Genomic DNA, 72,089 nt, shown 5'->3' on the forward strand with positions numbered 1-72,089 from the left:
GGTGCTACTTGTATTGGTCTCCACGGGAGCCTGGTACTTCGAAGTTTCATTTATTTTCTGACTTTGTCCCTTCTCTCGGCCATTAGCCATGCTTTTAACTGTTGCACTTAGTTATTCGATAGTCGCTTTGAACTTTTGTGAGCTGTGCTTAGCCCGATGGCTCGTCTTTTCTTTCTTACTTATGGCCATTTTGTTCGTCGACTAGCAAGCCTTTGGTCCCTGCTCTTTTTGTAGGCAGCAATTAGCTATGCTCAGTTAGATGTGTGTTGGCTTCTCCCCTTACTTACTACCTTGGCTCATGACTTCTACGTACCTGGAGCCTTGCAAGGATTACTTCTTTGTTACCTTCTTCATTCAACTTACAAGGCTCATGACTTCTATGTACCTTGTCATAAACCTCTATTGATCCCTCCAACCGTTGCTTCCTCTACTTAATGATGTAAACAATTCATTGGGTGCCTCCTACCTTCACTTTTTATGATGTTTCCATGGGTTTTGATTAAGGGTTCCACCTCCCCATAGATACCTCAACTGTTTTCCTTTTCACTTTGTCATATCGGAAATTTTATTTGAGCTTCACACATTGTAACTCTTTGCATGGTCCAGAGCATGGTACGTAGTCTTCATAATTGTCTATGTTAACTAGTCTTGATTCTTCTTTTTTATTGAAGTCACGTGTTGAAGCGTGGTTTTACTTGTTGTAGACACGTGTCCTTCTATAAAACCCTTATCTTTAAGGTGCTCTTAAGTTTTCTTCCCTTTTAGACCCTGTACAAAATTTGGTCATGAAGGGGTACAAGCCCGTGACCTACGCTACATGTAGCTCTACTCTACCACGAGATTGGCTTCAACTGCTAACAAGGCTGTGTTGATCACTAGGTCTTTGGAGGTGACTATAGTAGCAAAGTCTTTTAGTAGGGTCTTCACTTTTCTCACAATTATCGTCTCCCTATGGCCAATGCTAATAGCTTGATGGAAGACTATGTTGTTACGGGTTTCCCAAATGACCATGAGGTCGACCATGTGGAAATACGGCCAAGATGCCACAAGGGTGGATGGGAGTTTAGAACTATCACCAAGCAAAGATCTGCGCCAGTTAGATTTGATGAAGAACTTGGCCATGAGGCCTGCCTTTCGCATCGCCGCTTCTAATTTGTACCACATCTATCTAGCAGTCATGTAGCTCCAGAGTGTATGTGGGATGAGCTCCTTCACTTTGCCACACAACGGGCAGGAGGGATTCATGTTCATTCATTTTGCCAGCCGACCCCTGGCAGGGAGCCATTGTGACGTGATTTTCCACAAGAGGAATCAGGCTGTCCCAATCTTATAGCTCTTTTAGATCTCTTGGAATCTGGCCCACCACCATTTTTGTCCCCTCTTGAGCATCCAAATCTGATTCAACTCCTTCGATGGGACTAAGCCCTTCTTGAGTTCTTGTAAGTTATTTTGGCCGATATCTTGGATAGTTGGACTCCTCCAAGGCGCCACTTGGGCACTTGGTGGTTTGGGGTGACTATGTAGTTTGAGGGCCACTCCTTGAGATCCTTTCAAGTACTGCAGTCGTCAGATCTTTCTCCCCTTGGGTAAGGCAAAATTTTCCATAAAGGGTATCGATGGGAAGCTAGCTGACATTTTTGTCGTCCCAGATGTCTTGCCAAACCTTTACTCCTTTCTTGAACAAATTCTTGGTGTGGGTGATGCCGTGCTAGCCAAATGCTTCCCCCTCGCTTCTGAATGTCAAGCTCCACTAAATTGATTCCTTGAGACTAGCATCGCCACAAAGGCCTTTCCTGCAACTTCACGTGGGGTGTTTGACACAAACCTTTCAAGCATCAATGAGGCGTGGGGCTAGGTCTGAGTTTATAATTTTCAGGGGGAAATCAAAGACCAGCTTATCATACCAGTTCATCCTGGGCCATGTCCCAACACCTTTGCCTGAGCCTTGCTCTATGAAATATTTCATGATTTCAACCCATGTGGGGGGGATTCGGTGAAAAGCCTAGGGGGCCATTTGCTGATGAGGGCAAGGGATTTCATCCCTACATTGGGGAGGCCAAGTCCACCTTGTATCTTTGGGAGTTTTATCCTGTCGCATGGGATATAGTGCATTTTTTCTTCTTGTTCTCCTCGGCCCAGAGGAACCCCTGTAGCATCCTCTCTATCTCTGGAGCCAATGGGTTTTCTTGAAGTTCCAAATTGAGGACACATACATAGTCATGGTGGCAAGGACGTGTTGAACTATGAGGAATCAGGAATTCCAACCCATGGGGAGCTCATTCTAGGCCTTAAGCTTGGCTTTGACCTTCTCCTTAAACCAATAGAATCACTGGTAGAGGGTGCATCCCACCCTGAGGGGGGCCCCGAGGTATCTGACTACTTCTCCCTTTGGGACTTGTTGTACCTAGAGGGTGTTGAGCCACTTTGGAGGGGGCCGTTGGCAGTGCGTATGACGAAGGTTTTTGCCCAGTTGCATTTGGAGCTTGAGGCGATGTAGAAACATTCCATAGCTTGCATCAGGTGGCCAACACTTTGTCCATCTTCGATTGTGATAGCCATAGTGTCGTCTGCAAACACCTGAGTAGCTAGGTGACTCCTGAGGGGAGGATCAGGCCTTTGATTTGGCCAAAGGTTTTGCCTTGCTTGAGGAGGTGGATTAGAGGGATTGTGTTGAGGGCAAACAGCAGGGGGGTGAGTGGACGCCTTGTCGGATAGATCTATTAAGGTCGTAACGTCCCATCGCCCTGCCATTTAAACAAAGGATTGCTGAGGTGTTTCCAAAAAGTGGTTTGACCATACTTATGAATCCTTGGCCAAATCCCAGCTTCTCAAGAACTGCCAAGAGGTTGTCCCAGTGGATTCGATCATATGCTTTCTCGAGATTGATGCTGAAGAAGAGGGAGGGTTGGCCCAATTCGCTTGCATAGTCCATGGCGAGTGCAACATTCAGGATATTCTCGAAGATGTCCCTATTTTTGACGAAGCTATTTTGCTCTCGATCCACCACTGAGATGCATAGGTTCCTTATTCTCAGAGTTATGGCTTTGGCCATGATCTTGTAGGACACGTTTAGCATGGTGATGGGACACCACTCCCCCACCTTAGCTCTATTTGGCTTCTTAGGGAAGAGCTTGACTAGGCTTGCGTTAACATCCTCTACAAGTGACCCGATGATGACTGTGTGGTTGATCATCTGTGTGAATTATTCTCCTAGGACCGGACAGAAGTGTTGGTAAAATTTAGTCACGATGCCATCGGGGCCTGGGGCACTATCTTTCTCTATGGCATCTAGTGCTTCTTTAAGTTCTTGGGTCATGAAGGGGCGGGAGATTGTCAATCTTTGGTACTCTAAAATTATTAATTCAAGGCCATTAAAAGCCTTCTGGAGGTTTTTTGACCACTCCTCTTCCTTATCTTCAACTTCGCCCATGATTGCACTCATGTGCTGCTAAAAGATGTTTGCCACATGCTAGTAGTGTGTGACAATACCATTGCCATCCTCTACTCTGTCAATCTGATCTCTTGCTTGCTTGCGCTTGCATGATTTGAAGAAAACCTTTGAAGGACAGTCCCGTACTTTGAGCCAGAGTTGTTTGCTTTTGAGCCTCGTGAGCTGTGCATCTTCAATTTCTTTGGCATTGATAGCAATCTCGACTTCCACCAGGAGAGTTGCCAGGACCGGGACTGGGTCCGCTAGCGAATCCTGGATTGCCTCATGTAGGGACTAGCTTATGGCCGCCAAAGCACCGCCAAGATGTGCTTTGTCCTACTTCAATTCCCTATCCAACTCTCTGGCTTTTAAGTGCACCCGCCTGACTGCCACGTCCTAGAGGGAGATCAGGTCCGTGTCCTCCTTGCGGTCTTCACACCATTCCTTCTTGATTTCATAGTTGACTCTCTTTGAGTTCAGCAGATGATTGCTAAACACAAATGGGACTTCCTTAGATCTCGTCGTCTTGCATGGGAAGTTGAACTGCCACATGATGGGGAGATGATCGGAGATGCTAGTGCTGATTACCACTTTCCCGCACATCGGGCTGTGCAACCACCAACCTTTGTGCGAGGCGTAGACCCTGTCGAGCCTTGTTGCTCTAAAGTCTTCTCCCTTTGGGCGGTTGGTCCATGTATGGCCATCTAGGGTGCCATCCGCCAACTATCTACCATCCACCAGCCCATGAGTGAGGCAAAGGTTTTCCTGGGCATTTTTCTCTTTGCCTGATGTGACTGAGTTTGGATGAGTTCTATCATCTAGGTCTTCAATGAATTTCTAGTCTCTAGCCACTAGAAAATGGTCCTCAGGAAGCTACTCTTTGAGGGTATTCCATCATGCAGCATGCAAGGAAGAGTCGTTCGGCACATACACGCTTGTGACCATGAAGGAGATCCCGGCATCTTTCACTTTGACAGTCAGAACACTACCCTTTTCGTCAAAAGCTAACAAGGCTGAATTCAAATTGTTGGAAATAAGAATTGTTGTACCCCCTCTCCCGCGATGAGGGCAATTCACGAACATCTCGAACCCGAGCTACTTACATGCGGAAATAGAGAAGGAGAGAAGGGGGAAATGAGAGAAGGGGGAAATAGAGTGGGAAATAGAGAATGAGCTTATGCGGAAATAGAGAAGGAGAGAAGGGGGAAATGAGAGAAGGGGGAAATAGAGTGGGAAATAGAGAATGAGCTTATGCGGAAATAGAGAAGGAGAGAAGCATAAGCTTATGCGGAAATTATGCGGAAATAGAGAAGGAGAGAAGGGGGAAATATCATGCATGAGCATAAGCATGAGCTTATGCTTATGCTTAAGCATAAGCATCAGAAATAGAGAAGGAGCTTATGCGGAAATAGAGAATGAGTTTCTGCATAAGCTTCTCTCATTCTCTTTTTCCGCATAAGCTCATGCATAAGCATGAGCTTATGTGGAAACTTAAGCATAAGCTCATGCTCATGCATGAGCATAAGCATGAGCTTATGCATGCATGAGCATAAGCATGAGCTTATGTTTATGCTTAAGCATAAGCATAAGCTCATGCTTATGCTCATGCGGAAAAAGAGAAGGAGCTTATGCGAAAATAGAGAATGAGTTTCCGCATAAGCTTCTCTCATTCTCTATTTCCGCATAACTTAAGCATAAGCTCATGCTCATGCATGAGCATAAGCATAAGCTTATGCTTAAGCATAAGCATAAGCATAAGCTCATGCTTATGCTCATGCGGAAAAAGAGAAGGAGCTTATGCAGAAATAGAGCATGAGTTTCCGCATAAGCTTCTCTCATTCTCTATTTCCACATAAGCTCATGCATAAGCATAAGCATGAGCTTATGCTTATGCTTAAGCATAAGCATCGGAAATAGAGAAGGAGCTTATGCGGAAATAGAGAATGAGATTCCGCATAAGCTTCTCTCATTCTCTATTTCCACATAAGCTCATGCATAAGCATGAGCTTATGCGGAAACTTAAGCGTAAGCTCATGCTTATGCTCATGCGGAAAAAGAGAAGGAGATTATGCGGAAATAGAGAATGAGTTTCCGCATAAGCTTCTTTCATTCTCGATTTCCGCATAAGCTCATGCATAAGCATGAGCTTATGCGGAAACTTAAGCATAAGCTCATGCTCATGCATGAGCATAAGCATGAGCTTATGCTTATGCTTATGCTCATGCAGAAAAAGAGAAGGAGCTTATGCGGAAATAGAGAATGAGTTTCCGCATAAGCTTCTCTCATTCTGTATTTCCGCATAAGCTCATGCATAAGCATAAGCTTATGCGGAAACTTAAGCATAAGCTCATGCTCATGCATGAGCATAAGCTCATGCTTATGCTCATGCGGAAAAAGAGAAGGAGCTTATGCGGAAATAGAGAATGAGTTTCCGCATAAGCTTCTCTCATTCTCTATTTTCGCATAAGCTCATGCATAAGCATGAGCTTATGCGGAAATAGAGAATGAGAGAAGCATAAGCATGAGCTTATGCTTCTCTCATTCTCTATTTCCGCATGAGCTCATGCATAAGCATAAGCTTATGCGGAAATAGAAGGATAAAGAAGGGGGAAACTTAAGCATAAGCTCATGCTCATGCATGAGCATAAGCATGAGCTCATGCTTATGCTTAAGCTCATGCTTATGCTCATGCAGAAAAAGAGAAGGAGCTTATGCGGAAATAGAGAATGAGTTTCCGCATAAGCTTCTCTCATTCCCTATTTCTGCATAAGCTCATGCATAAGCATGAGCTTATGCTTCTCTCATTCTCTATTTCCGCATAAGCTCATGCATAAGCATAAGCTTATGCGAAAATAGAAGCATAAAGAAGGGGGAAACTTAAGCATAAGCTCATGCTCATGCATGAGCATAAGCATGAGCTTATGCTCATGCATGAGCATGAGCTTATGCGAATGAGAGAAGGGGGAAATAGAGAAGGGGGAATGAGAGAAGGGGGAAACTTAAGCATAAGCTCATGCTCGTGAATGAGCATAAGCATGAGCTTATGCTTATGCTTATGCATAAGCATAAGCTCATGCTTATGCTCATGCGGAAAAAGAGAAGGAGCTTATGCGAAAATAGAGAATGACTTTCCGCATAAGCTTCTCTCATTCTCTATTTCCGCATAAGCTCAAGCATAAGCATGAGCTTATGCAAAAATAGAAGCATAAAGAAGGGTGAAACTTAAGCATAAGCTCATGCTCATGCATGAGCATAAGCATAAGCTCATGCTTATGCTCATGCATGAGCATGAGCTTATGCGAATGAGAGAAGGGGGAAATAGAGAAGGGGGAAAGAGAGAAGGGGGAATGAGAGAAGCATAAGCATAAGAGAATAAGAGGGAAAGGAAATAGAGAATAAGAGGGAAAGGAAAGAGAGAAGGGAAAAGAGATGAGGGGGAAAGAGAGAAGGGGGAAAGAGAGAATAAGAGAAGAGGGAAAAAAGAGAAGGGGGAAAAAGGAGAAGGGGGCAAAAAGAGAATAAGAGAAGGGGGAAGAAGGAAAGAGTGGGAGGGGAAGAGAGGGTTCCTACGCCCATCACTGTAGCTAGCGCTTAAGGCGCTAGCTACAGGCCAATGCAAATAACAAAAATAATAAATGGAAAAAAGAGGAAGCACTTACCTGAAATAGTATGTCCCGCTCGGTGTAGTGGACTGGCCCTACAAAAGAGAGAAAACAACCCATTTTTTCAAATAAGATGTTAGTGGAAGGAGGAGATTACAAAAGCAACTTCTTGAAGGGAGGAGATTGAGGAGACAAGGAAAGGAGGAGATTGAGGAGACAAGGAGAAAGAGAAGGAAGAGAAATACAAAAAAAAGAGGTGAGTTTTCTTTCTTTCTTGAAATCTCATTTTTTGTTTCAATCCTTTCAAAACAAGCATGAAAACTAGTTTACAGGTTTAGCAATACAAGAAGAAACACTCACAAAACTAAAGCTAACAAACAAACAACCTACATTGTTGAAACAAACTCACCTCTTGAAGAACTTCCTTTCAAGAAACCAAAGAGGGAAAAGGATAGAGAGGGAGTATAAGAGGTAGGAGAAGGGTGAGGAGTGGAAAATAGAGTGGGAGGTTGCTTGGAATAGGTGGGAGGTTGTCGAAAATAGGTGGGAGGAGATTTTGGGTTGCTTACTTGAGAGATTAGGGAATAGTATGAAGAAAACGCCGCGCGTTTAGCATTTCGGGTTTTAACCCACAGCGTCGCTATATAGAGACACTTATTTGTCACTATATAGCGACGTTTTTAATTAAAAACGTCACTATATAGCGACGGAACAGAGGAAAGCATCGCTATATAGCGACGCTTACTATCACTTTTTTGATGTAGCCTCAAGAGAAGCTCAAACATACTATTTTATAATTGTCAATATCTCCTCTTCATGCTTATGTTGTGATTTTATAAGTGTAGATGGAAGGGACGAGTGGAAGCTCGTCCGATGATGCACCAATGCCCGGGAGCACGAAGTGGCTTACGGAGAGGTTATACTGTCATTGTACTCATTGCAAGCGAGAAGTACGACATCAACATCGTATTATCATGCGCCACTTGCGGATGTATGGGGAGGAGCCGGAACTAGTGCCCCCCATTGGTGTTGCACATGTTGATGGATCATCGGTAAGTCAAAGCTATTTAAGTTCGCAATCTTATTGTATACCAGGAAATAGAAGATCTTATATTTACACGAAATCTTAAAACAGGATGAGGAGGGTGACGAGGGTACACATATATCTTCTCACTTTCAACAAGACTATAGTCTCCCGGATGATGACGAGGGTATGGTCGACATGATGGATTCCATTTTTAGGGGCACTACATCCCACGTACACGTGATGTCAGAGTCTGAGGTCAAAATGTGAGAGTTGCAATCAACACAGTTGTACGAGGGTGCTAGGATGTCTAAACTACGTGCTTGTCTCTCAATCTTGAATCTACAAGTACAGTATGGGTGGTCGGATACAAGTGTCTCGGCCTTAATGAGGTTAGCCCTTGCATTAATTTGACTCATTATTTGGATATTGTTTGTTTTGAGAATCATCATTTGGATAGTGTCTTTGTCATAGGTTGCTCCAAAAGATGTTGCCTGCACCAAATACCATGCCTGCATCAAGAGATGAAGCGAAAAAGATGCTAACAATGGTGGGTATGGATTATGATACCATCCATGCTTGCCGTAATGATTGTATTCTCTTTCGTCGTGAGCATGGAGATTTGGCTAGTTGTCCAAAGTGTGGGGAACAACGATATAGAGATGACTTGTAGGGTGAGTGGATACCGGTAAAGGTCTTAAGACACTTTCCCATCATTGCAAGAATACAACACATGTTTCGATGCAAATCCATAGCGGAGTTGATGACATGGCATGCATCTCATCGGTCCACTGATCACACATTGAGGATTCCCGCAGATTGTGCAGCTTGGAAGCACATAGATAATCAGTGGCCGGACTTTGCGAGGGAGCCATGCAACTTACATCTTGGGCTAGCCATGGATGGCGTGAATCAATTCGGGTTACGCTCGACATCTTGGTCGACATGGCCCATAGTCGTGGTGAATTACAATATCCCACCATGGCTAACAATAAAAAAGGGACACCTCATGCTTGCACTACTTGTGCCAAGAAAGTACAAGGCAAAAAACATGGACGTGTACATGGCACCTTTGATAGAGGAGTTACAGATATTATGGAGAGGAGTGTAGGTCTTTGATATTTCCAGAGCTCCTAGACATACCAATGATATTTTGGTCAGGGGTATCTTGATGTGGACCATGCATGACTACCCAAGATATGGAGAGTGCGCAGGTATGTGGTTGTGTCTTTACATGTACAATGAGGGATTATGCTTTTTTTACTCTCTTTTGCATGCATGTCTTGTACTAACACATTCATGCATGCGTGTAGGACTTGTTACAAGTGGGTATCATGCTTGTCCTATTTGTGGACTGGCTTTGAAATCGCTTGCACGCTACTCCAAACATATGAGGAAAAATGTTTATGAAGGTCATGCTTGATACCTTCCGCTCGACCATCTCACACGTGGAGGTCAGCTTGATCCACCACCATCATATTTGAAGGCAAGTGATTGGATTCAAGCTTGGAGGGCGAATGGAGAGGAACCTCCTCCTGGTATGAAGAGGCTATCGATCTTTCACGAGCTTCCTTATTGGGGTCAGTTACAAATCAATCATCTCTTGGATCCCATGCATATCTTCAAGAATGTGGGGGCTACTATTTGGGCACACTTGGTTGGTTCCAAGGACTCGAGAGGAGTGCGAGAAGACTTACCTGCTATGAATAGGATGTCTCGTTTGTGGCCCCAAGTGCATGCTTCGGGAAAAGTTGTCCTCCCGAAAGCAATGTGGATCCTCTCTACGAGGGAGGAGGCAGCGGTCAAGGTAGACATTGCCTCTTTTCAAACACCAACAGGGTACATGCGTTGCTTGAAAGGAGCATTTTCAAAGGACAATAAGCTTAGTGGCCTCAAGTCCCATGATTGGCACAAGGTCTTACAGGTATTCTAAGTAGAATTAGTGTACCGATAATAGTGATGCGTTAGCGTAATTATTATTATGTTATATTGTTGACATGACTTCATTGTTGCTTTGATAGTTCATCCTCCCAATTACAATAAAAGGGTGCTTACAAGAAGATGTTAGAAATGCTATATTCAAGATCTGTGGTATTGTGAGGTATGCTTACTATCAAATCGCATTATGTATTTTCTTAATGGACATGTGAAATAGGTGGATATCTCAAAAAGAGATCTCTATATCGAGCATCGAGAAGGCTAGGGTGGAATCCATCGAAGCCATATGCTTGCTTGAGAAGCACTTTCCCTCAAGCATTATGACAACTCAAGTCCACTTGCTTGTGCACATAGTTGATGAGGTGGCTATAGCAGGTACCGTTCATAGTCGATGGATGTTTTTTCTCGAGCAGTTTATGAAAACTTTAAAGGGGTTTGTAAGACAAAGAGCAAGACCGGAAGCAAGCATGGCAGAGGGATGGCTTGTGCAAGAGTCATTAGTATATATCACAGAGTTTCTTGCATCCACGGATCCTAATATGCCTCAAGCTTGGCACAACAAAGATGATGATCGCATTGTTGGCGAGGTTCCCCAAGGAAAAGGGATTGAAAGAAAGATGAGGGAAGAGAAAATGGAGAAATTCAATAAGTTTTGTATCCTCAATAGCCCTGAGATGCAGAAGTGGATTGAGAGATATGAAGTGGCCAAAGCAGAAAGAATAAATGCAAGGACGAGATTCAGAGTAATGTACAGGCGATCACAACCATATCCACGAGATCTGGCTCTTCTCCCTACTCACATGTCACTTGATTGGCTACAACTGGCTCTATGTAAAGCCGAACGTGATGGAGAGACAATAAACGAGCATGAGCGAGAGTTATCATCTGGATGTATGGTGCATGTAAGTTTCTTATCACTTGACGTAATTAAGTAATTATTTGTGGCAATATAAGCTATAAAATAGGTGCATCTTCATTGTTTTAATGATGCTCTTTTACAGTACAAAAAGTACAGTGCATTATGGTCATATGGACGACATTGTCGCGTGGAACGCATCGATTCAAAGAGAGTCACGTATGATTGTGGAGTCATGGCTAACTTCACACAAGATAGCCGAGCAAGTGCTTCGGATACTAATCTTCTCTCCTCACAGTTGGATTATTGTGGAACCATACGTGACATCTATGAAATTGATTTCAGACGATTTACTATTTTCATTCTTGATGTAAAATGGTTTAGAACTACTTACAACGGTCCCCATGTGACAGTGAGAAAAGATAGTAGCGGTCTCTTTGCAATAGACTCCACCAAACATTGGACCGATGAAAGTGATACTTTTGTTCTTCCCGAGCACTGTGAGCAGGTGCATACTAATGATTTAATTAGTCGAAGCTTTCGTTTTTAGAGTCCATTGATATATATATAATTGACGACATTTGGCACCCATCTTCAATATAGGTGGTTTTTCATCCGGATCGTTCTGATCCAAGATGGTGGTACGTGATCCAAGTTGCACCACGAAGTAAGCAAATTTTTGAAGATCGAGATGTGGATATGGAGATGCCACTACCAATGCCGGATCCAATTGATGAATCTAGCGAAGAAGATGTAGATCACCATATGAGCCAAGAGGAAGATGCACATAATGACATCGCACGGGAGGAGGATGGAGATCACGATATTGACGAAGAAGACAACAATCATCAAGATCAATCACCACACTTAAGCTTTATTGAAGAAGATGATCAAATACTTTTAGGTGAACGTACGATGCTAGAGTACGATGATGATATAGGAGATCAACTCGATATAGAGTTGGAGATAGACTTGCTTGGCACCTTAGACTTGGCTCAAGATGAAACAGTTGATGTAAATGCTCTTATTTGATTTTTCTCATCTCAAACTTGGACATGAATATATGAGCTTCAAAGGCTTAATGTACATGCTCTCATTTTTTTATTCTCTATGAGCTCAAACATGTATGAAAATTTAAGGCCTATTAAAAAAAAAAAACCTCTCTGTAAAAGCGTCGCTATAATATTTTGTATCAGTGTCGCTATATAGCGACTTTTACCAACAGTCGCTATATAGCGACAATTTACGAAACCCGCTTTTCATATCGACGATTAATGCTAAGCGGGCGCTAAACGTCGGTACGTAAACGTCGCAATAGGATCCATGTGTAGTAGTGTCATGAGGTTCCTCATTCTTGTCTTCTATCTTCTCCTCGAAGCATGCACCATGCAGAGCCCGTTCTACACTCTCACTCATCTCATCTCTCACTTCCACTTGTGCTCTCTTTGCTCCTATATTGACTATGACATTAGGCCACGTGGGTGGCATGCAAGGGGCTCAATCTATCACTCCTCACTCCTTGCTTTCTAGCTATAAATTGGGCTTAACAAAACCTTATGAGCTGCCATAATGAAGTGAGGATATTTGATCAAATACAAGGTACCAGTGCTCGTGGTCATTCATACAAGCTACCAACAGAAAGGAAATCACACAGAGGGAACTCAAACAGATGATCAATGGACCTCGAGTTTTCTCGACCATTTAGTTGTCATACAAGTTTTCTTGGCTATTTAGCTGTCATATAAGCTACCACATTAAACTAAGGATATCTCTATACTGCCAATGAGCAATTGGACCCCCTCGTCTCTGTCTATATACTCATTAGGGTAGGTAGCCTAAAGACATGTTTGGGTTTTCTCACATCTCCTTGAGCCACTTGTCATGAATAGATGCCATTGATGTAAATTGATCTAAACGGTTGATGTTTGACAAAAGCTTTTCATGTGAGCTTTTCATGTTATGCTTTTGAAAGGGCAAAAATCACAAACCATAAAAAAGCATTTTGATAGAACATTTTCAAGTTAGCTTGTGCTTATATATGAGTATGTTACCCACAATCTTTGCCAACTTGGGATTGGATGGGAGTTTTTGTGTGCAGATAGCAGTTCTTTGAGTAGCCAGCTTTGAGTCCTACTGACCATTGGTCATCCACATCCAAGTAATTTCTGATATCTATCTCTCTCTCTTTCTTTTCAGGTGCCATTGCTTTCTCTTGATTTGGTCTTCGACCTCCACTAAGAGATTTTGCTTCGCTCTTCTAGTGTTGCTGCTTCTTTTGCTGGTTTACGATAACACTGCTAGATCCCTCCAGGGCACCAAGGCCTTGCAAGACCAATTTCAGTTTCTTTGACCAAGAGCACAACCCTAGCCAAAGTAGCACGTTGGAGTCCTGAGGCGGAGGCGTTAGTGCTAAAAGCAGGGCTATGGGGTATTTTGTTTGGAGACAAGTATTTGGAGGGCAGGAGTGTAGATTTAAATTTGGGAGCAAATGAGGATCAGGCTGCTTTTAGGCAATCATAGACCCTGAGCAGATGCCACATCGTTTCATCGGGCCTTCTTGTAGATGTGCATAGTGTTTAATTGGGTCTTCTTGTAGAGCCTTCTTGTAGATGTCCACGGTTCCCTGCTTCTCTTTATGTTTTCTCTTCTTGCCCAAAGCAATTAGTCTTAAAAACCCTTCAACAGTCGTTCCATGCTTACAAAATAAATGGAAGCCCACTGCCATAGGCGCCATCAAAAGCTTGCGCAGGCAACCACGATTGTTGTAGGGGGACTCGCTCTCGTAAATTGGCTTTTCTCTACACACACTTTTGCAACAGTTATGTTTACATTTTGGATAGATTTGAACCAGTTGAAAAATAATATAATGTACCCAAGATCTAGAATCCACGTGATGTGGCAATGCAAGATTTGAGCTCCACTTTGCTGCAAGTTCAAGAGCAAAGCGAGCACTAATATGAGTACCATCTTGGGCGGATAAGAAGGCAAAGGTAGAAGTAGCCTCATCGAGGTGAAAGACCAGTAGCTCTAAGTAGTGAAGCTTTTGTTGGTGTGCGACTGCGAAGTGCGCATTCCTAAAGCACTAAGCAAAACTTTTTTTGATGCTGGTGGTGGCAATATGCAATTCAGCCGCACTACGCAAGATGAGATGCTAATATTTTGACAAAATTCTGAGCCTTGTGTCCGTGTAAAGGAGAAAGCCAAAGGATACCAACCGTGCGAGCACTAAAATAGAAGCCCACAAAGAGGCGAGTGACGAAGGGGGTGGTGAGTGTAGCCTACATAGGATTGATGGTGAGGCATAGCAAAAATGTAGGGAGAAAGAGTGAGGAAGATGGAGGGAAAGACGGTGGTAGTGTATCATGAGAAACTGCAAGGGAAAAAGATGAAAGTGACATGAATGAGAGTTGTACGATGCTCGTGTATCAAGCATTGAGGAAGTCTTCATGGGGCTCTTGTGAGGGCACAAATAGTACACTATTCACCAAATTTTCTTTCCATGGGTCTTGGGGAATAACATAAACAGTTGCCTACAATCTTTCAAAGAGAAATGGGAGGAGAGGAAAGGGTGAAAAAGGAGGAGAAGAGACTAAACATTTTGTTCCTTGAAATTAACCATAACCTTAGATCCCAACCTTAAGACCGATTTCAAGGCAATGTTAGATCCCAACCTTCAGACTTAATGGAGGCAAGCTTCAATCCCATCGTAGATGGGTCATGCAGCTCATCTGAGTTAATTCACGAGAGAGGAATTTTCCTAATTGGGGCCTCCATCAACTCCAAATCTAACTTTGACTTCCTAAATATCAACCATCCCATAAGAAGAACTAAAAACTCCACATAATTGGAGATTCTTTTATACATTTGGATTTTTTAAAGTAAATATATAGGATAGCAAAAAGTTCGGGATTTTTTTTGACCCCCCTCTAAAACATTTCGAAACCTCCCACCTGCCAAACATTTTTTGGCTTGCCCCAAGAGGGAAAGTTGATGCTCAACTTTCTATTTTCTCTCCCACTTATTTTGCCTCACTTCTGCATCCCTCCCTCCCTCCCTCCCTCCCTCCATCCCTCCCTCTCTCCCTCCCTCTCTCTCTCTCTCTCTCTCTCTCTCTCTCTCTCTCTCTCTCTCTCTCTCTCTCTCTCTCTCCCCCCCTCCACACTTGCATCTTTTGTGATGCATCTTCAAAAATTCCTTCACCAAACTTTTGGGGCAGCCATGGGTACACCTTTCTAGGATTCTACTTCATGCCAGAGATCCTGCATTTGTAGTGCCTTGCATTTGCTTTGTGGTTGGAAGGCCTATTGAATGTACATTCATCTTGTTTTTAAATAAATTATAGGTACAAAATGAAATTTGCAATCAACCTGACACTAAACCTTGATCTTTTGTAAATGCTAGGTGGCTACATGCTCTAATGGAAGAGATATATATGACTTGCAAAGCTAGCCTAAGAATTTGTTGTGTACATGGCTCTATAGACTTAAGCTCTAATATGGTGCTATGGATACTTCTTAGTGAGGTGATTTCTTGAGTGAGTAGATGGAGGTATGTTAGGAAAGTGGAAAGGACTCAAGAATCTTGGGTCAATCTCCACTCCCCACTCACTGAGGGTGAGAGGCAAAGGGGTGGGCCCCTTGAGTAGGTATTAGGGAACCAGTAACAAGATATTGTCTCACCTTTTTAGTGAATATTAAAAGGTCAAAACTATGGGTTTTGCAAAAGCTTAGGTCGGTGCATGCCTAAGTTAGGGACTTGCAATGGGGGTGCTTAGGGGGGTGATGTAGGTGTCAAATGTCATTAGAGTGCTCAGCTAGGGGTATAGGGTTTAACGAGGACTTAATGAGTGAACTACGTGGTGGAACCTGAAGAAAGAGTTGGCATGTAGAAAGTTGCTTCTAAAAAGAAAGGTATTACGAAGCCATCTATGCCCGTATGCCAATGTAGTGGTTCACAAACTCTAAATAGGTTCCTCTCCACTTCAGGATGACAATGCATGTAAGATTTTGCAAATCGACATGGATAGATGGGCTAAAGAATATGAGAAGAAGGGCTAAATGCAATATTTACATAGAATGATATTATATTATTTTTCGATTGGTTCAAATCTATCCAAAATTATACTATCTTTACCCAGTTTACAGATTCTCATAGACTAAGGACAATGGTCAAGAGATGTTAAACTAGTCCAATACATTTCCAAAAGGATGCTTAAACAACATCCAAAAGACCGAATATCACTAGAGAGTTCATGCAATCTATTTTCATCGAGGAGAATCAAGACTAATATATGCATGCGACCATTACAAGAGATGGGATATTATATGATCCCAAGTTAATTTTTTAATGTAATAAAGGCAAATCAAATATATAAAGTCATTGTATGCTGGTTGATCCTATATTCTATGTTTACATTGAATTCATAACTATTTAAAAAGCAAAAAAAGTTTGATCTGAAGTTTCGAATTCCCCAATTTTTAATAAATAAGTTTTAATACACTAAAGATACTATATCATCAACTTGTGGGTAATGTAAGTCAAGATAGTGGATTGACTAATTTCAAGTGTGCGACCAGTCCATCCAAACTACTTTTTTTTTAAGATCCAAGAAATCCCGTTACAAGCTAGATTAATGATTTATTGTTCAATGATACCATATTTTGACATTGTTTCTATTTCGAATGTATTGCAGATGCATATGCTTGGTTTGTACAAAAACTTGGACGATGCTCAACTTGGAAATACAAATACGCTCATTGAGATCTAGGTAATATATTAGTCTCTTACATAGTCGCGATACTCAATCTCGATGCTAATATTCTCGGCGATTTTAATCTCAACACACGGGAAAGGGTCCATTCCCTTGGATTATAACTCTTTGGGGAAGGAAGCGTGCCACCTCCCCAGCCACCTATTGTGTGGTTATATAAATTATATATACATATATACATACATACATACATACATATATATATTTTGATTTTTTTTTAATAAATCGCTTTTGCATATTCTAAACTCTTCTTTTTCTGTTTCTGTGTCGAGGTGTTTGCAAGAAGGGAATGCTCAACCACACACGTCGCTTCGACGGACCTACTATTGTCAGCTTAATTTATAATCAAGCATTTCTCTTTTTTTAATTTCTAAAAAAAAACAAGGAAACTTTACAACAAAGGAAATCCTTCATAGTTCTGTAAATTTCATAAAGAAGAAACTTGCTACTTCAAGTTTATTCTTGATTAATGTTGGATTATTTATAGAACACATAAACTAATTCTGTACTCGCTTGCTTACGATAGATGCATGACACCTACACTTAGAATAATGGCAATAGACAGGATTATCAAGAAACAGCGCCTAGCTATAACTAGGATGTTAGACAAAATTAGAGCCCTCAACAGTATCCTGGATGTTTCTAGACAAATTGCTAGCAACGCATTAAGAAGCTACAATTCTATGTATCATGTGGAAAATGCAAGCTTTGGACTGGGAAAAGCAAGAAACTTACACAATCTAATAGTCTACGACAATACAACTTAGTACCTCCTTATTGCTTCTCAAATGTCTTGCTACACATACACATCAAGAAGTCTCACGGAGAACTAGCAACATGTATGACTTGCAAGGCATGTGTATCACATCCTTTTCAAAAGCTCTACTCTGTTCCTTACGAAGCTGTATACATTGCTCTCTTTCACCTCAAGCGACCTACTACACTCTAGTTTGTAATGCACTGTATGATTTCTACTTTGCACTAGAGCAATGGTTAGAGGCGGTCTACTATGGTCAAAGCGATGACATCTCCCTCACGGGACAATTGTAAGACCAGAGGAGAAGCAGGAGATATGATGTGAGCTATACACATCCTATGCTCCAACCTGGCTATTGTAGCTTACTGCCACAAAACTCATGGCGTCCCCTTCCTTCTACCACAAGTTGGTCCTTGTTGTTGTGCGGCCTGCTATTAACCACTCACTTATTGCCTTTCAACTACAAGGTTGTCGCCTTACTTCTTAGCTCTACTCGTCCAAGTGATATCAAGAGTCGAAATATTGAGTCAAATAACCTGTCGGATAACTGTGGAGGGAAGCTTTGTGGCGAAGCACTATAGTCTGTTCGCTTGTTCGTGGGGATTTATTTAGCTTGAGAATGTCTTGTGAACGTCTTGTGAAAGTGTATGGTCTAAGAAAATAGAGACTTAGATCGGCAAGAAAAAGGATAATGCTCTAGCAAGAAATGAAAGTGTTGATAAGACAAGAATAGCCAAACGATGGTGATTGTGTATTGAAGAAGAGCCCACTCCTTATATAGAAAATACATGTGAGTGCTAACGGAAAAGTCTCTTGAGAGCAACTAATCTAGCTCTTACGACTACTGACTTAATAGCTCTTGGAGTTACATTAATAGTTCTAACATCCCCCTTAACTCCAATGTATACAATGTACGACTAGTGACTTAATAGCTCTTAGAGTTACATTAATAGTTCTAACATCCCCCTTAACTCCAATGTATACAATGTTTGTTACTCGAGTGTATGACTACGTAGTGCTAGACAGCAGTTCTTATGCGGGCATTTGTACTGTAGGTACATACTCAAGTTTGAGTCGCCCAAGATCAACCTCGTCTTTGATGAAGTGATAGCGGAGGTCGATGTGCTTCAACTTGTCAGGCTGACTCTTGTTCTTTGCGATAGCTATAGCAGATTGATTGTCGCAATACAAGAGTAGGGGATCAGAAACTTCAAAACTTAAGTCCCACAGAAGACCTCCGAGCCATATTCCTTCAGTGGTGGTGCTTGCTAATGCCACATATTTAGCTTCAGCGGTTGACAATGCCATGGTTGCTTGTTTGTTACTGTGCCAGGCAGCCGGTCCACCTGCAAGAACATAAACATAACCAGTGGTGGAGCATCGAGTGCCTGGATCACTGCCCCAATCCGAATCACACCAGCCATGACGAGAGGAGCTACAACCTGATTCGTATAGTATCCCTACATCCAAAGTGCCAACTTGGTAACAAAAAATTCTTTTCACAGCCTGCCAGTGAAGCGCTCCTGGGTTTTGGAGATACTGTGAAACTTGAGAAGTAGAGTAAGTCAAATCGGGGTGAGAGCACGTTACCAAGTACCGAAGAGAGACAACAGCCTAACGATAGGGCACGGGCCGCATGCTTGCTAGAGCTTCGTCAGTTGTGGGGGACATAGCCTTTTTAAGGTGCAGGTTTGCTTCCATGGGAGTAGGTGCTGCCCGTGAGGCTTGCATATTGAAGCGCAGAAGGATGTCGCGGGCATACTTGCCTTAAAATAGCTTGATGTCGCCAGTGCTCTTGTTGCGCAGGATTTGCATGCCGAGGCAATATTGAGCAGGCCCTTGGTCAGCAGTCATTTGGAATTCAAGGGAAAGCTGGAGTTTTACCTGAGCGAAGAGATTAGGCGATTAAGAGATCGTCCATGTATAAGCCAATGATGCATAATTGATCTCCCTGTCTTTTTACATAGACACTGTTATCTGATTGAGTACGAAAGAAATTCATGTGCTCAAGGTAGTTGTGAAATCAAAGATACCAGACCCTTGGTGATTGTTTGAGTTCGTATAGACTCTTTAACAACATGCACACCTTATGATCCTCACCTGGAGCAATGAATCCTTCAGGTTGCGCCATGTAAACTCGTTCATGAGAATCAAGAACGCCGTTAAGAAACACCGTTTTTACATCCATTTGGTGGAGTAGCAGAGAGTGCTGAGTTGCAATAGCAATTATAGCTCGAAAAGATTGCATCTTAACAATAGGGGCATAGGTTTCGGTGTAATCAACTCCCTATATTTGAGTAAAGCAGCGAGCAACTAGTCGAGCCTTATAGCGTGCCAGACTACCATCCACGTTGAATTTTCCTTTCAGTAGCCATTTCGAACCCACAATTCGCCTAGGTGGATCAATCAATTGCCAAGCCTAGTTTTTGTGCAGAGATTGCAGTTCATCTTCCATGGCCTTTTGCCAGTGGTCCGCATCTGGAGAGTTGAGAGCAATTTGAACAGGTACGTGATTGTCAGTATGTTAAAAATCCTCAAGGGAGTATGGGGTCGGAATTGATGTCGAGGATATTGGGTCAGATATGATGGCGAGGGAGAATTCAGAATCACGGAGGTGGGCTGGGAGAACTCCTTTGTTGGCCCGAGAGGAACTCGGGGGTGTTGTTCCATCCTCTGATGGATTGGTAGAGTGGTATCCAGTGACAAGCGGGATTCTGACAATTGTTGCATGGGAGAGATTGGCTCATCAACCTGAGAGGACGACCCTATATCTGTTTGGAAGAGACGTTGGAGCTCAGAATGGTCGCCAAGGTAAACTGATAGTGGCTTGTGGAACATGAACCAAGACCTCTGGGAGGTCATGTGTTAAGAGGCAGCTGTGTTGAGATACCAGATCTCATCAGATTGGTTAGGCACCGCTAGTGCCATTGTGGATGTATAGAAGAGCTGCAGATTTGTGAAAGGTTTAGTATGTGAGGGTACCTGGGCACGGGGTGTAGTGGAGGTATGCCAAGAACTATCCCGACCCCTCTGACGAGGCCAAGACTAGCTGCATTGGGACCTACGAGCCTATGGTGTTCTTGGTAGCATTTACAGGCATAGGTAACAAGGGTGGTGCTCCTTGTCGACCACTGAAGCCACGGCCATAGCGATTTCCACGTCCACGGCAACCTCCTTTGAAGAAGGTATACTTTGCCTACGGGTTTGATTGAATCGAAGATGAGGAGTTTCACCTCATGGTGTCTTCTTGGAGAATGCGACCAGTGAGCACAGGGAGTGATAGACCAGGATTCGACTGAGTGGTGACGAAGGAACGCTAAGAAAGTGGGAGTGATGAAAGTAGGATTGTGACTTGCTGCAGGTCAGGTACCTTAAGTCGAGCACTAACTGTTTTGTCGAGTAATCCCTGCCATTGGTCGATGAAGTCGGGTATTGTGTCCCCTTCTTGCCATTGTAGAAACATCGACATGATCGTAGGTAGCACAAAGGGTTGCCCATACTTCTTGTGCCGTCAGTAGATTATGAACCAATTGTATTTGGAGGTCGCCACAATTTAGGATGATGTCCGACCGGCCTTTGAATTTGCCAAGAGCCAGGCGGTACTGTCTTCCTGTGTAGGTTGGATGACAGCAAGGGTAGCAGCACCCGTGGGGACCTATGAGCAGATGCAGCAGTAAAAGCTATGGTTGCGAGAGAGGTGGAATGAGGGTGATTTCCATTTGCTAGGTCCCAAAATTCTGCCCTATATAGCAGCATCTCCATCTTGATTGCCCAAATACGATAGTTCGTATTTGACAATTTCTCTAGTTGGTAAGTGTGGGAAGTGGTTGAGGAAGAAGCCATGAGAGATGGTAGGCCGAAATAAAGGAGTACAGGTTTGCTAAGGATCAAAGGGAGATAACTGTAGTTTAAGGGGAGGCTCATCTGACAGCATCTAAGAAAACAGAGACTAAGATTGGCAAGAAAAAGGAGAATCTTGAGCAAGAAATCAAAGCGTTGATAAGACAAGAATGGCGGTGATTGTGTATTGAAGAAGAACCCATGGCTTATATAGAAAATACATCTGAGTGCTAACAAAAAAGTACATTGAGAGCAACTAATCTTGCTGTTATGATTATTGACTTAATAATCTATACTTTGGAGTTACATTAATAGTTCTAACATATGGATCCCTATGCCCACAAAATTATTCTATCGATTCAACTATTGCTTCTAGCTCAGGTTGGATTTATTACATTTATTTGTTGCATGCTCTGGCACAAAGCCATAAAAATATGAGAACTATGCTTCTGGCGTTTCTAAGAGCACATCTAGTACCTAGCTTCTGGCACACGCTGAGCGCTTCTTCATGGACTATTTTAAGTGAATGCATGTTGAGTGAACTTGGGCTACAACTAAACTTCTAGAGGCTTGCATCCTCAACCCTTTGATCTGTAGCCACGGGAGGCTATATGTCTTAAAACTTTGTAAGACGTTTTTACTAGCAGAACTCTATGGCGGCATAGAACATCTAGCTTATCTTCTGGCTCGGTGTTTTGGCATTAGATGCATCTGACCAAGAAGGGACAACCAAGAAGGGCTGACCTTGGCATGGAGATTTACCCGGGGGAGCAGCACAGTCCTGGGTTTCATATCTAAAGGCAACCATTTCCTATGGGCAAGAAATGGACCGTGCCTAACTCTTTGGCTGATCACACCCTACTTAGGTACTTACAAGGTCTACAAAGTTGGCCTATGAGGACCGCAGGGTCACCGTCTATCTAGTTGACATGTTCAAATCACATTACTATCTTTTGTAGATGAGTCCGGCCTTTATATCTTCCACTGTTGATATGTGTGTAGATTTAGAGCATGGAACCACCATGACAATGTTAGAACAACGATGACCACATCTCTTTATGCTTGAGAGGGAAGCAAGGCAACCTGGTGATTTACATCGTATGATTTGCATATGGGATATTAAGTCTAACCAATCTCTTTTGAAATGATCTCTTGCATACCCGAGTAACCCAGGCACTACAATGCTGGGACAATCGTAGTATGAGAGCAGGAGCTAGCAAGCTTAGAAGCTAGTTAGCTTTGAAGAATATGATGAGATTAATGCTCATCCCTTCCTTCCTTGATATTACCCCTGTTATATATATATGACTCTTCACTTCGATAAATATGCTAAGATTAATAGGCTTATTACACTTTATTGAGACCTTTTTTTCTTTTAGGTTACCATGCTTTGATACCGTCTCTTTTGAGATAAGCATGCTTTGGCACAGTTTCTTTTGAGTAACACAAAGAAGTCCCACTTGGAAATAATTTCCTTTGAGGAATATGGATACATAATCTTCATTCATATGGAGGATTGCCTAATAGGTCCCTTGATTGTGAAGCAAGCACTTTGACATTTTGGTAATCTATTTTAGAATCATTGGATTGGATTAGTCCTTGATAGATTTTGGGCATTCCTAAATATATCATCTTGAACAAAGTAATTAGGAAATTTTCTTTTGTTAGAAAGATTCCTCTAAAAAAATTCCTAAGCATAGGAATCAAGACCTTGTGATTTCTTTGGAATATGAGGAAAATTTCCTTTGTGATGAAATGCAATTATGATCTCGCAGACCTTAACGGCTCATGCATCTCACCTCTTTGCTTCATGCCATTTTATGAGCCTTTGAGCATGATTATAGAAGGGAGTACAAGGGTCTCATTGAAGGTCCCCTACTATTGGATTCTACTCAAATCCCATTGCCAGGAATATGTCTTAACACTTTATAAGAAATCCTTTGACTTTTTATTTACTAGCCTTTGATTACTTCTGATGGATGGGAATGACATGAATTGATATGGGAACTTTTAGAAGAGCATGATCTTATTATATATAGATGAGAAAGTTGAAAATGATTAGGACTAATATGTACAAAGTTGAGAATGATATTTTACATTAAATCCCTTTCATGAAGAGGGTTCTCTTGTAGTGGACCAATAGACCAATGGACAAGGGAAATTCTTGATGGGGATTCCCTTGGGATGTCCTTACTTGCCTTTAAAACTTTGTAAATTATCTAAACCTTGTTCATATTGATTATTCCCTGTATTTTAAAGTCATACAAATTTGAGGTTCTCATTGGTACTCCTTGGGGAATTTCTCTTAGAGCATTTGATAAAAAAAATTTCTTACACTTTGAAGAAATATGGGAGCCAATCTTCGAAGTATGGGTTCCTCTAAGATTTCTTTGGATTCCCTCTAGAACTTCATGGATATGATTGGTAATTGAAACATGGATGTCTTGGATATGATCTGAGTCAAGACAGATTTTACCCTTCTGTTCTATATGCAGGTTTCTGTGCATCATTTTTTCAGGGTTCTTGTTTACAAGTCTAAGATGATTCAACATTATGATTGGATAAGAATTGAAAATAAAGGACAACAGGGCCAGTGATTAGGCCATACATTCCCTTGTGAATTACTTTAACATTTTATAAGCATTTCATTAACTCTTTAAAAGCCAACCTCTAATTTTTTTCAAATACTAGAATGCCAAGATTTGATATTGCTAGTCTAGATAGAGTGACATGGATAGCAACTGTGTGCCAGCATTAAAGCCTGCCTTCCACAACTTGAATGAATTGTTCTAAATTTCATTTGGTTGTAATGGTGCTAGGTGAGTTGGCACACCTCTCCATTGGATTTGCAATAAGTAGAGTCTTGGGCATGGTATTGCGGAAAAAGATGTTGGCAACCTTGAAGGTTACACTTGGAAGACTTATGATGAGAGATATAGTACTCTCGACCCTGTCATGCACACTTACATAAATATACCTATTAGCAATGAGAACTATGAAATTGAACTACCTTGTAACTTGTTGAATTTAGAAACTATGTTATGGTTTCTACCATTGGAGAAATTGATAAGGAGTTATTCTCTTGGATTCTCGACTAGAAATGTAGCTAGAATTTATTCTCCTGGATTCTCAATTAGAAATGTAGCTAGAGTAATCAGATGGAATTCTTTTTGCTCGATGATTCTCTTTGTTGCACCCTTAAGTATTAATGTAAGTATAAGTATAGTCATGATGAAAAAATGGGTACCAGGGGCCTTTCGAAGCTCTGACTAAGAATGTGGATTAGTAGAGATTCAGATTCATTGAAATAGTGGGTAACACACACATGCACACATGCACCCATGCACACGAGTGGCTTTTACTTTATCATGATTTCCTACTCTACTAGAGAATAACTTCTAAGTGCCGAAGTATATTACTTGAAAATGAAATAGACTCTATTAATCCATTCTCAATTTTAATATAATTAATAGCAAATGTAAAACATTTCCACGATGTAGATTATGTTCTATTCAATGGAACATTATTCAAATGCATTGCTTTATAATAAAATCCATTCCATATCTTAACAAAAAATAATATACACAAAAATACAATAGCCAAAATTGATGAGTACACATATGGTCAATCGTGTAATCGTAGATTTCCAAATGTGAGTGTCCATGAGCTGAATCCAAGTCTTCCACCTAGCACCTTGATGATCTACTCACCTACTCCCTCCTTCCAAACCTTCACTCATGGAGGACTCATGGATACTACAAAGTGAGTATGAGTATATAGGTAAAGAACCGTGTCCATGGTCGCCATGCAGAGCAGCAGTCAAGGAGCGTGCTGTCGTAGCCGTGCATGCGGTACGTGCGTAGTATGCAGACTAGTGAAGCAGGGTACTAGGCTAAAGTAAGTAGCATGGGGGGCACGAGCGGATAGGTGTAGAGGGGTGTGCTGTTGCGGGGCTGTCAGTAAGACAGAAGAGCCAAATGCAAAGCGCAGTAGAGCGGTAGGCAATTTGCAGTCTCAGGCCAGAGTACGATGCTTTATTGTAGAGGGCCAGCATGCGGCGTGGAAGGGCAAGTGTTCCGCATGGGAGTGTACTAGTGCAAGGTACCGCAGCTGTCTAGAAGGGGGAGTAGAAGAGTGCACGGTTTGTGCGCTCTTCTACTCCCCCTTTAACTAAAACTACTCCTAAAAGGATTTAGGAGTAGTTTTAGTTAAAGGGGGAGTAGAAGAGCAGTCTTGGAGAAGACTGCTCTTAAAACAAGGCCAGAGTACGATGCCTTGTGGCTGACACATGCTTGGAGAGAAGAAGAAGATACGTGGCTAGATGTGAAGAATATCTAAACTAGAAGCAGTGGCTACATCCAACTATGTGAGGCAGAGCAGTCTTGGAACCAAAGTACAATGTTTAAAGGGGCTGGCAGGGGCACCTATCCATCATAAGCAACGAGCATGAGAAGAGAGACTCGGCTACTCTACCCCACAGGTGGAAGTTGACTACTATGTAGAGCCAGAAGGTTAGAACAATGGTATCAGGCCAAGGCATTCCAAAAGATTGGTGAGTGAAGGCCCATGGTGGCAAATGGAATCCAAACATTCATCTATGGAAAGTTTAGATTTTGAATAGATGGTCATATCCTTGGTGGAACAAGAAAATGAATGCAAAGAACAACTCAGAGAGTGGTGAGAATGTCTTCGACATTACTCGGCTATTGTACTTGAAAGAGTATGTCCAAAAAGGTATGAAGCCAAAAGAGTGGCTACGACAGATGGACAAAGAATCCATCATCTTGAAAATAGACGTGCTTCTGATGGAGAGAGATGCCAACATAAATTTGAGGCTAATGAAGAGAAACTAAGGCAATTTGCCCGAGTTCCTCTCACAACTTATAGAGAACCTACTCAACTGATAGGTATACATCCAATTGTACCCTTGAGGCCTAAGGACAATACCAACTAAGTCAGGAGTTTACTGCAACCTCACAATTAGGAAGGTGATGGTTTGGGAGCAAGCGAGTCATGTCTTTTAAGAAGTAGACCCACCTACTTGGGTTTTGGGGTGGAGAAGTTCAAGTCCACCTCTAATATCAAGGTAAAGTTTTAAAGATAGAGATGATGAAGATCCTTACAATCACTTGTAGAGTTTCCTACATGTCTACCATATGGATGGCGCGACCACAAATGAAGAGTTTATGGACTATTTTCCATGTATCTTAATCAAGAATGCTCAAGGGTGGTTCAATCAGTTTCCAATTGGGCATTTCCCCGATTGGTTGCACAGGTTCTGACATGAAATTAATGAAGAATATGTGAGAACAAGTTGGGTGAATAAGAGTAGAATAAAGGCGAGTCCATTCAATACTTTGTGCTTAGGATGAGAGCTCTAATCAATTGAGTATAGTTACAGATGACAAGTCTACGCGTGAGCCTTGTTGATCACAAGTTGTAACCAAGTTGATTTGCGTAAGCTAGACATAGTCAATCTAACCAGAACCTATGAGGACCTACTAAATTGAGCTATTGATTTGGAAAAAAGAGAGGGTTTGAAAAACAAAGTGAAGAAGAAGGATGCTGAGAGTGACATTGAGGAGACTCTAGCTAAGAGAGATAGGCTAAAAACCAAGCTGAAGAAGGCCTTAAAAGAATTGGGCATCCAAGGTAAAGTAGGTAACAATGATAAGTGGTGTAATAAGTGTTCTAGAGATGGGCATGTGGATAGACATCTATACCAATTTTGGCTACGATGACTTAGACTATTGGTTTAAGGGCAAAAATAGACTATTGCTTTAAGGGCAAAAATAAACAAGTGTTGGCAAACCAGGTCAATTGATAACACCGAGCGGAAGACCTCCACATTTTGAGTAGAAGGACAAAGGTAAGAATGGTAAAGAGAAGAGTGATTTGTCTAAAATTAAGTGCTTCTATTGGGGAGAAAATCATTTACATTATGATTGTCCAATCTAGGTGGAACACTTAAAATTCTTAAAGAATAACATGGAAAGGAAAGAGGTAGATCCAAAATGCCAAGCAATTGTAATAACAAAATTGCTAGAAATAGTTGATGCTCGAGAAATTCCTCATTCAAAAGGGGTAGTGACAACAATCAAAGGCACTGGCACTTCCGGTAGGGACATCGATTAGAAGCCACAGAAGGAGTTGGCAGCAAAGATTGCAAGGGATTTGAAATGAAAAGCGCCAGCAGTTGAAATGCCTAAGAAGTTCCAACACTGTGTTATTACTGAGCACCTCTAGATCTAGCTCTAAAGAAGTAGAATCCGTTATGCCACAAGAAACTAGCACTAAGCTAGATCAAGCATGGGAAACGTTCAAGAACATACAACTCACTTTAACTTTTTCTGAACTGATGCAAATAGCTCCATACTATCACGACTTCTTTGCTCAGCAGATCAAGGAATCCATTGAGCAACCCAAGGAAGTGCAAACCTTAGCCACCATGCCTATGATTGATACACCAATTGTAGACAAAGAAGTTCCAGTCATCACTATGAAGATTAAGAAGTAGACTATACCAGGTGTAATAGTGAATGGAGTCTCACGAGTGAACATCATTTCTGAAGAAATTACCCAAAGACTGAAGTTTAAGTCATATAAACCATCACTATTTTGAGTGCATATGGCAGACCGACCAGTTGATCCTAAGGGTATGCTACAAGATGTGGTCATCTCAATAGGCAACATCTATTATACATTTAGTTTTATTATAATCACTATTCTTACCCAATTTTATTAGGGAGACCTTGGCTAAAAAGTGCAAAAGTACTCCACGATTGGGGTATAGAGGAGATGACTATTAAGACAGAAGGTCAAGATGTGTGTACACCAACCAATCCTCAGAAGGTTATGAATTGTTGTTGTCCCAATAATCTAGAAGTTAAAGATCCATTTCTGCAAGATGTTGAATCTCAGTTAATGGAGTTGCATCAAGGGATCTATTTGTCATGTATAAGGATGTGTTTGCATGGAGTTATAGAGATTTGAGAGGAGTTCCTCCTGAACTATGTCAGCACAAGATAACTTTAGTCCTAAATGCTAAGCCACTTTGGTAGCAAAAGTTAGGATGAATCCCAATTATGGTAAGCAAGTCAAAGTTGAGTTGGAGAAACTTTTACTAGTTGGATTTATATATGCAATAAACCAAACTAATTGGATTTTTCCTATTGTATTTGTGCCTAAGAGAAATGGCAACTCTAAGTTTGTGTGGATTATCAAAAATTAAACGCTGAGACAGTTATAAATCCATTTCCCATACCTTTTACTGTGGAATTTTAGATCAGGTTGCAGGACATGAGATGTACTCATTCATGGATGGCTATAGTGGATATAATTAGATTATAGTGGCTCTTGAGGACCATCAGAGGCTGCTTTTATTCCAGAGTGGTGCTACCAAAGTAATATCATTTGGATTGAGAAATGACCCATCCACTTTTTAAAAGTTTATGTCCTTTGCCTGTTGAGGAATGTCTTCAGTGGTATTGGACCATTGGTCCAAGACTTGTGCTTGTGAAGTGCTGGCCTCTTGAGTAGGGGCAAGTTGGTCCTTTAAGATTCTACATTCCCTTGTAAGTTGATCAATGCTGAAGGCACGTACTGCCAAAGATTGTTTCATGTCTTCAAGCTTGTCTTTGCAATCTTGGAGCTCTTCTTCTTTGTGAATTAGAGTGAGTCAAGCTTGTGCCACTACCTCCATCTACTGAGCATGTGCGGATGTCAAGGAGTTATAATAGGTCTATAGGATTGCTGTTGCTTGTACTACTGCTGTCAACTTTGTTTGACTTTGGTGGAGGTTGGAGGTCACACTGATCTTGGAGAGCTTGGTTCATGCACACTTCTTCTACCTCCTTCTCATCTATCTGCACCTGAAGTGCCTTGACCTCTATGGTGATTGCCTGGAATTTGTCTTCGATTTCTGTTGCAGTCTGTCTGTCCAATTCTCTTGCATATTCTTCCTTGGCCAAGCTAGTGAATAGTTCTGACATTTGGATCATTTAGCTAGCTTGATGTTAGAGAATGACAGATAGTGATGAGGACTGGTGATACTGCCGATATAAGTGGTGGCCATGTAGCCATTTAGATGATTCTGTAGTACTTGTGGGAGGTTGTTCCAATGGTATTTCAGTCCCTTGTGTACAATAGTTATACTGTTGATCTAGCACTAGCTCCCCTTGTGGCTTATCAACTGGCATGGTGTCGATGGATGGTTCTAGTGATGATGTAGCCTTAGGCTCTGGTGCTGATCTTTCCTCAGGCTCTAGTGCTGATCTTGCCTGAGGCTCTAGTTGCTGCTGTTGTTGGAGATATATTGGTTGCAATTGTGCACCGAGAGCTATAGCATCTTGTGGGGCAATTCCTCAATCCTGACCTCCAGAATAGGTATTTCTTCTAAGGCATCTGCACTTGTTAATGTGATAGTAGGAGAAGTTGGTGATGGCTCCCATACTGGTGAGAAGGGTATGTCCCACTCCTCAATCAGTTTTGGTGACTGGGGCAAAGTCATTTCTCTTTCTTGTAGCTCTTTTTTTATGATTATAGCCAATAAGTGTGGAATTTTACATTTTTGGCCTGATGAACCATCTAGTTTCTTTGTAAAGAAGATGACTAAGTGCTGGATCCAGCCTTGCTGTAGCTTCCTACTCAGTAAAACAAATGTGCAAAGTGGAAGGGATCGATTCTTGCTGCACTTAACCCCCATGATTGTGGATAGGAATTGTGTTGCTTCCTTGAGGCGATGGTTAAGGATGGTGCGAAGTAATATGCCGTCCCTATGAAATAGTGTGCCCTTGGCGATGAGGAGAGGCTGTACTTCGAGAAACTTTGCATTGGCAGGCCATGTAGGGTATTTGGCACCATGTGTTGGCAGTGAGAAAGCCCTTTGAATGATTGTACTATCGAGGATAATGTTTAGTGGGCTCTGATATATAGTGATTGTACTATACTTGCCAACCTGTGCATTGCTGGAGTGGTAAGAATGGAGAAAGTCCCTGATGTATGTGGTCATTGTAGGACTGTCCTCTAAGGATTTTAGGCTCTCATGCAAACTGCCTAGACCCCATTTCTCTAAATAAGATGTTGCTTCTTGGGAAAGAGCATAAGTCGATGTAGGTGGCCAAATAAGTTCCAGTTACTAGGCCCCATCAATGGTTGTGTAGGCGAAGGGTGACTGGGGTGGCATTTGTTCTCCATGGTCCTACACTAAATCCTCTTCGGAGCTATCGCTCTAGACCACAAATACCTATGATCGCCATGGTTGAGAGGATGTAGATGGCTACGAACTCTAGAGGGGGTCTCGTGGTTGAGGTGGTGGGCTCTTTCTGCGCATCCTCTTTAGTGGAGGCATCTTTTCTGAACCTGCATCCATGTGCATGTGGTTTACCATTGATCATTAGATTATTTGGCAGGTAGGTATGACCTTTCTATGTGTTTGTGAGAGATCTTATTTTTATACATGCTTTGAGAGTGTGGAATGAAAGTGTGTGGCACAATTATTCATGCAATCTTCTATGTATCTAAGTGAAAGCGTGTGAGTGCACGTGACCTAGTAGCTAGGTAGAAACTAACTATATGCTGCTTTTTTCTTGTTGTTGGGATTTCATAGGGTAGCTAGAACTCAGGCATCACTTCTGAGCCCTAGGTTAAAATCGATTGATGCTACCTACATGTGCAAAGACGTACATATGCAAGTGAGTTCTCGTGATACAATCTAATCCTAACTAAGGAAGACTTGGTTTTCCAAATCTTCGAGTTTGTCGGGGATGGCTTGAATGTTGAAGTAGTAGCACTTCAATCGGCTCCCGTTTATTGTTGTGTTGAATTGGACTCCATCAAATGTTTCTAGTAGCACAGCTTCGATGGGATTCATCTTTCTTACTCGGTAGGGTTCTTGACCTAGATACTTTAGTTTCCGCTTGTGTACTTTGGCATTGTATAACAGGACCAAGTCACCTTCCTTGATGTCTTTAGCTTTAAGATTTCTATCAAACCATGCCTTTCTTCTACATTTTTCTATTGTCATGGCATGATAAGTGACTAGTCTTGTCTTTGTATGCTTCTCCAACTAATAGAGTCTTTCTTTCAAGGATTCATGGTCTCCCATGCGTTCCTATACTGCTATGCATAGGCTTGGTATTACAAATTCTAGTGGGACCATAGCTTCAAGGCTGTACACCAATTGAAAAGGTGTGTTCCCTGTACTAACCTTGAGTGTGGTTTTGTATGCCCATAAGGCTGCATTCAGTTTCTCTGCCCAATTAGAACGTTGTGGTTCTACTACCTTGGTGAGGATAATGCATAATATTTTGTTGGTGGATTCGTCCTGTCCATTCCCTTGGGGGTAGTAGGGTGTGCTTTTTCTATGGATTACCATAAAGCCAAACAAGAGTTCTTGGATTACCTCATTGACAAAATGTGTGCCTCTATCCGACACAATTTCAATGGGGCATCCGAATCGGTTGATCACATTTTCGTATAAGAATCTTGCTGTGCTTCTAGCATCTGCCTTTCTGATTGCTTTGGCTCTAGCCCATTGGCTCTAGCCCATTTTGTAAAGTAATCAGTGGCCACAATGATGTAGCATGCATGTGTTCCTTTTGCTGCTGGATGTATAGGACCCACATAGTCAATCCCCCATTTTTTAAATGGTTTTTGTGCAACAACTGTTGTTAGGGGATTGAAGTCTTTGTGTTGTGGTTTAGTAGTTCGTTGGCATACATCACAGCCTTTTACATATTCATAGGCATCTACCCATAGTGTTGGCCACCAGTAGCCTACGAGGAGGACTTTTCTTGATGTGGCTTCCCCTTGGAAGTGTCCTCCTACAATGCCTTCATGGACTTCACTCAAGATTGGCATGATTGAAGGGGCAAATTGATGTGTGTGTGTGTGCCTATGGGATTGGAGTCCTATGCAAGAAGTGTGTGAGTGTAGGTGTGCTAGAAGGTTCTAGTTAGGTGTCTTAGGTTTGTGTGATGAGTGAGTGATCATAGGAGGTGATTGATTGAGATAATCATGGAGATGATTGTGGATCTGGGATCTACCTACATGGAGGCAGTTGCCTATATATGTAACCACTCTATGAATAAACAACTACATTTTGTGTCTCATTGTTTCTACATGGAATTACACTTGGTATTAGAGCCACTCAGCCTCCATGAGCCTCCTTGAGTTCTCTCCTTGGATTCCACTAAGATTCTCCTAGATTCTTCATCTTCCCCAAATGAAGATTTTCTCTCCCTCCTTCCTTCTTGAATTTCCTTAGGCTTGTTATCCACCTATAGGCCACCATTTCCCTAGCCCTTTCTGCTATAGCTTCCCCTCACTAGGGTCCACATCCACCTTGGAGGAATTGTAAAGTTAGTGCTCCTATAACCCGTGCTGACAATAGTTATAGTCTGCACAATTTCTTGAAATGCAACATGCTGGAGATATATTTCGGTAATTCCTCTCAAAGAAAGTTGGGCAGCACCAAGAGCTATCCAAATCTCAAATCTAAAGGCAAATGCTCCACTAATTAATACGTACTGATGAAAAAACCAGTCGACATTGGAGCTTTTGGCTATGGCAACCTGACGTGACATTTTGCCCAAGCTTGGTACTGGGTCTTCTCTAGTCCTATATCTTTCATTGTGCAACAAAATCCCTCAAAGAGCTGCTCTCATCTCATTGAATTTCATCCTCCAAGTTTACATGTACTCTGCAAGCATTTCTAGTATATTTTTTTGGAGTTTTTATGCTACACTAAATGCTTGAGGAGTAAAACACTCAGTTCAGAGATTATTCTTCCAAAAATCAGTTCAAAGTATGTCATTTTAGTTCAAAGAATGTTAGTTCAGTTGGTGCTAATCTCTTGACAACATGCCCACCTCAAGTTTTCAAAGCTCTTCCAAAATCAAGAAGACTACAAAGACAAAGTACAAGGTAAAGAAGACTCCAGTTAAGAGGTTGTGGGAGAAGCCAACTGGTTATGATTATGCCAAACAATTAGGTTTTTCAGAATTCTTATCTTGCAATTTGCATCTATATGGTGAAAATGATTTTTTTGTTCAGAAAGATTGACCTTTTGTAAAGGGATTAGACACTGCCATTAATTTGGTAAGACCTTCCTAAATGGCTTCCAAACTGAAAATAGATAAGTTTGAAGGAGAAGGGTTCCACACTTGTTGGCAAACAAAACTGAAGTTAATTCTCATGAAAAAGGGAATATGGAAGGTAGCAAATGCCAAAGAAACTAAACCTACAACTAGAGAAGGAGAAGCTTTGTGGCTTCCAAAAGATGAAAAAGCTCTTGGTATCATTACTCTTGGTCTGAGTGATTCCTTTAATCACATTGATAGATGTGAGACTGCTCATGCTGCATGGACTCATCTTGAGCATGTGTTTGGAGCATAGGGAGGATGCTCCAAGTATAGCTTGCTTATCAAGTTCTTTGACTTAAGATTGGATAGGGGGGAGTCCATCTCTTCACATCTAGATTCAATGAAGAGCATTTTAACATAGTTATCTGGCATCAAGTTTAATCTTGATGAAGATATTGTAATTGCCATCTTACTTAGAAGTCTCAATGAAGAATATGGCACTATTGTAACCACACTCACCAATATTCCAGAGATAAGTCTGGTAGAAATTGAAGCATCACTCTTGGAGGAGGAGAGAAAGATCAAATAAAGAAGTGATTACAAAGAAGGAGCATATTACAAAGAAGGGGCATATTTGGCCAGAAGCAACTTAAGCAACTTCAAGGGAAAGAGCAAAATGAAATGTAACTTTTGTGGCAAACCTAGACACTTTGAAAAGGAATGTTATGCCAAAAAGAGATGTTCAGCCAATCTTGTTGAGGAAGCAGAAACTGAAGAAGAAGAAGAACCAGAGATGTCAAAACTCAAGCTCTCACTGCTTACAACACCCAAGTCAAATCTGACAAGGGTAAGGATCCATATGTTTTCTGAGTTATGTGTGTATGAGGTCAATAATGGTTCTCTGCCATGGATAGTCCATCCTTAAACGATTGTTAGTTTTTTGAGAATTTTTCCTTGTTGTACTCATTGGGCTTTACATACATAGTCTATGACCATCTCCCAATTGTAAACCAAGAATCCTATGAGTGAGTCACAGATTGGGGCCATGAGTGTTGCCACATGATAGTGGGCAAGCCATGGAGCATCCCATGTACTACTACTAAGGGATGAGGTCATCAATTTGTAAGGGAGAATGAAGGGGCAAATTGATGTGTGTGTGTGTGTGTGCCTATGGGATTAGAGTCCTATGCAAGAAGTGTTAGATATCAATGCTCCACTCTCATGTAACTACGTGGGAACCAGCTAACTCTACTTGTAACCCCCCCCATATGAGGAGAAGGCATTTGAGTAGCTCGGTTATCCGGTAGGTACTGGTTTGGACACCAGATGGGTGCCATGTGTGGCTTGATGGCTGGATGGCTTCCAATAGAATTGGCACACTACCAACTAGGCTACATGCAAGTGTAGGAAGGCATCCCATGACTGACCACACTGAGGGTAGATGGAGCATTTCCTGGGGCAGCCCACTCTCGGTGGAGCCCCAGATGATCCCGAATGGCTCTGGGCCAAATGGCAACCAAAGTTCAGTTGCTCTATTCTATTCCACAGTTCTAATGTGTGGTCGGTGGCCTAATCTGGGACCAACCTCCAGTCGGTGGTTTTGGGCCGACTGGGTCTCCCAATTGGGTCTAACCGACTATGACTAGTGGCTATATAAGAGCAAGCCCGTGAAGCCCATCATCATCACTGGCTACAGCAACCCTGATTCCTTAGCATCCAGCCTCCGTCCTCTACTATTTCCAGCATGCCATCAAAGCTTCTCACACAGGAGTGCACGGCTGGGAGGCAGCACCATCTATTGTATCAGTTTTACAATAATCAAATTTTTTATTCTCCATACTCTCTGCTTTTATCTCTTGCATACAAGATCCTGTTATTTGTTGAGCACAGACGTTGTATTGTTTTCTTACATGGTATCAGAGCTTGGGCTCTAGCAAGAAGATTTGGTAGTGTGTTTCTGTTTGCAAGCAGATTGTGAGAGATGGCTGAGCCCGCAAGACTGTGAATCCCACCGTTCGGCGAAAGCGAAAAGTTGGACGGCACTAACTATCCACTCTGGAAGTTCAAGATGAAGACCATCCTAAGTGCATACGAGATTTGGGATACTACTATTAGGGTGGATGTGAAGCCAGTTGCGAGACCGCGAATCCAGCCAATGCAGGACAACTGATAGTACCAACTGCGGATGAGATTCTTACGTGGACAAGAAGAAATGCAGATGCACTATGTTCTATTGTCTGCAGTGTAAGTGATTCTATCATGGCATTAATTCAACATGTCACCATAGCGGAGGAGGCATGGAAGGTCTTGAAAAATCAGTACGAGACCACGAATTAGACACGGATTCAGAATGTGGAGACTCAACTCATGAATGAGAAACTGTCTGAGTCTGAAACGGCAGAGAAGTTTATTACCAGGGTGAAGAATCTGTGCGATCAGATGACTGCGATAGGCATCACCATCACCAGCGAGAATCTAGCATGAAGGTGCATATGGATTCTCCCACCAAAGTACGACGGTCTTATTATGTTGCTGAATACGTAGAACAAAAATCCACCTCTCAACTTTGAGGATTTCAGCGCGATGCTTCTGGAGGAGGAGATGCGTCAAAAGATGAGGACTGGAGAAGATTCGACTTTCTCGGCTGATCAAAGAAAGGTAAGGGTAAGGACTCTGGTAACCCATCTTCTTCTAATGATAAAAAGAGAAAGAAGAAGATCAAGTGCTTCTATTGCAACAAGGCAGGGCACAAGCAGAATGAGTGCCAAAAGAAGATTTCAGATGAGAAGAACGGAGTAAAGAAAGAGTCCAGCAATAGCGCACAGGCAGTACCAGTAGAGTTGTTTGTAGCAATTGAGGAGATTTGCACAGAGGCAGTTCATGTACATATGGATGAACCTTGGATTATTGATAGTGGTGCATCGCGCCACATGACCAGTCGTAAGGATTGGTATACCTCTCTACATCCAATAGGGAATGACATCTTGGTAGTAGTCAGCAATGATGCAAAATGTCCAGCAAAAGGAAAAGATATGACTTCTCTCAAGTCAAATGGAGTTGCAAAACAATTGTCCGATGTTCTTTATGTGCCAGATATCAAGAGGAACTTGTTGTTCGTTTTTGTGAGCAACACTAAGCTGTGGCATGAGGGGTTTGGTCATCTAAAACTTAGTTCTTTAAAGGAGATGCATAAAAGTGGAATGATTGCAGACCTACTAGAAATTACAGATCTACTTGATGTATGTGAAGCTTGCATGATGGGCAAGCAGCATCAGCAGCCCTTTCCTAAAGAGGCCAGTAGGGCAAAGGCTCCTCTAGAGATCGTTCACACGGACCTCTACGGAAAGATGGAGACGGAAGCTTTGGGTGGTTCCTACTACTTCATGATGCTGATCAATGACTACAGTAGAAGGATATGGATATACTTCCTGAAAACTAAAGATGAGGCTTTTAGTAGGTTCAAAGAATGGCATGTAATGGTCGAGAAAGAAACAAGGAGGAAGGTGAAGAAGTTGAGATCAGACAGAGGTGGTGAGTTCACATCAAGTGAATTCGAAAGTTATTGCAAAAGTCACAAGATCAAGAGGTCGAAACCCCCACCGCATACATCACAGCAAAATGGAGTAGCAGAGTGCAAGATGTGTGTCATCTGCGAAATGGGCAGGAGTATGATGAAAGGGAAAGATTTGCCAAAGACTTTCTAGGCTAAAGCATGTAACACGGCAGTTTACATTTTGAATCGTAGCTACACGAAGGTTGTGAATGGGATGACTCTACTGCAGGCCTTTTCTGGTAAGAAACCTTCAGCTGCACATTTCAGAGTTTTTGGATGTGATTGTTTTGTGCATGTCCCTGATGCTAACGGGACCAAATGGGAACCGAAGAGCCGGAAGTGTATTTTCTTGGGCTATAGTGAAGAGGAAAAGGGTTACCATCTCTATAATCCTGTTACCAAGAAGGTAATAGTAAGTCATGATGTGGTCTTCTCAGAATAGCTGCATCAATTGGTGTTTCCTTCCCAGACAACCAGGACCAACAGGATATCCATCCAGTACCGCCACCAATAGCAGACTGAATTGCCCCAATGGTGCTTGGAAGGATTCAAGATAAAGAAGAGGAAGAAGAGCCTGCAAAACCACAACGGCAACGGCAATTCTTGAAGTGGGTAAAGCAGCTTTTGGACGGCAGAGAACCTCCAGCCATTGAGGAGGAATCATTCGAACACTGCCAGTCCAAGAGATTAGAGGAGCAAAGAAGGGCATAGAAACACTTGGTCAACTATGCTTTGATGACAGGGGTGATCCATGCTAAAGAACCCAAGTGTCTTGAAGAGGCACAGGGTGATGATAGGTGGATGGAGGCTATGCAGTTGGAGTATGGTTCCAAATGAAGAACAACACTTGGGACCTTGTGGATTGACCACCAAAATGCAAGGTAATCGGCACCAAGTGGGTGTACAAGACCAAGTACAAGTCCGATGGCACATTGGATAAGTACAAGGCTCGGCTCATGGCAAAAGGATTCACACAGGTACATGGTTTTGATTATCAGGATGCTTTTGCTCCCATAGCTCGACTAACCACAATTCGCAGTGTTTTGGCTTTAGCAGCACAGGAAAGTTGGCTCGTGCTTTAGATGGATGTAAAATCTGCCTTTTTGAATGGAGATCTTAAGGAGGAGGTATACATGGAACAACCACTAGGTTTTGTGATCCCCGGTTTAGAAGGTAAAGTCTATAAATTGAAGAAGGCACTTTACGGGCTGAAATAAGCCCCACGAGCATGGTACCAATGGATTGATGCCTACTTTTTGCAAAACGGGTTTAGGAGGAGCCCATCTGATGCAAATTTGTGTATCTATAGAGAAGGAGGCAGGGGTATGATCATGGTCCTTTATGTGGACGACCTTGTCATAACAGGGAACCATGAAGAGAAGATCTTGCAGACAAAGCAGTTGCTAGGAAGAGAGTTTGAAATGACAGACCTCGAACTGATCCATTTCTGTTTGGGGATTGAAGTTTGGCAAGAGCCAAAACAGATCATCTCACAGATGAAGTATGCTGGAGAGATATTGAAGGCATTTGGCATGGCTGAGTGCAAGACCATTGGCACCCCTATGGAGGTTGACGTGAAGCTCTCAAATGAGGATTCATCATCACTGGTGGACGAAGCGAAGTACAGAAGGCTTGTGGGCAATTTGATTTACTTGTGCAACACGTGGTTGGACATCAGTTTTGTGACTGGTGTACTAAGCAAGTTTTCCAATAAGCCCCGGGAGAACCATTGGAGGGCAGGGATGTGGGTGCTGAAATACATCAAAGGCACACTTGATTATGGCATCACCTATAGCAAGGGCAACACCTTGACTAGATTCTGTGACTCGGATTGGGCAGGAGACATGGACAACAAGAGATCAATGATAGGTTACTGTTTCTCACTTGGATCTAGAGCTGTGTCATGGGTCAGCAAGAAGCAACCTACAGTTGCTCTTTCTTCTACCGAGGCTGAGTACAAATCAGCATGTTTTGCTTCTTGTGAGGTAGTGTGGTTGAGGAGGATTTTAGGGGACATGGGTGCAGTGCAAAAAACAAGCCTACGCAGTTATCATGTGACAATCAGAGTTGCATGGCAATTGCAAAGAACCCTGTGTTCCACGCTCGCACAAAACACATTGAGATTCAATATCACTTTGTACGCGAGCTCATCATGGATGGAGAGGTCGACTTGGTGTACTATCTGACTATAGAGAATGCTACAGACATGTTCACGAAGGCTCTTGGAAGAGACTTGTTGGAGAGGCATCTTCATCGACTTGGCATTGGGCCAAAAAAGTAAGTTCACTTGCAGGTGGACATTGAGGGGGGGTATTAGATATCAATGCTCCACTCTCCTGTAACTACGCAGTGTGGGGGTTAAAGGTCATTGTGCCTTTACCCCGGTTATGTACAATACTCAAACACATATATAAATGAATGAAAAAGAAGATTAGGGTGGTTCTGCACCCACCAAAACTTGTGTGGCTCTCTATTTCTCTCTCTCCCTCTTCTGTTCTTGCTTCTGTTGAGAGCACTCTCAACTGGTATCAGAGCCCGGGTGATCTAGCTGAGCGTGCATGAATGCTTGAAGCTCAGCAGCTCTGTGGGAGGAAGGAGAAGCTCTGTGGGAAGCTTTGTGGGTGACTTTACTTGCATCCGAGTATGCAGAGACCTTGGAGGAACCTTTGGAAAAGTCACTTTGGCTTTGCGAAGTGGTTTGAGCCTGTTAAGAGTTTTCAAAGAAAAAGTCATTTTTGAGCTTTTCCCTATTCCGTTCGATGACAGAGACTCCATATTGACTTGTAGAGGCAACTATTACTTGCTTTTGGTGTCCACTTCACTTCAAGAGCTTGGAAACACCTTCATTCTTGAATCTGGGATCATTTCGTTGGATTTCTGGCTCACTGTGTCAGTTTCTGCATTTTTTGCCCGGGTGTTGGAACTCAAGTTTGGAGCAACCATTTGCAGATCTATCAGTTCCGGTGGACTCAGGAGGTCCTAAAACTTCTATGTTGCTCACACTCTGGTGGAGTTTACAAACAGCTCTGTTTCCAAAAACGTTTTTCAGTCTGTGTGTTGGACCCAGTGATTGAGACCACGGTTTCCAAAACCGTCTGTCCCATTGCGTTCCGGATGTCCAAAAACCCCTACCTATCAGTTCTTGCGTGATTCAGTGGAGGATTTTCAGAGTTATAGATCTCTATGTATTCGATTTCGTCTCTCTGTTATGCATTTTTCATTCTAAGGTTTTGAAACCTTAGATTTATGCCACATGGCAGTGGATAAGTGTTGACTCCCATTTCTCACTCATCGGTTGGGATTTTGGAGTTCCGGCAGAAGAGAGATATTTGCAGATTTTCTTGTTGAGTCCGATTATGCAATGGCACCCGTGTTTTGAGGCATCTCAGGTTCTATTTTCAGTAGCGGTCATTACCGTGGGACTATGATTTCTTGAGCATACCTTATGCAGATCACTCTGGTTGCAGTTTGAGCAGTGTGTACTCATTCGTGGTGTGCATTTGGATGCAATGGATGATTTATAGTTCCGGTGGACTCAGGAGGTCCTAAAACTTCTATGTTGCTCACACTCTGGTGGAGTTTACAAACAGCTCTGTTTCTAAAAACGTTTTTCAGTCCGTGTGTTGGACCCAGTGATTGAGACCACGGTTTCCAAAACCGTCTATCCCATTGCGTTTCGGACGTCCAAAAACCCCTACCTATCAGTTCTTGCATGATTCAGTGGAGGATTTTCAGAGTTATAGATCTCTATGTATTCGATTTCGTCTCTCTGTTATGCATTTTTCATTCTAAGGTTTTGAAACCTTAGATTTATGCCACATGGCAGTGGATAAGTGTTGACTCCCATTTCTCACTCATCGGTTGGGATTTTGGAGTTCCGACAGAAGAGAGATATTAGCAGATTTTCTTGTTGAGTCCGATTATGCAATGGCACCCGTGTTTTGAGGCATCTCAGGTTCTATTTTCAGTAGCGGTCATTACCGTGGGACTATGATTTCTTGAGCATACCTTATGCAGATCACTCTGGTTGCAGTTTGAGCAGTGTGCACTGATTCGTGGTGTGCATTTGGATGCAATGGATGAATTATAGGCCATTTAGATGCATTGCAGTCCTTATTGGATGCGCTGATAGGCCCAAATTGCCTTGTGGGATGCTATTTTTATGAACGCTTTGCACATGGATGCTATTTTATGCTGAGGGATAGCTTTGACACATTGCAGGTGATGCATTGATAGTGCTATGCTCTCTTGGATGAGATATTATTGATGCATATGCCAGTGGACGGTGTTTATGCTTGAGTCATTTGGCACTTATTGGCATTTCCTTTTGGGCCAGATTTGCTCATATGGATGCATAGTATATGCACATGAGTCAGATGCATCTTTTGATGCTTTGAGCTTTGAGTTTTGGTAATATTTCACTCTATTGTGGCATACACATTTGGGTGCACCTAGTATTTGGTGTGATTCTCTCTTATAGGCACTAGCATTTGGGATTTTGTTTCATTTGCATCATGGCATCCTCTTCCATGTCTGAAAAGGAGTTTTTCAGCATTAAAAAGTTTGATGGGACAAACTCTTCTTTGTGGAAAGAACAAATAAGGGATGTGCTTATTCAAAAGAAGCAGATTAAACCCTTGGCAAGGATTGAAGCTAAGCCTGCAAATATGTCTGAGGATGATTGGAATGAGTTGGATGCATTAGCAAAGTCTACTATTAGACTTCATCTTGCAGAGTCAGTTTATTTCACAGTAGTAAATGAGCAGACTACGGAAGATTTGTGGAAGAAACTGTGTGCCACTTATGAGAAGGAAACTGCCTCTAATAAAGTTTACCTCATGAAGAGGTTGTTTGAGCTACAGATGAAGGAAGGGGTCTCCATTGCTTCTCACTTGAATGAATTCAATATTATTTTCAGCCAGCTTTAGGCTCAGAAGATGAATTTTGATGCGGAGACTAAGGCAATATTTCTCTTATGTTCATTGCCATCCTCAAGGGATACCTTCTGTACAGCTGTTAGTAACTCTGCACCTGGTGGAGTACTGAAATTTGATGATGTTGTGGGTAGCTTGTTGGCCGAGGAGATTAGACAGAAGTCTATGGATGGCAACAAGCAGGATGCAGGACAAGAATGGCGGTGATTGTGTATTGAAGAAGAACCCACAGCTTATATAGAAAATACATCTGAATGCTAATGAAAAAGTCCATTGAGAGCAACTAATCTTGCTGTTACAATTATTGACTTAATAATCTATACTTTGGAGTTACATTAATAGTTCTAACATATGGAGCCCTATGCCCACAAAATTATTCTATCGATTCAACTATTGCTTCTAGCTCAGGTTGGATTTATTACATTTACTTGTTGCATGCTCTGGCACAAAGCCATAAAAATATGAGAACTACGCTTCTGGCATTTTTGAGAGCATATCTAGTACCCAGCTTCTGGCACACACTGAGCGCTTCTTCATGGACTATTTTGAGTGACACGTTGAGTGAACATAAGCTACAACGTAACTTCCAGAGGCTTGCATCCTCAACCCTTTGATCTGTAGCCACAGGAGGCTATATGTCTTGAAACTTTTGCAAGACGTTTTTACTAGCAAAAATCTATGGCAATATAGAGCATCTAGCTTATCTTTTGGCTCGGTGTTTTGGCATTAGATGCATCTGACCACTAAGGGACAACCAAGAAGGGCCGACCTTGGCATGGAGATTTACCCGGGGGAGCGGCACTATCTTGGGTTTCAAATTTGAAGGCAACCATTTCCAATGGGTGAGAAATGGATCATACCTGACTCTTTGGCTAATCACACCCTACTTAGGTACTTACAAGGTCTACAAAGTTAGACTACGAGGAGCGCAAGGTCACCATCTATCTAGTTGACATGTTCAAGTCGCATTACTATCTTTTGTAGATGAGTCTGGCCTTTGTATCTTCCACTGTTGATATGTGTGTAGACTTAGAGCACGAAACCACCACGACAATGTTAGAACAGCGATGACCACATCTCTTTATGCTTGAGAGGGAAGCAAGGCAACCTGGTGATTTACATCATATGATTTGCATATGGGATATTAAGTCTAACCAATCTCTTTTGAAATGATCTCTTGCATACCTGGGTAACCCAAGCACTACAATGCTGGGACAATCGCAATATGAGAGCAAGAGCTAGCAAGCTTAGAAGCTAGTTAGCTTTGAAGAATAAGAAGAGATTAATGCTCATCCCTTCCTCCCTTGATATTACCCCTATTATATATATATGACTCTTCACTTTGATAAATATGCTAAGATTAATAGGCTTATTACACTTTATTGAGAGCTTTTTTTCTTTTAGGTTACCATGCTTTGATACCGTTTCTTTTGAGATAAGCATGCTTTGGTACAGTTTCTTTTGAGTAACACAAAGAAGTTCCACGTGGAGATTTCCTTTGAGGAATATGGATACATAATCTTTGTTCATATGGAGGATTGCCTAATAGGTCCCTTGATTGTGAAGCAAGCACTTTGACATTTTGGTAATCTATTTTAGAATCATTGGATTTGATTAGTCCTTGATAGATTTTGGGCATTCCTAAATATATCATCTTGAACAAAGTAATTAGGAAAATTTCTTTTGTTAGAAAGATTCTGCTAAAAAAATTCCTAAGCATAGGAATCAAGACCTTGTGATTTCTTTCGAGTATGAGAAAAATTTCCTTTTTGATGAAATGCAATTATGATCTCGCTGACCTTTAACTACTCATGCATCTCACCTCTTTGCTTCATGCCATTCTATGAGCCTTTAAGCATGACTATAGAAGGGAGTACAAGGGTCTCATTAAAGGTCCCCTACCATTGGATTCTACTCATATCCCATTGGGAATATGTCTAACACTTTATAAGAAATCCTTTGACTTTTTATTTACTAGCTTTTGATTACTTCTAATGGATGGGAATGCCATGAATTGATCTGGGAAATTTTAAAAGAGCATGATCTTATTATATATAGATGAGAAAGCTGAAAATTATTAGGACTAATATGCACAAAGTTGAGAATGATATTTTACACTAAATCCCTTTCATGAAGATGTTTTTGTTGTAGTGGACCAATAGGCCAATGGACAAGGGTAATTCTTGATGGGGATTCCCTTGGGATGTCCTTACTTGCCTTTAAAACTTTGTAAATTGTCTAAACCTTGTTCATATTGATTATTCCCTATATTTTAAAGTCATACAAATTTGAGGTTCTCATTGGTACTCCTTGGGGAATTCTCTTAGAGCATTTGATAAAGAAAATTTCTTACACTTTGAAAAAATATGGGAGCCAATCTTTGAAGTATGGGTTCCTCTAAGATTTCTTTATATTCCCTCTAGAACTTCATGGATATGATTGGTAATTTAAACATGGAACTGTCTTGGATATGATTTGAGTCAAGACAAATTCTATTCTTCTGTTCTATATGCAAGTTTCTGTGCATCATTTTTTCAGGGTTCTTGTTTACAAGTCTAAGATGATTCAACATTATGATTGGATAAGAATTGAAAATAAAGGACAACAGGGCCTGTGATTAGGCCATACATTCCCTTGTGAATTACTTTAACATTTTATAAGCATTTCATTAACTCTTTAAAAGCCAACCTCTGATCTTTTTCAAATACTAGAATGCTAAGATTTGATATTACTAGTCTAGATAGAGTGACATGGATAGCAACTGTGTGCCGGTATTAAAGCTTGCCTTCCACAACTTGAATGAATTGTTCTAGCTTTCATTTGGTTGTAATGGTGCTAGGTGAGTTGGCACACCTCTCCATCGAGTCTTAGTCATGGTATTGCAGAAAAAGATGTTGGCAACCTCTCCATCGAGTCTTAGTCATGGTATTTGCAACAAGTAGAGTCTTAGTCATGGTATTGCAGAAAAAGATGTTGGCAACCTTGAAGGTTACACTTGGGAGACTTATGATGAGAGATATAGTACTCTCGACCCTTTCACGCACACTTACATAAATATACCTGTTGGCAATGAGAACTGTGAAATTGAACTACCTTGTAACTTGTTGAATTTAGAAACTATGTTATGGTTTTTACCATTGGAGAAATTGATAAGGAGTTATTCTCTTGGATTCTCGACTAAAAATGTAGCTAGAATTTATTCTCTTGGATTCTCAAATTAGAAATGTAGCTAGAGTAATCAAATGGAATTCTTTTTGCTAAGTGATTCTCTTTGCTGCACCCTTAAGCATTAATGTAAGTATAAGTATAGCCATGATGAAATAATGGGTACCAAGGGCCTTTCGAAGCTCTGACTAAGAATGTGGATTGGTGGAGATCCATGAGCTGAATCCAAGTCTTCCACCTAGCACCTTGATGAACTACTCACCTTTTCCCTCGTTCCAAACCTTCACTCATGGAGGACTCATGGACACTACAAAGAGTGTGTGTGTGTGTGTGTGTGTGTGTGTGTGTGTGTGTGTGTGTGTGTGTGTGTGTGTGTGTGTGTGTGTGTGTGTGTGTGTGTGTGTGTGTGTGTGTGTGTGTGTGTGTGTGTGTGTGTGTGTGTGTGTGTGTGTGAGAGAGAGAGAGAGAGAACTTGATACCTCTTTGTTATAACCCCAACCTTCTCTACTACTTTCCATTTCTCCCTCAATCATCCCTCATGCAATCTCCCTTAATCATGAGATCACTGTGATGTAAGAATCATCCTGAGGTAAGTTTGGATACCACATGGGAGCATATACTAATTAGCTACCATGTGATAACCATGGGGCATGACCCAAGCTTCACTAAGTAACCAAAGGCTAACATACCCTAACTAACCATATTTAACACAAATGTAGCATAAAATTGAAAAAACCTTGCTAGGAGGTCAAACACAGCAAGCTGCAAAGAGTAAAAGTGATCACCTTGATGAGAGCTCATACTTTCTTATGGCTTTTGTCCATAAAGAAACTTTTTTTTTAAATGCGGGTTTATATTAATATAGAGTCAACTATATTTACAATAGTAAAAAAGACCAACATAATTCCGACAAATTTGCTCAATATCAAAGCCTATGCCAAAAACCATCTTTTCAACAGAAGATCCAAAAGTAGGAGAAGAAGCAGAGATGAACAGAGAGCTATGCCGCCTCTTGCGGCTCTTCTTTTGGCGCCAAGTGGTCAATGACTCATAGAACAATCATGCCCTGGAATGCGAGGATGGGGGCATGGCCAACAAACTCTGGTTTATGGTCTGGGTTCCGGAGGCTTGAAGTCGAGAGGAGGAGTATCTTCATTATGAATTTTGGCCGTGACACCAGCTGGGTGGTTCTGTGCCACCAGCGTCTTGTAAACAACCATTGGGATATTGCCAATGCTAATTTTGAAACATTTGGAGAAGACCTTATTGTGAGGAGGGCATATCTCACACTAATAACTCAAATTATGGTGATCTAAAAAGTCAATGTCTCAGCTCAGTGTGCTCTACAACCTTTTGCATCTAATCCACCAATTAACCACCAAAAATCCAAATTATTTTTATGAATCCTAGAACAATAAATGTCTGGACTAAGCTTTCCCTCCATTGACTTATAAAAATTGGCAAATATAGGCATGGACTAGGTTGCTAGCACAAATGAGGTGGTCAATGATCAAAGGTTGAAAAAGGATGCTCCACCTTCAAAGAAAAGAAGGTACACTTTCATTAATAGGATGCCTAAGAAAAGAGAGCCCACAATTTAGTCTACAAAATGTCACTAGAATTGTTGCAGTAGGTTTCTTCCATCGATTGTTGTGGGAGTAGTTGTTGCCAAGGTGTTGAACTAGACTTCTTAATGTCTCACTAGAATTGTTGCAGCAGGTTTCTTCCATCAATTGTTGTGGGAGTAGTTGTTGCCAACATGCTGAAACAAACTTCTTAATGTCTATAAGGAAGAATTTTTGGGGTAGATCCTTTAAGTCTTGTATAAACTTTATATCTGATGGCTTGGCATCATGACTGCATTGGGAGGATATGCTGCAACTTCATGGTAAATGGTCAGGATGTGTGTTGCAAAGCATGGTACGAAATGCATGGAATTTTATCAATACAGGGAGAAAATTAAGAGAGGAGTGCAATGACATGTGCATGGGAGTTTAGATATTGTGAGGAGGACCAGGGAGCACACAGGTATGGGTAGGGCTCTCATTCAACACTTTGTCGATAATAGCACAAAGCATATGCCTCACAAGAGTAGAACCATGTTGGATGGTTCTAGAGAGACACAGCAGGTGATACCTAAAGTGTATAAGAAGATAGACATCCTGTGTGAGGTCAACACTTCACTTAATCAACATGGTTATGAGAGCTTGTCCACATCCACATTTTAAAAAATGTAGCCCTTGCCAAGACGACTCAATTCTCTAAATGTAGCTTGTGTAGTCGGATCAAGACTCAATTGGTAGCAACAAAAATCCAAGATAAGCACAATTCACTGATGGAAGAGAGAAAGATGGATATGATACAACAAAAAGTTGCAAGAACCTATACTATGCATGGCGTAGGAACTCCAAGATGGATCCAAAAAAATATGTATGCATAATCCATGATAAAATGGTGAAGCTTTGAAGTTCCAAAAGCATGAAGGCTTCCACCAGGGACAAGGGGGAAGCCACCCAAAAGGGTGTGGAGGAGGAGGATGAAGAAAAGGAGGACATGTGATGGGTACCTTCTCATTTTAAGGCCTACATAGTAGAGGACCACAAAACGTTATACCAGCAGGCCAAGAGAACCCAAGATGGCCCAGCCAAAGTTAAGAAAGTAAACCTGGCACCAAAAGATGGCGATTCCAAGACTTTAGTTGAGGTTCAAGGACACTAACTCCACATGGAAATTATAGGTTCCACTCATTAGAATGATTACCCATGGGCATGGAAAAGGTCATTATGGACACTTCACCCTCAATGGTTTGTGGCCATTTGACCCCAACCTAGAATTTGATTGCTCTCAATTTGTTTGTGCAACCTCCAAAGGACAGATGCACATGACCTGAAAGAACTTGTTACTACTAATGGGATTACAAGAAGCAGTGTTCACCTTCTAAATTCTATATGCTCAAAAATGCATTTGACTCCCATTGTAGTTTTGAAGGTGCGTAGCTTTTCACAAGGGGTTGCTTGACATGTGAAATTATTGATGCCACAATCACAATCGCATATGTAGAGACTGTATCAGATGGTGACCCAAAGTCTACCATGGATTCCATGACAACTTCCATTGTAAGGGCTGCATGACAACTACCATGGATTCCATGAGCCAAAGTCTACCATGGATTCCATGACAACTTCCATTACAAGGATTACAAGAATTTGTTGCCACCATCAGATGCATGCAAAGATTAGTGTTACTAGGGAAAAGGAGAGAGTTTATGACAATTTATGATAAAGCACAATAATTGTTGGGAATCACGGGTTACGACAGGAAATTTATTCAAGTAACTCCAAGTGAGTGGCATCAATTGACTTATTGCTTGAAGACTGGGGTGTGGAAAATAGTAAGTACTTGGATTGCTCTTCGACTACTTTTTTATTAACCAATGGCTGACACATGCTCAGAGAGAAGAAGAAGATACGGGGCTAGATGTGAAGAATATCTAAACTAGAAGCAATGGCTACATCCAACTATGTGAGGCAGAGCAGTCTTGGAACCAAAGTACAATGTTCAAAGGAGGCTAGCAGAAGCACCTAATCCATCATAAGCAACGAGCATGAGAAGAGAGACTTGGCTACTCTACCCCACAGGTGGAAGTTGACTACTATGTAGAGCTAAAAGGTTAGAACAATGGTATCGGGCCAAGGCATTCCAAAAGATTGGCGAGTGAAGTCCCATAGTGGCAAATGGAATCCAAACATTCATCCATGGAAAGTTTAGATTTTGAATTGATGGCCATCTCCTCGGTGGAACAAGAAAATGAATGCAAAGAACAACTTAGAGAGTGGCGAGAACATCTTCGACATTACTCGGCTATTGTACCTGAAAGAGTATGTCCAAAAAGGTACGAAGCCAAAAGAGTGGCTACGACAGATGGACGAAGAATCCATCGTCTTGAAAATAGATGTGCTTCTGATGGAGATAGATGCCAACATAAATTTGAGGTTAATGAAGAGAAACTAAGGCAATTTGCTTGAGTTCCTCTCACAACATACAGAGAACCTACTCAACTGATAGGTATACATCTAATTGTACCCTTAAGCCCTAAGGATAGTACCAACTAAGTCACGAGTTTACTGCAACCTCACAATTAGGAAGGTGATGGTTGGGGAGCAAGCGAGTCATCTCTTCTGAGAAGTAGACCCACCTACTCGGGTTTTGGGGTGGAGAAGTTCAAGTCCACCTCTAATATCAAGGTAAAGTTTTAAAGATAGAGATGATGAATGTCCTTACAATCACTTGTAGAGTTTCCTACATGTCTGCCATATGGATGGTTCAACCACAAATGAAGAGTTTATGGACTATTTTCCATGTATCTTAATCAAGAATGGTTCAATCAGTTTCCAATTGGGCATTTCCCTGATTGGTATGCTATGTTAGAAGCCTTCTTGCATAGGTTCTGAGATGAAATTAATGAAGAATATGTGAGAACAAGTTGGGTGAATTAGAGTAGAATAAAGGCGAGTTCATCCAAGTCTTTGTGCTTAGGATGAGAGCTCTTATTAATCAATTGAGTATAGTTGCAAACGACAAGTCTATGTGAGCCTTATTGATCACAAGTTGTAAGCAAGTTGATTTGCGTAAGCTAGAGATAGTCAATCTAACCAGAACCTATGAGGACCTACTAAATTGAGCTATTGATTTGGAAAAAAGAGAGGGTTTGAAAAACAAAGTGAAGAATAAGGATGCTGAGAGTGACATTGAGGAGACTCTAGCTAAGAGAGATAAGCTAAAAGCCAAGCTGAAGAAGGCCTTAAAAGAATTGGGCATCCAAGGTAAACCAGGTAACAATGATAAGTGGTGTAATAAGTGTTCTAGAGATGGGCATGTGGATAGACATCTATACCAATTTTGGCCACAATGACTTAGACTATTGGTTTAAGGGCAAAAATAGACAAGTGTTGGCAAACAAGGTCACAATTGATAACACTAAGCAACAAACCTCCACATCTTGAGTAGAAGGACAAAGGTAAGAATGGTAAAGAGAAGAGTGATTTGTCTAAAATTAAGTGCTTCTATTGGGGAGAAAATCATTTGCATTACGATTGTCCAATCTGGGTGGAACACTTAAAATTCTTAAAGAATAACAAAGAGGTAGATCCAAAATGCCAAGCAATTGTAATAACTAAATTGCTAGAAATAGTTGATGCTCAAGAAATTACTCATTCAAAAGGGGTAGTGACAACAGTCAAAGGCATTGGCACTTTCAATAGGGACATCGATTAGAAGCCACAGAAGGAGTTGGCAGCAAAGATTGCAAGGGAGTTGAAATGAAAAGCACCAACAGTTGAAATGCCCAAGAAGTTCCAACACTCTGTTATTACTGAGCACCTCCAGATCTGGTTCTAAAGAAGTAGAATCCGTTATGCCACAAGAAACTAGCACTAAGTTGGATCAAGAATGGGAAACGTTCAAGAACATGCAACTCACTTTAACTTTTTCTGAACTGATGCAAATAGCTCCATACTATCATGACTTCTTTGCTCAGTGGATCAAGGAATCCATTGAGCAACCCAAGGAAGTGCAAACCTTAGCCACCATGCCCATTATTGATACACCAGTTGTAGACAAAGAAGTTCCAGTCATCACTATCAAGATTAAGAAGTAGACTATAGCGGGTGTAATAGTGGATGGAGGCTTAGGAGTGAACATCATTTCTGAAGAAATTACCCAAAGACTAAAGTTTAAGTCATATAAACCATCACCATTCCGAGTGCATATGGCAGACTGACTAGTTGATCCTAAGGGTATGCTACAAGATGTGGTCATCTCAATAGGCAACATCTATTATACATTTAGTTTTATTGTAATCACTATTCTTACCCATTTTTATTAGGGAGACCTTGGCTAAAAAGTGCAAAAGTACTCCATGATTGGGGTATAGAGGAGATGACTATTAAGACATAAGGTCAAGATGTGTGTATACCAACCAATCCTCAGAAGGTTATGAATTGTTGTTGTCCCAATAATCTAGAAGTTAAAGATCCATTTCTGCAAGATGTTGAATCTCAGTAAATGGAGTTGCATCAAGGGATCTATTTGTCATATATAAGGACGTGTTTGCATGGAGTTATATAGATTTGAGAGGAGTTCCTCCTGAACTATGTCAACACAAGATACCTTTAGTCCCAAATGTTAAGCCACTTTGGTAACAAAAGTATAGGATGAATCAGAATTATGGTAAGCAAGTCAAAGCTAAGTTGAGAAACTTTTACAAGTTGGATTTTATATATGCAATAGACCAAACTGATTGGATTTTTCCTATTGTATTTGTGCCTAAGAGAAATGGCAACTCTAAGTTTGTGTGGATTATCAAAAATTAAATGATGAGATAGTTATAAATCCATTTCCCATAACTTTAACTGTGAAATTTTAGATCAAGTTGCAGGACATGAGATGTACTCATTCATGGATGGCTATAGTGGATATAATTAGATTATAGTGGCTCTTGAAGACCATCAGAGGCTACTTTTATTCTAGAGTGGTGCTACCAAAGTAATGTCGTTTGGATTGAGAAATGACCCATCCACTTTTCAAAAGTCTATGGTGGAAACCTTCAGAGATTGAGCAGAGATTACCTCAGTGAATTCATTGCAATTTAAGAGGGTGTTCTATGTCCGAGTTGGTATTCTACTCGGTCATGTTATTTCTAAGGATGGAATCAAAACTGAGCCAAGTAAAGTCAAAGCCATCCAATAGATGCCCGAACCTTAGAATGTAACTCAATTATGTTCTTTGTCGGGTTTATCGATTTCCATCACAGGCTCATTAAAGACTTTGCTAAGATTACAACACCCTTTTATGAATTAACAAAAAAGGATACAAAGTTTGAGTGGAATGATGAGTTGACTATAGTTTTCAATGATCTTTAAAACCCAAAAATGGCTACTTGAATTCTCAGACAACCAAGATGGGATGCTTATTTTCATGTTCATGTGGAAGCTTTTGGTAATATGTTGGGTATTATTTTATCCTAGTATCTAGTATATTATGCTAGCAGGTTACTTACACCTACAAAGTCAAACTATACCACCATCAAGTGAGAATATCTAGGAATGGTTTTAGTGTGGAGAAGTTAAGGAATTATTTACTTGGGAATCCTTTTGTATTCTATGTGGATCATCAAGCCTTACTTTATCTTATCAACAAGACTAAAGGATAGCTTGTTCATTGGATGCTACTGTTGCAAGAGTTCAACTTCAAGATTAATCATAAACTAAGTAAGACCCATGTGGGTGTTGATTGTTTATCCACGTTACCATCACCCGAGCAAACTCAAGGAGCTGACACGAAATTACCAGATGTTGATTCATTTGCAATTGATTATTGTGAGAATGAATATGCCAAGTTGGTCAATTACTTGTCTCAAGGCACATTCCCTAAAATTATGCATCGAGATAAGCATAGGTAATTAGCTCTTAAGGCTTGGAAATATACTCTAATTGGTGGATAGCTCTACTGATAGTGTGTAGATGTGATTCTTTGCTGATGGGTGCTACCTCATGAACATGTAATGGTGTTGCAGGAGGCATTGTTCCTCACCACAAACCTACTTGTAAGACTTGTAGCACTTTCAAGGTGAGTTAACTATTTGAAAAGTCTTATAAGTAGGTTTGTGGTGGGAGACATTGTTCAAAGATGAAAGAGTAACTCATGCTACATAGTTCTTCATGTCATAAAATCCTAGTCCTAAACATGTCATGCTACTCTGAACTCTATGCTATTTAGCAGGAATAACTCATGCTACTTAGTCCTTCATGTCGTAAAATTATAACTTTTTATGATAAACAGCACAACATATTGTGATATCTTGTGTCACAATTGAGAACTAGCATAGTTCAATAGCTAGATAATTCCAAGCTGCATGGTCTACTAATAGGTAGGGTCTATCCAATAGCATGTGCTACTCACTACATTATGCTATCTAGATTGGTCTTCTAACAAGCATGGTCTAATAACTAGCATTTGATGCTTCCAAGTATTGGTTGCTAAGTACCATGGTTTGATAACTTGATGATGGTAACTAGCATGGTCTAATAACAAGCATGGTTTTATCTACATTATGTTAACTAGCAAGGTTTGATAACTAGCATTTGATGCTTCCAAGTAGATGCCAATTAACTACATGGTTTGATAACTAGCATGCCCCGTTAACTATTTAATGCTAACTAAAATCTCCCATTAACATGCTTTGACCTAGTTTATGTTGACTAGTATGGCCTTATTACAAGCATGGTTGAACCTAACTACTACAGTCTTATAATAAGCATGGTTGGACCTAGATTGTGCTTAGTAGCATGGTATTATAACAAGCCTGGTTGGACCTATATTGTGCTAGCTATCATGGTGTAATAACATGAAGGGTCTGCTAAATAGCATGTTGACATAGTAAGCATTGTCTGATAACTAGCATGGTCAGATACTAAGCACGGTCTGACATTTTGTAGGTTGAGCTCTTCCATAGGTTTAAAGAAAGATATCCAAACTGCAACATTGGTCTGAGACTGTTTGAGATAATGAAGCCTTTTTTTGTACAGAGGTTGGGGCATAGATACACATGCTACTATGAGTACCACGTGTAAATGATCTTCCTAAAGGATGCATTGAACCACATGCAGTCTCTTACATTTGGGCTCCATGGAGCACGATGCAAATGCACATGTGGCATTTTTGCCACAAGTGATGACACAAGCATTGGTTGCTTGGCTTCACATCACACTTTCAAAGGTAGCGCACATCTATGGGAGTCAATGATGTGCCCAAAAGAGACTAATACATCTTTTGATAATAGAAAGTGTCTCATGGGAGAGTGCAAAAAATTTGATTCGAAGAAGTTAAAAACGTGCTTCTTAGAGATGGAAAAGGGGGGCAAGATTTTGTCTGTAAAGGTATTTGAATATGTGCAGTCAATAGATAACATGGAAACAAGAAAAAGAGAAAAGATACTTTGGACAAATACATTCCATGCTTGGAGTTTCTTTAGCTCTTGAAGACCAAGCTCAAGGTCTTTATCACACATAACTATGTAGACCAATGGTAAGCAAAACAATTCAAGAACTACATACATCAATTTCCTAATGATGTGGTTGTTTCAATTGTAGATTTTGCTGAGAATTATGCATTCAAGGAGAAAAATGAGATCTCGTCTATCCATTGCCATTAAATTCAAATAAAAATTTTTGTACACATAATGTACTATCGCCAGGCAGCCCGAAAGTAATCAAAACAATCCATGTCCATATTTGATGATAGGGTGGATGACACATTGTTCATCCAACATTGCTTTATGTTGCATTGTGATTGGCTACAAAAATAGGGTGTTGTTCCAAAAAGAATTTGGGTTTGGTCAGATGGTGCAGCCTTATAGTTTAAGGCTGCTAGGTTGTTCTATTTTATTGCAAGAAATGCCAGAGTGATAGGGATGGAGATGAGCTAGTTCTTTTTTGGATCAAGGCATAGCAAGGGAGAGCATAATGGTGCTTGAGCCATGGTAAAAAGAACATTGACACATGAGCAATTAAATCCCAGTGGTCCCTTCCTGAAGTGTGCAACTGATGTGGTTACTTTTCTACAAGACTTCTTCTCAAAGACAAACATAGCATATCCTTCAAAAGAAAGGGAATGCAGCCGTGTGTTTTGGGGGATTAAATTGGGAGATGTAAACAAAGAGGTGAAGTGGAATTGGTTGTGAGAGTATTTCAAAGTCTCGTTCCTTGCATGCATTTTGTGGTCATAGCCCAACGGATACAACCACCCTGGTAGCAAGCTCATTGGCATGCTTATGTGAAGCATGCATGCATTCACAATGAAACCACTACCTTAACAAGGCCCATGTGTAGCCCTGGGCTTATCACACTATGGTACCACTACCTGATGATGATGAGGTCAATCATAGATGAGGTGAATGGATATGAAAGTGTCACGTATGAAGGCCAATATGATGTATTAAGTAGCACGTTGTGTGTTGGTGACACCTTTTTAGTGAATCCAGATGTAACAACCAATGCTAAGGATGCATATTTTTATCTTATCAAGTGCATTGTAGTGAAGGAGAAGGTAAAAAAGGGGTATATTGATGAATGGAAGAATGTGATTGATAAAGGTTCCTATGTTGTGAAAGGGTTGTACTACAAAGCAACTAGATTCCTACTCCTTCAAACTAGACAATAGTATCCCCTTGTCCACATACTAGATAATAGTAGCCCCTTATCCACATACTTTTAAATCTGGTACATTGCATCAAAACACCCATGGAGTGTATGCCAAAGAGAAGGAAAATGTACACAATCACCCCAAAAAGGTACAAGGCAATCTATAATAGCATGCCCTTTGGGATTTGATATGAACCTTTGTTGGTGTTGAAACTACTTTTGTGCCTTGTTTGTGAGTTATGTACTGTTGACTCTGTGCCAACATGAACTTATGTAGAAAGGGAAGGTGATACAACTTTGTGTTACAACTTTGTGATACAACTTTGTGTTACAACTTTGTGTAACAACTTTGTGATACAACTTTGTGATATAACTTTGTGTTACAACTTTGTGATACAACTTTGTGTTACAACTTTGTGTAACAACTTTGTGATACAACTTTGTGTTACAACTTTGTGTAACAACTTTGTGATACAACTTTGTGTTACAACTTTGTGTAACAACTTTGTGTTACAACTTCTAGATACAACTTTGTTGTTTCAATGGTTGATCTTTCTACTGCATCCAAACTTGCACTTATGTTCAAAAATTGATGAGCATAGTCTTCTATGGATAGTTCCTTTTGCTTCAATTGCCTTAACTTTCTTCTGACATCACTGGGGGTTTTCTCTTTGAAACCTCTCTGAAAATTGTGTGTTTAATTCATCATAAGTGGCCACCGCATATTCCAACTAGTGTGCCTGCAAATTGCTGCAATTTTTATAGTTCTCCAAGAAAAGTGTCAAAGCTATTGGCTCGCCACCGAGTTTCAAATTGAGCAACATGACTGTCTGGATCTTCTTTATCCTTACCATGAAACTCTATAAATTTGCACTTCGAACTTGCTACATGTGGATGTGCCATTAGGTGAATTGGTGTATTCAGCCTATGTGCTAGTGGACTTACAGGTGCTAGTAGTGATGAATTGTATTCAGACTTCTTGGACTATTTAGCAAGATATGAAAAGATGGATTCTATTTGTCTGGGTTGGATTTTGTGTTTGAATTTGCTTTCCTTTCTTCGTCCGATTCTTCATCCAATTTGTTCCTTTTTCTTCATATATTTTGTTAAAATTTGCTACTTTTTCTTTAGATCTTTTGTCCAAATTTGCTTCTTTGTCTTCAGATCTTTTGTTCGTTTTGAGAAATAATGGAATGGAGCTACCTTGCTCAAGAATTCGAGGAAGACTGGGATCGGTGGATTGCCTAAGAAGCAAAAGAAGAACAAAATGGAGCTCAACTCCCACCCTTGATTCAAACATAGACAATAGAGAAAGAGGAGTCTATTTGATAGCTCGTCAAAAATCTTTTGACAAGTACAACAAAGATTTTTACATACCATGTTCTAGAAACATGATTTTCCACATTATAAGAAGCTCCATGAGGGGATGGCTACAGCCACTGGTCTAGTGCTACCTCAATTCCTGCTAGAACCAATTCGATCATCATTGAGGAGACTAAGGATTAGTAGAAGGGGGACCATTAGTAGTTCCCTACCCTTGTCACATTTCATGGAAAGATTGGTGGTTACAAGTTCTCAATTGATAGATTTTGGAGGTTTAAAAGAAAATTTTTCCATCAAGGTAGCCAAAAAAGCTCTGCTTATTCTCTCTACCATGGACGAGGTTGAGAGTAGCACGGAGTTGAAGGAAGCCAATTTGAAGATCTTTGGCAGATAGTAGTGGGCTGGCATACAACCAATTGACATCATTCTACATGATTGATGATGCACCAATTTGAAATTTAGCCCAATTATAGCAAGAAGTGGTCAGATCTCATTGTTCTAGGGATTGGCTTCAAGCACGCCACAAGGCTTTGAGATGTATTTCCAAAACCTCTCATTTTAGCAATGCATATGAGTTTCCAGATACATTCTTGGTGATAGGTTTTTATTCTACAAGGCCAATGGTTTTGCCTAACCACCTACCATCAACCCAAAGCAAGACTCAGTTTTACATAAGTACAAAAATCTATCTGTGACTTCTAGCTTTCTGTCATCCTTATCTCTATAATAGCTCGAGGACCATCATATCAAGCTTCCTCTAAATGTTTACCTCCCAGCATGTTAAAAGTCACTGACCCATCCATGAGCCCCCCAAATGAGGAGGACAAGAATCAGTAGACTGTAGGGGTTGGGGGGTACCTGAACCACATGATTGGGCAACAAGTCTACATTTGTATGGAGGGATGGCTGTAGGGATAATGGGCTTGAATTTGGCATGATGGATGAGACAAATTTGCATGGAAGATGGCAGTGTGAGTAGGTTATAACATGGGTTTCCAATGCCTATTTATAGTCCTGACAGCATGCACCTATACCGAAGACCCATGCTAGGTCGAGTGGTAGGGGCTGGTTTCCAGCCTATATAAACCTCTTCACACTTCAACAACTTAATAGAAGCCTCAACAATTAGGCAGTGCACTAGATTGTGAAGTGTTCTCGATAAGGGAGTTCTCATCATAAATTATCCCAGTCCCTTTTGCTAGAAAATTGTTGTGCTCACCTTTAAGCCTATTTTGCCCAATATTGTGGAAGAATAAAGTCTAAGATCTCTCTCTCTCTCTCTCTCTCTCTCTCTCTCTCTCTCTCTCTCTCTCTCTCTCTCTCTCTCTCTCTCTCTCTCTCTCACATTCAAAATAGGACGATAGAATCACTCACACCTCACTGATCCTTCAACTCCAAGTATAAACACTAACAGATGAATAGAATAATGCAAACCTCACTCAAGATAGACACCATAGAGATGAGAGAGAACTCAAATATATGCATCCACCAAACAGTGGGAAAACTTGCTCAGGATGAGCTCTACAAAACATCCAATAGATGTTGGAATAAACAATCTCTAGAACTCTCTACCAAAATTGGCCTCTCAACTACTGTATAGGGTTGTCTGTGGTCGAGGCTTCTGCAAGGCACTGTATGAGAAAACAATGAGGGGAGGGGGGGTTATATAGGCCAAGTCTAGGGCCAAAATGCCTAACTAGGGGGGGGAGGGAAACTTTGCCCCCTGTTGAATCGACTTCTCAACTGCCTCTTAGCATATTTCTAGGTCAGAACTTTGGGCCCCGACCCTACCTATGTTTTCTTGGCCTATAAAAGGGCCATGTGCTAGGCACATGAGCTATTGCTACCATGCCTATGTACATCCCTACAGGACCTATTGGGCCCTGCTACTACAATCTGAAATGGTGCCTTAGATCTTGCGAGATGTTGCTGCTGCTGCTTATCACCCTCTTGATGTCACCTATGTGATGAGTATCCTTCCCCATCCCTCTATCATCTACTGCCCCCTTGTCCCCTCAAATTGGGGTCTCATATGTGCCCTCTCAATGACACAACTATGGGCCAATCCCCATGGACTGAATGAGGTGCTCCAAGGGAGTGCCTTCATGAAGATGTCTGATATGTTGTCAGTAGTTGGGTAGTACATTTACTCCATGATCTTGTCAAAGATGAGCTCCCATACAAAGTGATAGTGGACTTAGATATTCTTCATCCGTGCATTGAACACAAGGCTAATGGCGATGGCAATACAACTTTGGTTGTTGCACATGATCACTGTCGCATCCTCCTGAGGCACGTCCATGTCCTCCAGGATCCACCTGGGCCACAACATCTCACATGCTACTGTGCAAGTAGCCCTGTGCTCTACTTTTGTCAATGAAAGGGAAACAATGGGTTGTTTCTTGCTCAATCATGAAACAACCCCTGATGTAAGTATGAAACAATACCCTGTAGTCGATCACCTGGTGTCACCATCACCTACCATGTCATAGAATCTACCCAACTTGATGCCTTTATTATAGGTAATACCATAGGTGCATGTACCCTTTAAGTGCCTCAGCACCCTCATGCCTACCTCCAATTGGCATTCATGGGTTTCATTAGGAAAAAAGGGAACTCATTTTGGGGCCTTTTAGCCAAAATGAAAAATCCCTCTCAATAACAAGAGGATCAGTGTAATATTGGGATCATTTTAAAAAACTAGCATAATTCCATTAAATAAGAGAAATAGATAATACTTTATAGATGTACAACTACAATAATAAATGAAATGATCCTTGATAAGATTCGAGATCTGACAATGTCATCATTGAAAAAGATCAAGGACTTAAATGTGGTTTCCCTCCTAATATGGTTTTCCCACTTGCATTTTGCCCATTGGCATGTTCAATTGACTTTGTGATGAACCAAAGATTCGAATGTGCTTTCTCTCCTAAACTTGTTTTCCCACTTGCATTTCACCTATTGACATGTCTGTCAGCTCTCTTTCATGACTCAAGGATTCTCCAACTATCCCTCCTAAACTAGTTCTTTTGTTTGCGTATCACCCATTTCCAAGTTCTATTCTCTTTCATGAATCACCCATAGTGATAGGAAATGCAAGGCGTCCCAATTCAAAACAGTGTGTAACTCATAATGCAAAAGACCTTGACATAGAAGTGAGAATTTTTTCTCATCAACCTATAGCTTACATATCATCTATACAGCTTGCTAATGCTCAAGACCAAGATATAAACATTAGCTCTTTGCTTTGTCGATTTGTTTCTTTGAGTTTTCAGATGTTTTTTAGATTGGATTAGTTTCCAATGGATCGTGATCATGCATTGTGCAAAACATTGTGTTGATCAAAATGCCAAGGACCATGATACAACCATTTTGCCAACCTATTTCTTAGAATTTTCAGGTGTTCAAGTCATTGGATTATCTTCCATAAGTGCTCTATGGCGAGACGGGAACCCATGATCACAGTTGTGCAAAATGTTGTGTTGATAAAAATGTCAAAAACCAAGATATCAATGTGAGCTCTTTACCTTGTCAACCTGCTTCTTTTACATCTTCTCTAGAAATTGCTAACAGGGTAAGTGTAGAAGGTTGCTGGCAAAGATTAGATGTAGTAGAGGAGCAGCTTTTCCACCAGGACCAACTTCCACAAATGCATCATGATCCACCAGTACATGAGCATCAGCTGCTTGGTGGTGAGCCTGTTGTGTCCAAGGGTTTGCAGCCTCTACCTCATGAGCACCCAGCTTCTGAGGACCCTTCACATGTGTAGCCTCTACCTCATGAGCACCCAACCCATTCACATGTGCAACCTTTGCCTTCATCTGCATATGAGGACCCTTCACATCAACAGTCTCTAACTTCATCTGCACAAGAGTAGATGATTTCATTAGTTGTTCTCTAAATTTTTGCTATGACATTGTATTGCAATATACAACACCTATAATCTTGAGTTTTGATTTATCTCAACTATCCCATTTGGGATGTCTTTGCATCAAATTGTGCTCTCTCTTCTTTGTAGTACTTATTAACATGTACTTTTAATTATTGGTGTGAATTACAAAGCAAAAACATTGAATTAAAATAAATACTTAAGGTTTACCTTCTTGTTGTTGAGAATAAATGAAAATCCTTTTGAGACACTACCCTATGTCTCCATATGAATGTTGTGGCACAATTAGGCAAGTGTACAGCATTGTTTGAGTGATATAACACTCAACTAGTGTCTATTCTCATTAACCATAATGTCAAGTGATTCATTCTCAGGGGAAAAAGAGTTAAGATCTTGGTCCATCGGAACTAGTTCCTTCCCAATTGCATTTAAAGTAAAAAGAAAATATAAAATTATGAGTCACAATCATGTACTTAAGTTTAATCAAGCTGTGTACAACCTCACAGTACACTTTGTTGGATGTTGTCGTATTCTAACCATCACCTAAGAAGTCTTGAATGTCTTCATCTCCATTTGCTTTATTATTTTGCAAACCTTGATTGAACATTTGTTGAACAACTCTACAAAGACTATGATTGGCATGTGGATGTTTATTTTGACAATTCTAGTAGCAATGCCAAGCCATAAAGATCATTGTAATTCTATAAACATCTTGGCTCTATATGTCTCTCTTACATTGCCCTGACAAATTGGCCAGTCCATGGTATCCCATGCTAGGAGATCTTGTTTTTTAAACACATCCTACGTATTATCTTTGTCTAATAGTTGGTAAAAATGATCATAGAGAAATAAACCTGATTGAGATAACTATGTTGCAATTCGACCTTGATATTTCAGTTCTCTTATTGCCCATGTAACACATTAAAGAATCCTAAAATGCATTATACGTGCTACCACTGCTCATAAGATGAAGGATATATACTTGAAGCAAAAAATCAAATATTGGGGGTCAAGAATAAAGCAAAAAAGTTATGGTTAAGAAACGTGAAGACTCAAAGGGAGCAATAATTTCTAAAGCAAAAAAGTTTGAGTTATAAAATATGAAGTATCAAACAAGTCACTTACAATTGGGTCTATGCTGTGGAAGATAGTTTGGATAATCCTGCAACACTAGTTCTTTATGCATGTACCAAGATTTCCTTTTTGGCTTTCTTTCCATCCACTATTCTAAAATCTTTCACCCTACCCTTCCAAAAGGCCTAAAAAGGTATTACTTGATCATGGTCTCTTCCTTCTCGTGGATTGCATTTGCACCTAGCTTCCTTTTGAGGAACATTCATAAATGATGACTCCATGCTTGGCATGTGTCCCATTTTTGTGGATATAGACTCTCTTTGTAGGTTCTACACATTGTTGTTGGGGTACCCATACTTCTTTTAGCACATTGCATGGTCTATCAATAGTTGCAAGTGTTGTTGGAATAGGAGAATTTCCTACCTTTTGATACATATTTTGGGAATCCATGCCCACCTTAATCTTCTATCCAAGTGATGATGTATATTGGGTACAAAGTTGTGCACATCTTTCTTTAGTATCCAGATAGATTTTTTCCTTGGTTGTTTGGGTTGCATATTGTTGTAGTTGTCTCCTAAGCTATGTCAATTGTTGTTGCCAAGTATTTTGGAATTCATGCATTAGTTGAACATGCTCTTGGAAAACAGTCTTGAGTTATTGTAGATCTTGTGTGGGCCTATTCCTCTTATACTACACTCTTGAATGTGTCAAGAATAGGGCTTCGAGGCCTTTGATAAGAGAGTGGATCCGGTTGTTGTACCTTGTAGTTGTCTTTGGGGAATCCTCTAGTGCATGGCCAACATGTAATTCTTCTTCCATGGATGGCATCCATATTTGAGATTTATCCAGAGGATGCTTTGTACATCCTTTGCATGCAAAAGTGTTGCGCTTAAAGAGGACTTGAAGAGCCCTAGTGATCGAGATATTCTTGACTGCCACACTTTGGGTTTGCATCACCTAAGAGACATGTGTTACAACCTTCTGGTGTAAGGATTTGGATTTCTTCCCCCTTTGTGCACTTTGCTTTTGTGAGGGTTGGTTCTAGGTCCTCAGTTGATTACACATTCATATTGCCTTTCTTAGCTCCTTTCTTCTTCTTTTTATTTTTACTTGTTGGTTGACTTGCCATTGTGCACATGTTAGTGATCGGGGTTTCTCTTGAAACCATTGCCAAATTACCCTCATTGTTGTCTGGTGAATTTGATGCTTCTAAATGCTTTGCACTATGTGCATCGATGGAGTTAAAAGCGACTTCACTTGTGTCATTATTTGATTTGGAAACCTATCTTTCTAATATTGCTTCAATCATTTCTCAACTCTTCTCAATTGATTAGAAGACGAAATGCCCATGACATGGGCACACTTATTCATGGAACGCTTCCTCCACAAGGTAAAATGCCTTATCAAGCACAATAATGTGTAGAGAGATTTCCAAACTAGAGTGGAAGTCTTGGAAATGGCCCATCTTGATGTTTTTTAGCAATTTAAGCAGCTTCAAGAGATGCTGAGGGAATCAGATGAAGCTGTTGCACAGAGTGAGGAAAGAGTGGAGGAGATGAAGCAGAACATCTACAGCCTTAGGATGAGGGAGGAAGGAATCAAGAAGCAACTTCTGTGAAGATAGTGGGAGAGAGGGAAGAAGTCTCACTTGCGGCTTTCTCACATACACAATGGGGGAATACACACACAGGTGGAGGCTGAAAATAGTTTTCCTCTTCTTAGTTGTGAAAGCCAAAAGAACTCTAGTACAAAGAAATAGAAGAACCCTATATGTGGGTCTCAAACCAAACTCAACTAACTAAGGTGGCATACTAACTGAGCCACAAACTAGAGTAGATAAGGATAGCTGTCATCCAGCTATTATTCTGGGCAGTGTACCAACCGCATCTACAGCTAACAAGTCGGTGACATAAATACACAACGGTCACCCTAGCATATCACAAGTGGAGCTTGATATCTCAACACTCACCCTCGAGCTCAATCCCAATTCTTGCACACCAAGCAGGTCTCTAAACTTGCGCAGCTTCTCTGCGCCCAATGTCTTTGTGAATATGTTAGCGACCTGATCCTTTGTGCTGACATAAACTAGATCAATAAGACCTAGTAAATCCTTCTCCTGCACAAAGTGATAATGCACCTCAATGTGCTTTGTCCTAGCATGATAGACTGGGTTATTTGCCAAGTGTATACTCCTCATGTTGTCACAATAAATGACAATTGGCCCATCTGTAGACTGATGCATATCATAAAGTAGCTTATGCAACCAAGCTACCTCACATGCAGCCATTGTTGCACCCCTGTACTCAGCCTCTGTGCTCGACAAGGCAACTGTAGGCTATTTCTTGCTGCTCCAGGTGATTGCAGCACTCTTAAAAGAGAACACATATCCACTGGTAGATCGTCTATCAGAAGTACTACCAACCCAATCAGCATCACTGTATCCATGCAACTATATCTGAACCCCAGCCTCATAAAATAGTCCATATTGCAATGTGGACTTCACATACTTGAGTATGAGTCTAGCCGCATCCAAATGCGGTTTCTTGGAGCCTGCATAAACTGACTTACCAATCCAACAGCATAGCTTAAATCTGGCTTGGTAATAGTCATATAAATCAGATCTCCTACTATGCGTTTGTACATAGTAGGGTCTTCCAAAAGTCACCTGCATCTATGCTCAGCTTCACATTCTACTCCAAAGGAACTGAAATAGGCTTACAACCTGTCATCCCATATTTGGACAGCATGTCCAATCCATACTGCCTCTGCAAGAGCTATATCCCACTTGGTGATCTAATCACCTCAATGCCCAAGAAATAATGTAGCTCTCCCAAATCCTTCATCTCAAACTTCTGCTTCAATAGCATTTTCACATGGACATCTTCATCACTATCACCTGTGATGATCAAATCATCAACATAAATGACAAGCAGCATAATACCTTTCTCTGTTTTTCTCACATAGAGTGAGAAATCTGCCTTGGAAATCTGAAAGCCAATAGTGACAAGATAATGTCCTATCTTGTTAGACCATGCTCTAGGTGCTTGCTTCAAGCCATACAAGGCTTTCTTCAACCTGCAAACAAACTCAGGATGAATAGCATGGACATAACCTAGTGGCTACTCCATAAAGACCTCTTCTTGCAAATCACCATGCAAGAAGGCATTCTTTACATCCATCTAATGTAAAGACCATCCCTTTGATGCAGCCATAGCAATGACTGCTCTTACAGTTGCCATCCTTGCAACCGGACTGAATGTTTCTTCATAATCAATGCCATATGTCTGTGCATACCCCTTGACAACTAAGCTTGCCTTGTATCTGTTCATAGAACCATCTGCATTGTGCTTGATCTTATAACCCACTTACAACCAATTACATTCTTGTGTTTAGGTAAAGGCACCAATTCCCATGTAGCATTTGCTTCCAAGGCATTCATTTCTTCATCCATGGCTTTCTCCCATTTTTCATTTCCCATGGCTTGTTTAAAAGAAGTGGGTTCTGGTTCCTGTATCACTTTGACCATATAGGCATAGTGAATGGCTGTAAATCCATCATATTTCAGCCTATCCATAGGATACCTAGCTCTAGTAGACCTGCGCAAAATAGGCTCACTTCCAGGTGCTCTCAAAACATCCCTGGTCTTCCTTACTCCAGGTGTAACAATAGAAGTAATACCCAACTCATCATCACTTGTCTGTTCTGAGCCACTGGATTCACCATCCACATAAGAGTGACCTGCATTCACATCAAACATTAGCTGATCTACCTTCTCTTTTCCTTTTCGTGATACCTGCATACCACTATCTGCATTGCTTTGAGGAGATTCTCATGATCTCAATCTGCCTGTCCATGGCGAAGTATGTGAACCACTGCTAGAGGACACTGCAGGTCCACTGATATTTTGTGATTGCTATTGTGAATTCTGTGCAACATTACCATTTTATGCATCTACATCAATCATCACATTTACTGGTTTATACCAACTGCTCATCTCATCAAAAACACCATCTTTGCTTACTGTAAACTTAGGAGTAGAAGGGTTATAGCATCTATACCCTTTCTGCTATAGAGAATAACCAATAAAGATGCACTTCTCAGCTTTTGGATCCAACTTGGACCTCAACTCATCTGGCACATGAACATGGGCAATCTAACAAAAAATTTTCAAATGAGAAATGTCTGGTTTCCTACCAGTATACATCTCCTCTGGCATCATGCCATGTATTGCTACAGTGGGAGTCTTGTTCATTATGTAAACTATTATAGTAACTGCTTCAACCCAATAATAATCTAGTAGATCTTTTTAATTTAGCATGGCCCGAGATACCTCTCCAATATGCCTGTTTTTCCTTTCTGCAAGTCCATTTTGCTGTGGGGTATGACTGCATGAATATTGCTGCTTTATGCCATGCTCCTGTAGGAACCTTGCAAACTCATTTGAGAGGTACTCTCCCCCTCCATCTGACCTTAGGCATTTTATTTGCAGGCCTGGTTCTTTTTCAACCATAGCTTTAAAAGCTTTGAAGTGCCCAAACACTTCACTTTTCTTTTTCATAAAATACACCCAAACTTTTCTGCTAAAGTCATCAATAAAAGTGACAAAATAGTGACAGCCTCTAATAGATGCAGCTTTAGTAGTCCACACATCAGAGTGGATTAATTCCAACGGCTTTTTACTCTCTTGAACATGCCTAGGAAATGGTTTCCTTGCCTGTTTTCCAAATTGACAGGCTTCACAAACCTTATGCATTTCTGCAACCTTGAATTTAGGCAATTGTGCAACAATATTTTGGGCTTGCATTGATTTAATTCGTTGTATATTAACATGACCAATGCGTTTATGCCAGATATCAATATCTGCAACTACACCGGTCCCATGTACAAACATTGCTGCACTCAATTCAGGCATGTTTGCATCCAACGTAAACATCCTGCCCTTCTTCTTTCCTTTTGCTATCAAGCGACCGTTAATTTTCATATCCTCAACAAAGCATCCATGAGGATTAAATCTGACCTGCAAGCCCTGCTCAACCATTTGACCAATAGAAACTAGGTTCTTGGTGATGTTTGGGACATGAAATACATCAGACAGGTATTTCTTTTTCCCATCCTACATAGACAAAGGAATTTTACCAATCTGCACAATAGGACATGTAGTATCATCACCAGTCTCCACAAATCCTGGTTTTTCCATTTTCCTTGCATCCTGCATCCATTCTGCATGACCTGTCATGTGGTTTGACGCACCTGAGTCAACATACCACACATCATTTCGTTCTTCTACACTTGTCACAGAATTGGTCATATGCTGCACCATAAATAGATGCTCATTTCTATCATCACCCTTTCTACTAGAAGATGCATAATTGCCTTGCTGCAATTTTTTATTCATAATGTCATTCTGCTTTTTGTAGCAGTCCTTAGCCATATGACCCATTTTACCACAGTAGTAGCATTCAACATTGTTGTTTGCATTTTGGCCTCTCTGCCATCCACCACGGCCTCTTTGGCTCCCCCTACCTCTAGAGTTACCACATCCTCCTCCATAGGACTGGTTTTCTTGAGTTTGCTGCTTATTTTGATTTCTACCATGTCCTGTAGATCGGCCTCCTCTACCTCTGCCTCTACCTCTTCCAACATTTGAGTAGAAGACAGTTTCTTTTAAAGTTCCTCCTGAAGAAGATGCACCCCCATTTCTCTACTCTTCCGAAACTAGAAGAGCAAACAACTCTTTAAAATCAGGAAATTTTTCACGGACGGCAATGGATGTCCGAAACTGTGCATAATCCTTTCCGAGACCATTCAAGGTCATAGAAACTAGATCATCATCTTCCACTAGCGACCCAATGGAAGCAAGTGCATCTACAATTTTCTTCACCTTCATGTGGTACTCATTGATGCTCAAATTTTCTCTATGCACATTGTGCAACTCCTATTTGAGCTGCATTTTCCTGGCTTGCATATTTGTGCTGTACATTTTTGCCAAAGTATTCCATGCCTCTTTTGGCGTACTTGCATCCTGAATATGCACAATCATAGAATCCGAAATACTGATAGACAGCTAGTACATAACTTTTCTAGCTCTCACATGCCATCCTTTAAATGCCTGCATTTCCTGTTGATTGAGAACATTAGGAAGAACTGGTTCTTCTTCATTTCTTGTAATGAACTCCCAATAGCCTTTTCCCATAAGGAAATTCGTCATTCCAAACTTCCATGCCTGGAAGTTGTTCTTGTCAAGCTTTTCAGTGACAATCTGTGAAAGAGAATCAGACGCCATTATAGAACACTTCAAAATATTCTATCACTGCAAAAAAACACAACTTTTGCCTCACACGGGCAGATCTGCAAAACTGATGAAAGTGGTATTTGACCACACACTCACTTCCTCGTGATGATTTTGCATCAACAGGCAACAAGCATGATTCTGTAACTCCCAATATCTCTGCACACAGGCATACGATGCAATTTCTGCGGCAACTTTTCACCGACCAACAAAGCAGTAATCGCACAACAAAAACAGGGCCTTTTTCTGAGTGCCTGCGAAGAACTTCCGCCTTCAAAACGGGCCCCGAAATGGCCTAAAATCAGAAAAATAAAAGTCACCAAGAGCTTCGCCCTTGCCTGCAGCATATACTGCCCTTTCGCCACACCACGAAGGGCGTATTAATCTGAGACAGTGCACTCTTGCACTGCTGGGTGTGCTACCTGTAGAGATTTGCTCCCAAACTCGAAAAAGGAAAGCAACACTGGTCCTCTTACCAGGACACCACGAACTTGGTTTGCTTTCTTGAGCTCCTTACCACGAACAAGGCTTTGATACCATGTGAAGATAGTGGGAGAGAGGGAAGGAGTCTCACTTGCGGCTTTCTCACATACACAATGGGGGAATACACACATAGGTGGAGGCTGAAAACAGTTTTCCTCTTCTTAGTTGTGAAATCCAAAAGAACTCTAGTACAAAGAAATAGAAGAACCCTATATGTGGGTCTCAAACCAAACTCAACGAACTAAGATGGCATACTAACTGAGCCACAAACTAGAGTAGATAATGATAGCTGTCATCCAACTATTATTCACGGATGGTGTATGAACCGCATCTGCAGCTAACAAGTCGGTGACATAAATACACAATGGTCACCCTGGCATATCACGAGTGAAGCTCAATATCTCAACAACTTCATCATGACAGAGCAAGACTGTGGTATTGATGGCCGCAATAGTTAAATTGGATGCCTATCCTACTATGCAGTAGGGTCTGAAATGCATGGTCTGCCATACCACCATCATAGATGACTGCATGATCTGATGGCTTGCGTGCTACCACCCTGTGCACGTTTTTTGCTTTGGGGTGTTTGTGCATGCGACCTTGGTATGTAGAGAATGTCATTTGCCATAGCAAAAATATGCAGAGGGTGGTTGTACTGGGCCTAATAGCTTCAAGAAATCTTTTGATATGGTACCAAGGCAAAAGCTCTGGGAAAGGGTGGTTAAACTTAACACCCCTCTAGAGCTAAGGGATGCTATGGTAGATTGTAAGAAAGGGTCTTAGCTAAGCTTGCACATCCCACCAAAAACTCCACCTCCAAATCCTTTTTCATTAGTAACATATGAGTGAAACAAGGCTTTCCACTCTCCCCCCCCCTCTTTGACCAATACATCATTAATCCTTTGAGATATTGATCTCGCTTGCCAGCCTTATAAGCTACCACAACTTAGCAGCCACTTATGAATACAATGCAAAGAATGGGTCGATTGAAGCACAAGTTTGATATGTTGATTGAAAGAGTGATTTTTGTAAACTTAGACACAATTCTCCCAACGAGAAGTATTTTCGGGATTACCTTCTACAAACTATCCATGGTTGTCTTTAATACATTATTTTGTCCTTGCATCAAGTTCTGGAGGATATGTGCATGAATGGTTTGTTTGAAGCCTGCATAAAGCAAAAAGTATATGAAATAATGTTGAAGTGCAAGAAAGATAGGCAAAAATTTGAAAAGATCTCTATTTTAGACTCACCATAACCTATCCCAAGTGTCATAGGAGGACACCTGAGTGGCACTTCTCTTCATCTCGACCAACCTTGTCTAAATCATTCTTCTCTTATACCTTGTTGTTGGTTCACTATGGGTTCCATTTGCTCAATGTATTGCGCGTCAGCCCCTCTCTACTAAAGCACCCATGCTCAAGTAGATGAACCTTGTATTGGCGATCAATAGTGCACTAGAATTTGATCCTAGGTGGTCTATCATTTTCATCTAGTCCTTCTCTTAAAATCGTTTGATGGTCTCGAACTTAGTATTGTTGCCTTTTGATAGCAACTTTTGTGTAGACAAAGACACATTTTGCAGTACTTTTCACCTCCAATGCAGTGCCATTGCAGAGGACTTATTCAATTGCTAGACATTGAAATAACTCAGTCCAAGGTTGAATTAGAAGCTTAGATCATGAGAAGAGAGATGAGTTCATCGTTACCCAGTTTAATGTCAAGTATCTCACAACCACCCCCCATTTCACTTATTCACAGACTTTCCCTTTCAGCAGCATCTCTATAAATGTTAAGAACTCAATGCATGCTAATACTCATACAGTTCAAAACAAACAATAAGCTTACCATAATATAGAAGTCACCTTGATGACCCTTGAAATGCACATCAGGCACATTATATCATCCAATAAGCACACTACAACATAACAACAAATCCCAGGTAGCAGTTGCATACACACCACACCTTTAGTCTGCAAATAGGGTGATTGAATGAAACAACACAGAATGATCAATTAAAATGAAAAGGGGACAAAAATTGTTTATACTTGTAGACTTGCCACTCAACCTTTTCCCTTTCGGTTCTCAAAATTCAAAGCAACTTGGTAGATCATTGCATTGCTTCAAGACAAAGACGAAAAGAAAGTAAGATCTCCATGCTGAAGCACTCTTAGAATGGAGACCTCTATTATGTATCTCTATTCCATTTGGATAGTGCAAGTCAGGTTTCTCACTAAATGGGAATTGAAGCATTGTCTCCAACCCCTAGCCATCTGGATTTTGATCATCTGAATGCAGGAATAGCCTCAGTTCAACATTATAGTCAAAATGAGAATATGAGCTCTGTAGCTTCTATCTCATACGATTGCAAGGCAGATAAGAGAGATCAAAATTAATCAAGACAAGAGATCGCAAAAAATTAATGATTTAGAGATTGAAAAATCGATAAAAGCATAATCATTCAATCATCAGCATTGAATCATGAATTATTGCAGCATACACGTCAAAGCAACATAAGCATCCAAGCTAAAGCATTGTGCTAAACAATCAAGACCACAATCTGCCTTTTCACAAGCCATTGCCCCCAACAGATCTTGAAAACAAAATCGGCCCTATGTGTGCACAAGCATGAATTTGGGCTAGATGACAATGCCATCTAGCCCAATTTTGCACTTGTACACATAGGGATGCTATTTATTTCATTTTTTTTTGGGTGGAATGTCTGTTTGGGCCATGGAGAGCCATTTCCACAAAAACTTGAAAAAAATGGCCATTTGGCCCTATGCACATAGAGCCAAATGGCCATTGTTTTTTTTTTCCTTTGGAGGAATGTCTATTTGGGCCATATAGAGACATATCCCCTAAAATTTTGTAGAAAAAAAAGCCCATTTTGCCCTATGTGTCAAGTGCAAATTCGGACCAGATTGCGATGATAGCTATGCATATAGGGCCAAATAGTCTTTTTTCTTTCAAAAATTTTAGAGGGAATTTCTATTTGGGCCATGGAGAGCTAAAGCATCAAATCTCCATGGGCATTGAGGCATAAGCATTGCAACATAAGGGGTAGCATTGCAGCATAAGGGGTGAATCTCCATAGATGATTCCCATCCCTCAACTCTTATTTTCAAAGATTTCCGATTCATGAACCTTTAAGAGCGCTAGGAAAAGCCAAAAGCACTAGCAAGGATCTTAGCTGCCCATTACCATGCGGAAACAAGAGAGAGAGAAAGAGAGAAATTGGCACAAAAGGAGACTAGGGCAATCAACAGACTAATACATTGAACAAGATGGGTGCAATACAAAGGTTGACAAGCTCTTCAATAGAGATACCATGAATGAGGTTGGCCTATTCTAGGAGAGTAGACCTCCTTCACCATGCACACCTCTTAGCTAGAGATTATTCTCATGTACCATCTCAATTTTCCCTCCATAGGCACATAGTCACTCACACACCTTGGGTGGGCACACCCACATCAAAAGCCCTCTCTTGACGACACTTGAGATGCCTTATTTCTAACAAAGGTTCTAGTGCAATTTATCTCTACTTTGAAAGTGATTAATTTTTTCCTTCTTAAGTGCCATTTAGTACATTAATATTTGGCACATGTTATATTAGATTATACAAGTTTTCTTTAACTTTGAGTAAATTAAAATAGTTTGAATTATAAATAAATAAACTTTATAAGCTCATTTGAATTAAACATATTTGTATGTACACACACACACACACACACACCCCCCCCCCCCCTACATCTCTCTCTCTCTCTCTCTCTCTCTAAACACACACACACACACATATAAATATTAATATTATTTATTTATTTTGATATGTACATGTGTCTATACATATGTATGTATATGTTTATGTATGTATGTA

The 72,089-nt window shown here is 40.9% G+C and overlaps 1 pseudogene; it reads left to right on the forward strand.

The window, feature by feature from the left end:
• Positions 1-19,962: 19,962 nt before the first annotated feature.
• On the forward strand, positions 19,963-55,340 carry LOC147886019 (uncharacterized; annotated as a pseudogene).
• The last annotated feature ends 16,749 nt before the right edge of the window (positions 55,341-72,089 follow it).

Source organism: Dipteris shenzhenensis, chromosome 25 (assembly GCF_047967505.1).
Source record: "Dipteris shenzhenensis isolate YYH24624 ecotype China chromosome 25, Dip_SZ_1.0, whole genome shotgun sequence".
Taxonomy (NCBI): Eukaryota; Viridiplantae; Streptophyta; class Polypodiopsida; order Gleicheniales; family Dipteridaceae; genus Dipteris; species Dipteris shenzhenensis.